At 46.1% G+C, this 60,948-nt stretch overlaps 1 protein-coding gene across 1 annotated transcript; it reads left to right on the top strand.

Moving 5' to 3' along the window:
• Positions 1-1,608: 1,608 nt before the first annotated feature.
• SLC22A16 (solute carrier family 22 member 16) lies at positions 1,609-60,312 on the top strand. The gene is made up of 8 exons (XM_069974843.1): positions 1,609-1,958; positions 33,807-34,283; positions 38,509-38,626; positions 40,550-41,087; positions 42,342-42,469; positions 55,795-55,904; positions 56,107-56,206; positions 57,610-60,312. The coding sequence occupies exons 1-8, from the start codon at positions 1,921-1,923 to the stop codon at positions 57,829-57,831; spliced, it is 1,731 nt and encodes a 576-aa protein (XP_069830944.1). The 5' UTR covers positions 1,609-1,920; the 3' UTR covers positions 57,832-60,312.
• Positions 60,313-60,948: the final 636 nt, after the last annotated feature.

The raw sequence follows: 60,948 nt of genomic DNA, 5'->3' as shown, positions 1-60,948 counted from the left end.
TGAGTAAAACATCAAATTATATAACAGTGCCGGATAGTTTAGCATTTGTACAAGCAACACCATAAACACCAGCTGCATAAAAACATGCTGTGGATATAAGAGATGGCTGTATCCATGTCTTCCAGGCAGCTGTAGCCCAGCATCCAACTTCTTTAGCCACCAGTAATCCTATGAAGAGCATTTGGATTCGGATTAACCCAAGCATGCTCAAGGTTTACTCATCTCTACTGGTGATGGTTTACACAGTAACCAATTACAACTCAGGTTTTGTATCCTAATGAGCGCTGGTAAGATGAAAGCTGAGCTGTGAGGAGGGATGGGGCAAGTTCTAAATAACTCAAATGACATTGTAGATATGGTAGGGCAGCAATACTAAACTGTATACACACTGGTTTTTGAAAATTTTAAAGAGGACCAATCAGCACGTTTGTGTTGATTCGGCTCCCAGAATGCTTGTACAGATCTCCTAGCCAGGTCTCCTATGATGTCAGGGGTTCCCAGAATGCTTGTGAGCTTCATGATGGGTAAAATGCCAGGCAGGAAAAAAGCTATAAACTAGTCATCTGGGCTGTGACTAGTCACGGTTCTCTTTTCTGTCAGTGCGCTCTGTGGGGTGATTGACAGGCAAGGAGGACTATTTTACTTATTGTGGGTTAAAAAGTCAATTGGGTGGTCCTACTCAGTGATTGACAGTTCTTTTTACCTGCCCACTTACACACAGAGAGCTGTCAATCTCTGAATCGGACCACCCACATGACTACTTAGCCCAGAATGAGCAGAGACTTACATGGATAAATAACCAGTTATCCTGGAACTTTTCCTACAAAACTATGTATCAAACTGCTGAGCTCCTCCTGCTACATAACATGATTCCTGCAGATTGGACTGTATTTACAGTCTGACAGGTTCCCTTTAAAAGTCTAGGGAGAAGTCTCTGATTGACCATGCTGCTGTCAGCAATCAGGGACAGGGGAACAATGTCTGGAGGGCAGGACATGATGGGGGTTGTAGTTCTGCAACTTGGAGAGCTACAGATTGGGGAACATAGTCCACATAAGCCCCCCGGTAATGCTCACCTCTTCTGGCTCCTGCTGTGCTCCAGTACTCTGTTCTCCTCTGGTCAGGTCTGGATGCTGTGTAATGTAGGCAGAAATAATCGTGCTCAGCCCACATCAAACAGGAAGTGGCGAGTGGCAGGACAGGAAGTGGAGGGCTCCTGCCAGCAATCAGCTGTTCAATTTTTTCAGAATTTATGCTGATAGAGTTCAATAGAGGGAAAGCAACCTGCAGGCTTGTTAATGGCAGTTCCCCAAACTGGCTGTCATTTTCAGAGCCAATTCGGGAGAACTACAGCGTAATAGCACCCCCACCCCTCCCCCCAGGTACAGGCCAGGTTGCAATTGCAGTCCAGGGCAGAGGCCGTAATTGGACTCGATTACAAATATATAAATCTATGGGTTGCCTATTTAAAAATGATTTTCAGTAGAATACCCCTTTAAAGCAATAAAAAAAAAAAAAAAAAACTTTACGAAGTACCCCTTTAATACAACCCACTGGAACGGTCCAAGAAGTAAGGAAGTGAAGGAGGAGCTGCTGTCTCTACAAAAATCTCCCATAACAAACACACATGTCTGCGTCCTGGGAGCTCCTCATCTGAACCAGCTGGTGTACTCTGCAGGGACACTCTATACTCCACCTCTATGACAGCTTGCATGAATGACACATTGATAAAGCTATATCTCTCATAAGGATGCCCTTAATGCCTGCAAAGCAGAACAAACTGACATCTCCATAATCGACAGGAATACACAAGTTACAAAACAACTTGGCTCTAGAATCATGCCCAGCTGAATAAGCACAAGAATCCAGGGTCAGATCCTAAGCTGTGCACCACACCAGAGCTGCTGCCGCTGCCAGGGCATGGAGGGTTTGTTTAACTATGTGGGACATTTTGGAAGGTAAGTTATCTTTACATTATTTTTAGTATATTATGCACTAAGTTATTCCCTGTAAGTTATGCACAGTGGGGGAAGGGCGGAATCAAAGCAAGAAACTGGGAACAAGTTTGGAGCTGTATAGTGCAATGTTGATAGAAAGAGCTGATTATAACATGAGAAGCCGGTGCAGTATTTTCAGTTTATATGAGAGAGCTATTGTTAGACCAGGGATAGAGGTTATAAGTATTTGGTGTGCAGCATGAGGAGTATGAGAACACAACCTGAAAACAAGCAGGACAACTGCTAATAGACTCACCATATGTATAAGCAGCACAGCAGGCAATGTAAAATTATAGAGCAACTGAACTATAGTAGTTTGTAAAGTATCAGTCCTGTCTTCTTCATATGCAAGAAACAACTTTTCTTTTTTTTTATGTCGTGTTTTTACATATCATTGTATCTAACAATAGCTATATAACAGAAAATAATACTTATTCAACAAGTTGTTTTTTTTTTATTTATATTTTTATTAAATTTGATAGAAATTTTCAACAACAACAGGCCTATAAATGGCCCACATAGTAACTATTTTAAACACAAACAAGTTCTAAATGTATTGAAACCACTGGATAAAAGGTATATTCTAAAGACATTAGGCATGTGACATCTTTAACTCTGTATATATGTGGAACATAGACATTTTTTTCCCAAAAATATGTTTTCCTGTCAGTATATTAATAGGAATATTATTCATAATGGCGAGTTCGATAGCCAGATGCAGCTAAGAGTCAGATTACTAAATTGCAGAGATTTTTAAATATCTGCAGTCAACATATAAGACCGGCCAAAGCTGGCACACTGCCTTAGTTGGCTGGATTGATGTACCCAGATGCAGCCAGGGCCAAGGCTGATGCAATTCAATACAACATTGCTATGCTGGTGCAAATGACATACTAATATGTGTATAAACCAGGCCCTGATTTATGTACATTACAGCACTCCACTCCCCAAAACGACACACGTGTGACCTGAGCCTTACCGGATCTATGTCGTTTTGGGAGTGGAGTGCTGTATTGCATTTGATCCCGTTGAGGATATCATAGGAGAGGCTGCGGTCCTGTGATACTCAAACGCTGGAAAGAGTGTGCCTTGTCTTTGCACAACAACTTATGGTGAGCGCCCCCGTTTGCCCTCGCCCTCTGGTCCACTTTGCTTTTGGAAATCTGCACCACCGGAACGCGTGCTTTTTCTATTTTTGTAGAGGCACAGGATTGTGCAAGGACAACCAGGAACTCATAATCTCAGTTCTTACATCCCATCAACTCTGGTACATTAGAAACTGTTAGATGCAAGCCGTTTCCAATATACTCTGTGAATATATGTCGTAAGTGGCACCAGAATGTATTAAAGTGTCATCATAAAAAAAGTTTGATGTTGTTGAGACATGTGAGACGTTCATCCTGCGCCCTGACTAGATGCTGCGGCACCACGCACCCTACCACACCACTGTTGTACTATATATTTTGCCTTCCTTTTCAACAGACCCCAGGTACACATATTTCTATAAACTGTACCCATACCTGGTCCCCCACATCTGCGGACTCCAGGACACTTTAGCATCATTAAAGGGGTAGTGCACAAAAAAAAAATTTCTTTCAAATCAACTGCTGCCATGAAGTTCCAGAGATTTGTAATTTACTTCTATTAAAAAATCTCAAGCCTTCCAGTACTTATCAGCTGCTGTGTGTCCAGCAGGAAGTGGTGTTTTCTTTCCTGTCTGACACAGTGCTCTCTGTTGCCTCCTCTGTCCATGTCAGGAACTGTCCAGAGAAGGAGCAAATCCCCATAGAAAACCTCTCCTGCTCTCCAGACTGGAAATAATACCACTTCCTGCTGGGCATACAGCAGCTGATAAGTACTGGAAGGCTTGAGATTTTTTAATAGAAGTAAATTACAAATCTCTGGCACTTCATGGCAGCAGTTGATTTGGAAGAATTTTTTTTGGGTGCACTACCCCTTTAAGACAGACCTTTCTTTACAATGTACCCATACCTGGTCCCCCACATCTACGGACTCCAGGTCTGCTGGCACATAGCCTCCCATAGTGGGTGCTCACAGCGGCTTTATTTTCAATTCGTATAACTTAACATCCATGACTTATATACTTTGAAGACTGACACCCTTCTGTCCTCAGCGATAAGTAGGCTTTGGCATGACTTGGAATTTATAAATCCACGAAAGTCCCAGGACCCTTTTGGTCGTCACCTTACGACAACCTAATGCACTGATTATATAAGTTGCGGTATTAGGCACAAGAGTAAGACTGGAGACATTGGGGGAGATTTATCAAACATGGTGTAAAGTGAAACTGGCTCAGTTGCCCCTATCAACCAATCAGATTCCACCTTTCATTTTTCAAAGAGTCTGTGAGGAATGAAAGGTGGAATCTGATTGGTTGCTAGGGGCAACTGAGCCAGTTTCACTTTACACCATGTTTGATAAATCTCCTCCCTGATGAACCCATGGGAACACAATGGGGGAAACACATCGGAAGTGGAACTAAGCTCTGTCTCTAAAATAAGTCATAAAACTAACTAAACTACCACTATCAGTGTACCTAAGTGCTTTGACTGTCCTGACTACATGTACAGCTATATTAGTGACTTGCACCAAGGGTGACTCTCCTACACAATCTAACGGTCTCCCAGAGATAGGGATATCCTGTCTGGTGCAGGGGACAACTGACCCAGCGGCTGCCTCGTACAATAGGCAGAGTATAACAGGGTCATAACTCAGCTCCTTTTTCTAGGGATGCTTGTTTGCCACTCCTCTGCCACTCATCTTCTCATAGAGACATGTCAGAATATTTGATCGATCTGGGTCTGAGTGTTCAGACCTGTACTGATTGTGAGAATGAGCCGGGAGAAGACTCCGCTAAGCATGGTTCTCTCCCGCCCCTGTGTTACGTGATAAGTCGGGCTCTTAATGTAAGTCCATGGAGCTCTATACTTTTCACTAACACAGAGCAGGCCGCGGATCAATCAAAACTTTTGACATGTGTTTTACATGTCAAAAGTTTTTTAGACTATATTCACACTATGCATAGCAATGGACGCTGTAAAACTGCTGGCTGCCGGAATACATTAAGGATGTTCCTGCAGCTGATAACTCTGTATCAGCTGCAGGAACATTCTTTTTTTAACATTGACTTGTGGGCACCATCCGATGTGCCCGCAAATCAATTAACCATTCACTTCAATGTAATGTGCGTCCGTTGCCGCACATTACTTCGTGTAAACAGCCATTATTTCCAGATGCTGTTCATTGAACAGAATCTGAAAATAATAGGCATGTACATTATTTTAACGTCCGTTCTAAAGAACGGGTGTTAACATCACAATGTCTGAACACAGCGGGTGGCATTGCATTGACTTTAATGCAATGCCGTCCATGCAATAAAGAACGGACGCTGATTCCATTGAAATCAGTGTCTGTTCTTTACTCAAAAAGGACTGTGTGTGAACAGGGCTGGCCTTAGGGTAGATGGCTCCCTGTGCGGAATTTGATTTTGGTGCCCTCCCCCCCACACGCACAGACTACTCAACGACACAGCGCAATCAGAATCCACATGATATGAGGCCAGAATGTACACAGGGTGTGAGCTCTATACTTGTAGTGCGCCACATACTGCCCACATAAACCCCTTTAAGGGTACACTCTAAGTATCCACACACAGTATAATGCCCTCAATGCTATCTTACAACATTGGTGACACTAAATATTACCACCATACAGTGATTACATATTGCCTCCATCCTGTAACTGAACAAAACAGAAAAACATTACCAATGATACCATTACATAATACCGCCACACCATGACCACTATCACTACAGACCCTTTAAGAGAGCGCAGTTACATCCAGTGACTCACAGGAGGCGTATTCTCTGATCAGTCGTTAACTTTTTCTTTTTCTCTCCATTCTGCCTGGGCCATCTTGCAGTCCTCTCCTGGCCATGAATCCTCTCTCCAGAATCTGCCAGAGAAACATTTTAGGTTACTTGCTCCAGCACATATAATAGTTAGATGCCCCTATATAGTAGTCTGACCCCTCTGTGAAGCCCTTATATAGTAGATGGCCCCATCTCTGCAGTTTATAGTAGGTGCCCCCCCTTCTGCACCATCCCCTATAGTAATGCCCCCCCCCAGGCCCCTATAGTTAGTGGCCCCCTCTGTGCGGTCCCCTATCGTAATGGCCCCATGTGCTCTGCTGTTATTAATGCCCCCCGTGTGCTCCCCTTATAGTAATGACCCCCGTGTGTTCACCTAATAGTAATGCCCCCCCGTGTGCTCTGACCATAGTAATGCCCCCTCCCCATGTGCTCTCCTTATAGTAATGAACCCCCACATTGCTTCCCTTATATTATTGCCCCCCTCCTCATGTGCTCTCCCCATAGGAATGCCCCCTCCCCCTGTGCTGTCCCCATAGTAACCCCCCGTGCTCTCTCTATAGTAACCCCCCCTGTGCTCTCCTCATAGTAATGTCCCCTCCCCATAGCAAAACCCCCTGTGCTCCTCATAGTAATTCCCCCCTGTGCTCCCCATAGTAATCCCCCCCTGTGTTCCCCATAGTAATCCCCCCTGTGCTCCCCCATAGAAATCCCCCCTGTGCTCCCCATAGTAATCCCCCCCTGTGTTCCCCATAGTAATCCCCCCTGTGCTCCCCCATAGTAATCCCCCCTGTGCATCCCCCTAGTAATCTCTCCCCTTGCTCCTCCATAGTTATCCCCCCCCCTCTGCTCCCCATAGTAATTCCCTTCCTTTGCTCCCCATAGTAATTCTCCCCTGCACTCCCCCATTGTAATCCCCCTGTGCTTCCCCATGGTAATCCCCCCTGTGCTCCCCCATAGTAATCCCCCCCTTTCCTCCTTATAGTAATCCCCCCCTGTGCTCCCAATAGTAATCCCCACCACTACAGAAACAAAAAACAAACAAATTAACTCACCTAGTGTAGGCTCCACCATCTCTCCCGGCAGCCGGCGCTCCTCTCCTCCGGTACAGACATCGCGTCTGAGACGCTGGCTGTACCGGAAGTCTCGGCTGCTGCCACCGCCATGCACAAAAGGTGTCCTGGATTCCCGGCAGCTGTCGGCGCCCACTGGAGTCTCTTCTGAACCTCCAGGGGGCCTCTCCGACATTAAAAGCGGGCGACGCTGGATTCACTAGCCCAGCCCCCTTAGGCCCTTTGTGTCAACATAGCCTAATGATGACAGGTACACTTTAAACTTATTAATGGGCAAGGTAAAGTGTTTGTTATATCAGATGCTCTTCATGGAACTTTCATAGAACTCGTGTCTAGTCTGAAGACATAGGCATTCCATTTCTGAAGGTAAAGAGTTAGTTCAATGCCCATGTTTTATGTCTAAGTAAACCTGTCTGGGTAGATTGTTGGTGCCCATCCTGGCACCTGGCACATGCCCTCTTATACACGCTCCTGCCTCCAGAAGTTTTAGGTTAGTCACATAACACCATACAAGTTCTGTTTTGGATGATCAACTAAGCACAATAATAAGTTTTTCAGAGCTGATTCAGCTTGTCACACTTAGCATCAGATATGACACAATTATTGGAACATTACGTGACGTGACTATGCTTATGTTTGATTACTTGGTTACAATATCTGTTTTGGCATCACACTGACCCAACATGTGTTACAATTTCTTCCTTCTAGATATTTGAATAACTTATCCTCTAATATAGTATTACTTTTTTACCTAGTTTGAGCATTAAAATCTATTGAGCCTGGAACCTGAATATTTTTTATATTCTTGAATCTATACAAATTAGTCTCAAATCTTAAGGCGATGTTCACACTACGTATTTTTTTTATGAATAGAACAGCCGTTGTTGCAGATTAAAACAACGGCCGTTCTCGTCATAAAAAATGTGTCCCATTGAAATCAATTAAAACCGTGGCTGTTGTTCACACAGTGTATTGAATAATAATGTTCAATATAGCCGTGGTAATAATTGACCTGTCAATTATTTCCGGCCATTGTTTCCAAACAGCGTCCGGAAATAATTGACAGTTCATACATACAGTATGTATGGCTGACATACCGGCCATAGCATGTGTGGAAATCAATGGTTAACCCCTAGACTAGTCATGTCAAACTCTGGCCTGTGTGCCAAATCTGGCCCGTGGTGCCGTTATTTTTGGCCCGCCTGGCAATTCAGAGTTTTAATTATACCTTGCCTGCCATGGCTACTATGTAAGAGACTATGGGGGAGGGCTGGCTACTATATGAGCCTATTGGGGAGGGCTGGCTACTATATGAGCCTATTGGGGAGGGCTCGCTACTATATGAGACTATTGGGGAGGGCTGGCTACTATATGGGACACTTGGGGGGCTGGCTACTATTTGGGCACTATTAGAAGGGCTGGCTAATATGTGGGGCAATTTTGGGGGGATTAGCTATTATATGGGTTGGGGTTTAATCATGTCATAGCAATTTATCATGTAATTTATCATAGTGCAGGGGCTGGGAGACGCACACCACTGACAGTGCCAGGAAAACCGCACACTGCTCTGACAGTGCCAGCACTGCGGCATTCGCGCTTCAATAATTATAAAGGTTGGCCCGCGACTTTGTCCAATTTTTTTTATTTTGGCCCACTTATTTGAGTATTTGAGTTTGACACCCCTGCCCCAGACAATCCTTGGCGTACAGTTACGCCCTGGAAATCTGTCACCAGTGTGACTGTGGGGGTCCCGATCGTTTTAACGGACCGCTGGAGGTCTCTTACCTTCCTCCACAGGCAGGCTCAATCAGCAGAGCGCCTATTACACTGATAAATTCTATGCCTATGACATAGCATTGTACAGTGTATGCAATCTATTGATTGCATGTAAAAGTCCCCCAGGGGGACTTAAAATGTGTAAAAAAAGTAAAATTAAAATTAAAATATTTTTGAAAATACCCCAAAGCTCCTCAAAAAATGACACCACATACAGCCCCCTAGGTGAAAAACTAAAACCGTTATAAGCGTCACAATAGGGCCACTTTATTAATAATTAATTGCAAAAAAAAGGATTTCATAAAAAAAAATGGTTGTGTTCGGACTGACCTATAGGATAATGGTATCATGTCACTTTTACTGTATAGCGCATTATGTAGACACAGGAACCCCCCAAACGTTACCATATTGCATTCTTTTTTACGATTTCACAATTTCATTTATATCTTCATAAATAATATTTTTGGGGTTCCATTATAAATGTTATGGTAAAATGAAAGACGCCATTACACAGTACAACTATTCCTGTAACAAACAAGCCCTTACATGGCCTGTAGATAGAAAAATGAAAGTGCTGGAGCTCTTAGAAGGGGAGGAGGGTAAAAACGAAAACACAAAAATGAAAATTGGTCCATTGGGTCATTTTGGGCTTGGTCTTCAAAGGGTTAATTGATTTCCAGGCACACCCATAGGGCCAGCACATTTCAATGGGTTTAGAAAAATGTTCATCAGGTTGATAATGCAGTATTGGGCAGAGGAACATGTTAAATAGTGGCTGTCAAACAATGGTCACGTCAAGCAACTGTTAGGTTACAAACCCACTTGCCGGATCTGCAGCGAGTCTCCTTGCTGCGTTTTTGCAGGGAGACTCGCTGCAGATCCGAGCCCTATACTTTCAATAGCAGAGAAACTTCCCTGCTGCGATTTTGTCTGCAGCCCGCCCCATTAACCCCCCGGCCGCCGGACATTATACATTACCCGGTCCCCGTTCCTGCTTGCTTCGGGGCTCCCGGTGTCTTCACGGCCCGCCCGGCCAATCAGTGCGCTGCGGCGGGGCAGCGCACTGATTGGCCGGGCGGAACGTGCCGGGAGCCGCTGAAGCAAGCAGTAGCCGGGATCAGGTAATGTATATCCTGCCCGCCCCCCTGCAGCCCCGATCGCCCCCAGCCCCCGGCCGCACGATCGCCCCCCAGCCCCCGGCCGCACGATCGCCCCCAGCCCCGCAGCCCCCGGCCGCACGATCGCCCCCAGCCCCGCAGCCCCCGGCCGCACGATCGCCCCCAGCCCCCGGCCGCACGATCGCCCCCAGCCCCCGGCCGCATGATCGCCCCCAGCCCCGCAGCCCCTGGCCGCACGATCGCCCCCGGCCGCACGATCGCCTGCAGCCCCGCAGCCCCCGGCCGCATGATCGCCCGCAGCCCCCAGCCCCGCAGCCCCCGGCTGCACGATCGCCCGCTGGGGGCGATCGTGCGGTCGGGGGCTGCAGGGCTGCAGGCGATCGTGCGGTCGGGGGCTGCGGGGCGATCGTGCGGCTTGGGGCTGCGGGGCTGGGGGCGATCGTGCGGCCGGGGGCTGCGGGGCTGGGGGCGATCGTGCGGCCGGGCGCTGCGGGCGATCGTGCGGCCGGGGGCTGCGGGGCTGGGGGCGATCATGCGGCCGGGGGCTGCAGGGCTGGGGGCGATCGTGCGGCCGGGGGCTGGGGGCGATATACATTACCTGATCCCGGCTCCTGCTTGCTTCAGCGGCTCCCAGCACGTTCCGCCTGGCCAATCAGTGCGCTGCCCCGCCGCAGCGCACTGATTGGCCGGGTGGGCCGTGAAGACACCGGGAGCCCCGAAGCAAGCAGGAACGGGGATCGGGTAATGTATAATGTCCGGCAGCCGGGGGGTTAATGGGGCGGGCTGCAGACAAAATCGCAGCAGGGATGTACATCCCTGCTGCGAGTTTCTCTGCTATTGAAAGTATAGGGCCAGGATCTGCAGCGAGTCTCGCTGCAAAAACGCAGCAAGGAGACTCGCTGCAGATCCGGCAAGTGGGTTTGTAACCTTAAAGTGTCACTGTCGTGATTTTTTTTTTTTGCAGAAATCAATAGTCCAGGCGATTTTAAGAAACTTTGTAATTGGGTTTATTATCCGAAAAATGCATTTTTATCATGAAAAAGCAGTTTGAAGCTCTCCCCCTGTCTTCATTGTTCTCCTATGGAGAGAGCTAAAGAAAAGACCAAAACAGGACAACAAAGAGTTAATCTACAAATCCCTCACCTGATATCTCTTGGGACAGTCACCACTGACCTCCCTGACCTCGGATTACAGCTGTCACCCAGCTCTGTGCCTGTAATCCTCTGTTATCTGCTTTCTGCTGCCGGCTAACTCCCTCCTTCCTCCTCCCCCCTCCCCTCTCTATAGGAATAGACAAAGTGTGACTCATGCAACAAGTCACAATTTTCAGATTTTTTGGAGTGGATGAAAAAGAGGAAGGAGGGGGGGGGGACCTGGGAAAAGGCTTTTTACATGCAGATAATGGCAGATTTGGCTAATAAACCCAATTACAAAGTTTCTTAAAATCGCCTGGACTATTGATTTCTGCAAAAAAAAAAAAAAAATACGACAGTGACTCTTTAAAGTACAACTCCGGCGAAAAATTTTTTTGGCTTATTTAACACACATTACAAAGTTATATAACTTTGTAATGTGGTTAAATACCCGGTCTGGCCCCCTTCCCCCACTTTCCGACCCCCGACCCCCCACCCCGGAAGTTAAAGAATATATACATTACCTATTATGGTCGTCACGGTCCTCTTCTCTGGTGTCGGGTGATGTCAGAGCTGGGGGCGGTCCGGGTCTTCTTCCTCCTCGGCGTCTTCATTGAGAGTGAATGGGAGAGAAAAGGCTGCTGGTGCACATGCGCACCAGCAGCCTTTTCATTGGCTGGAGCGCATCACATGGCTTCCAGCTTGCTCAGCCCTGATTGGCTGAGCTTGCTGGAAGCCATGTGATGCGCTCCAGCCAATGAAAAGGCTGCCGGTGCGCAAGCGCGCTGGCAGCCTTTTCTCTCTCATGGACCCGGAAGAAGGAGACATCGCTGGACGGCGGACGCAGGTGACGGTGAGGCGGACGGCGGGCGAATGGAGTGGCGATCGTCACCGGAGGGATGGTGAGTATGGTGTCTGTGTGTGTCTGTGTTTTTTTTTTTTGGGGGGGTCCCGCCGGAGTTGTCCTTTAAGGTTTATTATTGTATAAGGTTTATTGTTTTTTTTTACACATTTACCAGCCGTCCTTTGCACATTGCTATTACAAGTAGCAATGCACACCTGGTGGATGATTATTTTTAGCCTGGAGTAAATGACGATTGGCTGATGAACGTTTCATCAGCTGATCATTGTCTCTATTACACGCCTGATTTGGCATATTATCGCTCTGTGAAATAGGGCCCTGAACGTATGCAGAATTTAGATAAGTGCTATTTTTTATAACAGAGGACGATATTTATACGATAGTGGCTGTTATTTGTCGTTAAATGTCGTCAGTCTGACAAAAACTGATAACATTTTGACTGTGTGAACATGACTCAAAGGTTAACTGAGTTTTTGTTAAAAATTGAAAAACAGACACAGGCTTTATTGTCAAAGGATTAGGTATGGGACCATTCCTTGCAGCTGCATTATTTGTATTTCCTGAACTTTCCCCTCTTTTTCTAGAACCAGGGCATGTCGCTTATGTGGAGACCGACAGTACTATGGACCAATAGTCCGCTAGCCAGCATCTAAATGTCTATGTATTATTGGGGTATATATATTTAAGCTATTAATATATAACGTTTAGCCCTACCCCTACTTGCTTTAGCTACCCCTATATATTCTACTTAGGTGGAAACGTGTATAGGTAATGTTAAAACTGTTTAGGGAAAGGCTGTACGGACATCGCTAACAATGTCAATGTCAGCCCTTGCTAAACGATTATTGGGCCGTGTAATAGGTCCAGTAAACGAGCACCGATTTAGCAGATTGGCGCTCCTTAACAGTATTGATCGGGCTGCTGATAATTGATTATCACATTACTACAACAGTGATGTTCAATGCCAAAATGTTAGCAATGAAGCAAGAAAATCTAGATGTCTGACTGAGCCTTAGGGTGCGTTTAATGAGTAACATTTAAAGACCATTTCATAATATTGTGAAAAGAAATAAAAAAGCCAAAAATGTCTGTGCCTAAAACCAACAAAAACAACCTCCAGATAAATATTGATATGTACGGCTCCAGCTGAGACGCTAAGGGCTCGTTCCCACTGAGCAAAAGTAGCTGAATTTCTGCGCTGAATCAGCGCTGAAATTTCAGCCGTTAAAATAGGTGCAGAGCTAATTTCCATTGTGTTGAATGGAAATTCTGCTCTGCAGTTCACACAGTGGAATTTCCGCACTGAACTAATCCGCTTTCCGCCAGAAGAATGAACATGTTCATTCTTCCGCTAGCGGAAGCCTATACAAATCAATGGGGCTCTGATTTTCTGTTTCAGCGCGGATTCAGCGCGGATTCAGCGCGGAATACAAGCGTAATACAAGCGGAAATTACTCGCTGAATCAGCGCGGAAATGGGGAAAAGGGGGGGGAGGAGGATTCTAGTATATGTTCTGGTATAGTCTAGTTTACTCGCCAAATACTCGCTGAATTTCAGCGCTGAATGCATGCGGATTCAGCGCGGATTCCTCGAGTATTCCGCGCTGAATTTGTCAAGAGCTGATTACGAGCTGAACACTTTCCTAGCAGAATACGCAGGGATTCTGCTTGCATTCTGCTTAGGCCCCGTTCCCACTGAGCAAAGCTAGCGGAATTCCGCGACGGAATTGTCCGCCGCGGAATGCCGTTAGCCTCCCGCTCATAATGGGACTCTATGGGAGGCGCGCGCTGCTGCTCTGTCCGCGCTGAAGAATGAACATGTTCATTCTTCAGCGCGGACAGGGCAGGAGCGCGCGCCTCCCATAGAGTCCCATTATGAGCGGGAGGCTAACGGCATTCCGCGGCGGACAATTCCGTCGCGGAATTCCGCTAGCTTTGCTCAGTGGGAACGGGGCCTTATATTCTGCTCGGAATTCAGTGTCAGTTGATTTCAGGCGGAAATATTTCCTTGCGTAATCCGCTCCTTTTGCTCTGTGTGAACGTAGCCTAAGAGAAGTATTCTGGGATCTTGCTGTTAGGACAATAAGCTTCAGGTTTCAATATCATGGTTTATTGCGGGTTTCAAAAACATTCCTGGTATAAGCTCTGACAAATGTGTGGACCTATTGTATTTGGACAAAAAGATAAATATTTATGATTATTACCACTGTTAAGCTGGGTTCACACACTGTATACTTCAGGCAGTATTTGGTCCTCAAGTCAGGTCCTCATAGCAACCAAAACCAGGAGTGGGGGGGCGTGGCTTAGCTATGGAGCTGTAAGGACGCACTTACTTGGAGCTCCAGGCCAGCAGCGGCAACAGACTATCCTAACTGAAGGTTTTACAGCTATTTGGAATGCCTAAACCCCTGGGGACACCTGCTAACACCCCCAGCCGCCCGGTTACCCGCTCTGTGGCCTCCGCGGGAAGTATTGATCGCTTCTTCCTACCCGTGCCCCAACTCAGTATGGAAGGCAACATGGCGCCTGCACCACTGTCGTCCCAGGCGGGACTCAGAGACCTACCGGAGATGCGTACCCAGCGTGTGGGGGAAACACGCCAACCCCGTCGGAGGGATGAGATGTCCGGTTCTCCCCCAGACCCGCTGGCAGATGAGGACGGAGCGTCCGCGGGCTTATCGTGGGTGCGTAGCACGCCGCCATTGTGCTCCCCATCCGAGGTGGTGCAGTCTGAGCTACAACTGCTGCGGAATCTCATCCAAGCCCTGCCGTCTAAGCAAGACCTGGATTCCGTGGTTCAACGGATTGAAGCAGCGCAGCAGCAGGCTCTGGAGGCGGTGAGAGAAGAGGTCACCGGTCTCTCCACCCGCACCGCTTCTAATGAGGACGCCATTACAGCTCTGACCACGAGGGTAGCTACCCTGGAGTCAGACTCTGCCCGTCAGCGGTCCCAGGTACGTTCCCTGACGCTTCTCCTGGATGACCAAGAAAACCGAGGGAGACGGAACAACGTCAGAATAAAGGGTCTGGGAGAACGAGGGTCACAGGACAACCTTCTGCATCGGGTTACGGCCCTGTTTAACACGGTGACTGGGTGCCCGGAAGACGCAACGTATGCAGTGGATCGGGTTCACCGGGTCAACAGGATGCAGCCAGACGCAGGTACTCCGAGAGACGTGCTATGTAGGCTGCATTATTACACAGACAAAGAGACTATACTTAAGGCAGCAAGGGACCGGGAAGCAGATATTTTATTTGAGGGCGAGGTGGTGCGTCTGTTCCCGGACATTTCCGCACGTACACTCTACATGAGGAGACTGCTCCAACCTCTACTGGTGCGTATCCGGGACTGCGAGGCTACGTATAGATGGGGACACCCCTTTCATCTCATTGTCAGGAGGCAGGACCGCACATACGTGCTGAGAACCCCAGACCAATTGGAAGGCCTCTTCAACTTTTTGAGCACACAACCCATGTCTGTACCGGACTGGCTGACTGCGGACCGCATCCCTCCTCCACCGGCGAGATCCCGCCCCCGGGCGTCTGAGAGGCGGATCCGACGCAGCCCGGAGAGGGAGACAGAGGGCTTTCCGCTTGGTCCGGATCTGTCCTCCGCTTTTCCCAATGAAGCCTAACCAACCCTGGGGTAACGTACACCACCACCACGTTCGGTCATTAAGCGGCTCCGACATGTCTGCGGTCAGGAGCGCCAGGACATCATAAGTATTTCCCACTAGACTTGCCCTGCTCCAGTTGGCGTTTTGATGTGTGCGGATACTCTGTATAACGGGGCGTGTACGGCCTGAGGACAAACAAGATACTGGTTGCTTTACCCCGCTGCGCCGATATGCTTCCTCCTCATAGATCCGGTCACTCATCCTACAAGGGGACCAGACTGGTCTGAGCCGAACTGCCTCTCCACCGGGCTTCCCTCTGGGTTTGAAGTCAGACCATTGCTGATATGATCCCTTCCATATGGTGTGGGTTCCCAATGTTATTAGAGGGAGGGCCTTGGGGTGGGCTTCCCGCCTTCAAATCATCTGTATTTCTCAGACGGACAGTAGCTAATGGGTGGGTGTTTACTTTGTAAGGGGGTGGTTTCCTGCTTGCTGTTTTCTATTGTATGCTTGTAACATTCCAAGTTTATACTTCAGTTTAAAGTAGAGTGCCCTGTGGGTTGCGTGCCCGCACTGCCCTGCCGGTTTGGCGGGGGGTGTTTGGCGCGGGACCTTACAGTGTTCCTTCAGACCGCTAGGCGGCTGCTGGTTCTGGACCTCCCCCATGGATTTCCACTACCTCTCTATTCTCTCTTTCTTAGCCCTCTTGGGTGTTTCCAACTCCCTATAGGGTCTCACTTCCGGGCGCTGCCCATTCTCTTCTCTTTCTTCTTAGTCTTTCTATCCTCTATTTGGTCCTTTTCCTTTTTGGATTAGGAGTCTCCCCTCCTCTTTTTTTCCTACTTACCCACCTCTCCCTCCTTCCCTACTACCCCCCCCCTTTTTTTTGTTTTGTTTTTTCCCTGTCCTCCTCTTTCCCTCTTCTTCCCTCCCCCTTCTCCTTGGTTCCTCCCTCCCCCTTCCCTTCCTCCCTGACGATGGCTGCCAGCGCAGTGCCTTTACGGGTTGGCACGCTGAATGTCAAAGGTCTACATGACCCGGGCAAACGCTCCATTCTGAAAAATTTCCTACGTAAGCAGAAATTACATGTAGTTTTTCTGCAAGAAACTCACCTGCTCGCTTCCAATCAGATTACACTCACTAACGTGAATTTTCCCTCTGCTTACCATAGCTATTCTCCAAACTCCAAGGCTTGTGGATCGTGTATCTTGATTTCCAAGAATCTTCCGTGGGAACATGTCGGGACATGGTGTGACGAGGCAGGTAGGGTGGTTCTTCTTAAGGGCCGCATAGCCGCACATACCTTTACATTCGCCTCCTTCTATTTACCAAACACGAACCAAGGTCAGGCACTCAATCAGATGCTGGACGCGTTGGACGACTTTGTGGAGGGGACCTTAGTGCTCGGGGGTGACTTTAATGTAGCCCTGGAGCCCCGCTTGGACACCTCCTCAGGCTCTTCCCACATCAGCTCTTCCGCCTTACGTCGTATACGTGACGCCTTACATGACCACAGATTGGTGGACACATGGCGGATATGCCATCCCTCCGACAGGGATTACTCTTTTTTCTCTCCTGCGCACAATGTCTATTCCAGATTGGATTACTTTTTCCTGCGCCATGGGGACCTCTCCTTGCTTCAACAGGCCCACATTGATAGTATCACCTTCTCGGATCATGCGTTGGTTGTTCTGACGCTGGAGATGCCCGCATTACGGGTCTCTCAGTGGCAATGGCGCTTAAACACCTCGCTGCTTCAGGATTTGGTGATCCGGAAGGAAATCCAATCCACTTTGGAGGCTTACTTTCCCGCAAATGACACGGCGGATGTCTCACCTATGTCGGTTTGGGAGGCTCACAAATGTGTAATTCGGGGAATACTAGTGAAGCACGGAGCGCGCTTGAAGAAAGAGAGGTCCCTAAAGACAGAGCGGCTTTTGTCCCAACTGCGTGCACTGGAGACGGCCCATAAGAGGGGACAGACTCCGGACTCTACGGGGGCTCTCCAGCTTAAGAGAGAAGAGCTACGGGCGCACCTCCTGCACAAGGCTAAAGCCACTCTGGCTAAATGTAGAAGGTACTATTACGAGCACGGTAACAAACCGGGGAGGGCTTTGGCGCGAGCGTTACGGGCCCAACAAACACGTTCCTATGTGCCTCTTATACACTCTGCTCAGGCCACTCCTTTGTACCTCCCTTCTGATATTGCTGAGGCATTTAAGACATATTATGCTGCCCTTTACTCTGTGGACTCGACAAACCCCACTACATCCTGCCGTGACTTTAAGGACCGTATCCGGTCCTACATTTCGGGCAGTGGGATGCCCAAACTGACAGAGACGGTGGTGGAGATGCTGGAACAGCCCATCTCCTCGGGAGAGTTCCTGACGGCAATCCAGGAGTCTAAGACGGGGAGGGCGCCGGGCCCGGATGGGTTCGCCCTGATATATTATAAATTATTCCAAACCCAACTGGCCCCGTACTTTACTAAAACCTTCAATGCGGCCGCGGATGTGGGGGAGTTGCCCCTGGACTCCACACGGGCTCATATCTCGGTGATACCCAAGGAGGGAAAAGACAGTACGTTGTGTAGTTCCTACCGTCCCATATCCTTACTCAATGTGGACCTCAAACTGTTCACTAAAATTTTGGCCACCAGGCTATCTACTGCTCTGGGGGAGATCATTCACACTGACCAAGTCGGCTTTATGGCGGGAAGAGAGGCCAGAGACAACACCATACGAGCCATAGACTTGATCCACAAGGCCAAATCTCTTGACCTACCACTAATGCTTTTATCCACAGATGCGGAGAAAGCATTTGATAGAATCAATTGGTCTTTTATGGTGGAGACTCTCACCTACATAGGACTCGGTCATAGCTTTATGAACTGGATCTCTGCTTTATACCGTACCCCGCGGGCTCGGGTCAGGGTGAATGGTCTCCTATCTGAGGAATTCACAATTAAGAACGGGACTAGACAGGGTTGCCCCCTGTCTCCCCTAATATTTATTTTAGTGTTAGAACCCTTTCTTTGTAGGATCAGGGCCCACCCGGACGTGGGGGGGGTGCCAGTTCGGGACACCACTCACAAGGTCTCTGCGTATGCAGACGATTTACTTTTTTATATTACCAACCCCGTTATTTCTCTCCCCTCCTGGTTGAGAGAAGTGGAGGACTTTGCACGGTTGTCCAATTTCAAAATTAATTTCACTAAATCGGAGGCCTTGAATGTCGGTCTCTCAGAAACAGTGGTGTCCGGACTTAGGGGTTCCTTCCGCTTTCGGTGGGCTCCGGAGGCAATCCGCTATTTGGGTATCCGCCTTCCTTCTGACTTACGTAAACTTTATTTGCTGAATTTCCCTCCTTTGCTGTCTCGAGTGCAATCCCAATGCGAGGTGTGGTCCAGGGGCTATTTCTCTTGGTTTGGACGGTGCGCAATCCTGAAGATGACCCTCTTACCAAAATTTTTGTATCTATTCCAGTGCATCCCCACTAGAATCCCGATCTCTTTTTTCAAAGCAGTGACGTCTATGCAGATCAGGTTTGTCTGGAACAACAAACCGGCCCGCCTTAGACGCACCATGCTCTGTCGCCCAAAATCACAGGGCGGAGTGGGTTTGCCAGACTTGCGACTGTATCACCAGGCGTCGCTGCTGACGAGGGTGGTAGACTGGTGCAGACATGGAGACACAAAGCCATGGGTCGGAGTAGAACAATCGTTCACGAACATACCCCTGTCCTGTCTTCCATGGCTGCATCCATCCGACGCCCCCCCCCCTGCGGTCCCACCCCACTATTGGGCCGACCATTCTGGCCTGTTCGGCGAAAATCAGTCGTTCCCACATGCTCCCCCACAGATCTCCGTGCTTTCCAGTTCTGGGGAATCCCTCCTTTCCTTCCAGCCTTACTGACCCAGCGTTCAAGGCATGGACGAAGGCGGGAAGGTTCAGACTCTCTTCTTTCCGGGAGGGTTCGGGGTGGTTGTCGGCTGTGCGTCTCGGGGATATCTCGGAGCCTGTCCCTTTGGGCCCGTGGAGAATTACCCAGCTCAGACACTTTCTGACCACGCTGCCACTGGTGACCTCGTATGCTTCCGCCCCCACGGCCTTCGAAGATCTGTGCCTGGCAAAGGGAATCCTGAGACATACGCTCTCAAGCACATATGCTCTGTTGATTACCCCCCCTGACTTACCACCCCCCGAGTTCCTTCTGAGGTGGGAGGAGGACCTGGAGGTGACGTTGACCGGGGCCCAAAGGAACCGCATTCTATCTTTGGTCCACAAGTCGTCCATGTGCACAGGCTATCAAGAAGCGGGGTATAAGATACTTACCAGATGGTATCGAGTGCCCGTCAAGCTTCACTCTATTTGGCCAGACGTGGATCCGTTGTGTTGGCGGTGCGGAACTTCTGAAGGTACACACCTACACATTTTTTGGTCATGTCCTGTGCTTACTCCCTTTTGGGACGAGGTGCGGCGGATCATTGTGAAAGTCACGAATGTGTCATTTGACTTGACACCCGCCCTGTTCTTGTTACACCACTGTTCACTCCCGACAAAGTCCTACAGGAAGTCGTTGCTGAAATTTTTGGTGATGGCAGCGAGAGTCTGTATTCCCTTATATTGGAAGAAGGACTCCCCTCCACCGCTTTCGCTTTGGGTTTCTAAGGTCAATGACCTACTACATATGGAAGACTTGACTTCCTCTCTGCATGAGTCTAATGCGAAGTTCACCTCCACATGGTATCCTTGGATGGAATTCAGAGGAACTCCGGATTACCGCGCCTTGGTGAGTGGACTCGATTTGGTTTAAAACCAGCATACTGACCCCCTACCCCGGAGCTGAGGTGGGGGCGGGATGGAGAGGTTTTGTCCGGGTCTCAGAGGATGATGATCGTGACGTTGGCTAGTCTAGTCCCTACCCCTTCCCTCCCTTCATCTCCCCTCTCTTTCCCTCTCTTGTCCTTCTCCCCCCCCTCTCCCCTCTCCCATTCTTTCTTTACCTGCTTACCTTTTTCTCTTCTCTAAGCTTTCTGTTTTGCTTTACATTTCCTCCGTCCTTTTTCTCCAACTAAGGCGGAGGTGACTCCCCCTCTGGTAGGGAGCCCTCGATAACACAAAAAACTTTCCATGGAAGTTGCGGAGGGGTTGTGGCCGGCACTCTCGGCTCTTTTATTGATGACTATTTTGGGTGATGTCTCAGTATATGCTTCCCGTGTGTTACTATTTCTCTTTTCTTATTGGTCAAGGACCTACCATTTGTGGATAGTGGAAATGGTTCCAGTTACTATGTCTTACCCTATCTCATGTGCTTATGATGTGGAGCGGATGGGTGTTGTCTGTCCCTCCTTTTCTGTGACTTCGAAATAAAGAATTAAAAAAAAAAAAAACAAAAAAAAAACAGGAGTGGATTGAAAACACAGAAAGGCTCTGTTCACACAATGTTGAAATTGAGTGGATGGCCGTCATATAACGGTAAATAACTGCCATTATTTCAATATAACAGCCGTTGTTTTAAAATAACAGCAAAAATTTGCCATTAAATGACGGCCATCCACTCAATTACAACATTATGTGAACATAGCCTTTCTGTGTTTTCAATCCACTCCTGGTTTTGGTTGCTATACAGCCTCACAAATACAGCCTCAAATATACATAGTGTGAACCCAGCTTTAAAGCGACTCTGTACCCACAATCTGACCCCCCCAAACCACTTGTACCTTCGGATAGCTGCTTTTAATCCAAGATCTGTCCTGGGGTCCGTTTGGCAGGGGAGGCAGTTAATGTCATAAAAACAACTTTTAGGCTGGGTTCACACTATGTATATTTCAGTCAGTATTGTGGTCCTCATATTGCAACCAAAACCAGAAGTGGATTAAAAACACAGAAAGGATCTGTTCAAACAATGTTGAAATTGAGTGGATGGCCTCTGCTGACATCTCTGTGAAAGGAACTGTCCAGATTAGTAGCAAATTCCATTAAATATCTCTGTTGCTCTGGAAAGTTCCTGCCTCGGACAGAGGTGGCCACAGAGAGTACTGTGTCAGACTGAAAAGAAAACAACATTTCCTGCAGGACATACAGCAGCCGGTACGTATGGGAAGACTTGAGATTTTTAAATAGAAGTAAATTACAAATTTATATAATTTTCTGAAACCAGTTGATTTGAAAGAAAACGATTTTTGATGCATAACCCCTTTAATAAATGGCCAGAGCATTTGCAGTAGAGCATCATAGGATTTAACGAGTCTTCCAGTACTTATTAGCTGCTGTATGCCCTGCAGAAAGTTGGTGTATTCTTTCCTGTCGGACAAAAGTACTCTCTGCTGACACCTTTGTCTGTGACAGGAAATGTCCAGAGCAGTAGCAAATCCCCATAGAAAACCTCTCCTGTTCTCTAGACTGGAAAGAATAGACAATTTCCTGCAGGATATACAGCAGCTGATAAGTACTGGAAGACTTTGAGATTTTTTAATAGAAGTAAATTACAGATCTCTAGCACTTTCTGGCACCAGTTTATTTGAAAGAATTTTTTCTTTTTTTTTGCTAAACTACACATTTAAATGTCCCCCATAGCTTACCCATTATGTTATTCATCGCTTCTGAGCACTGCCACATTAGATCCCAACTCCATCCTGGTCTTGTCACTGGGCAGTGTCAGGCAGTGATCATTTCCTCTGGTGGGCCCCAGATACTCCAGTCCGATACTGATTGGAGTGGTGTGTTTTGAGGTCATTTAGAAGCCTGGTCTGGAGTCTGAAAACCTTTCGAGGTGAGGTTTGCATTAATCTCGGGCTGTAAAGGATCTAAATTCATGTAGGGGTTCTGATTCAGATGTTCCTCCCACTGCTAAGGTCAACAGGTGTTAGTTTCCACAGATTACTGTCATGTTGAACATTCTGTATCAGTCATTTCCTTTCATATTAGTTTAGAATAGATATATGTTTACTTTCAGTTACTGTAGATTAACCAACCACATCTGCTGGAGGTGTATTCCAAGTATCAACTACTCTTTCAGTAAAATAATATTTTCTCATGTTGCCAGTGATCTTTTCCCTAAAAAGCAATGTTAGTTTACTTAATTCTCCTTGTAGTTCTTCCAAAGAAAACACGGAAACTAAACAACTAAATGTGATGTAATCCCCAAACCTGTGTTTATTGTAAAATATATCAATTACTAACGGAAGCTTATTTTAAATAGCTTTTCTGCTGCCTGTGGCGAAAACTGAAATAAGCACAGTCAACAAAATACCTCTATATAATAGTCATACAGTTACCAAATAATACCACTATACAAGGAATGGATATTATCGCCATATGTTTTACCATCATACCGCTAAACGATAAATAATACTGCAACACTTGGACCACATATTATCACCCCGTTGTGACTAAGTATTACCAATGTTACACTACACAACGGACAAATAATACCACCACATCCTGACCATATTATCACTATTTAAAATGTCACTGCCGTTTGAAAAACCTTTTGATATGTCATAGAGACCCGTGCTCAGACCCGTATCAATCGTGAGGCTCTGTGTTATGGGATGAGTTGAGCTCATAATGACAGTGAGTAGGGGAGTGAACTTGCTTGTTCTTGTGATCGATACAGGTCTAAACACTCAGATCCGGACCAAAACTTTTGACATGTCTCTATGACATCAAAAGTTTCTTCAAATGACAGTGACACTTAAATGTCTGAAAAATGCCAACAGTACTGCTACTGAATAAAAACTACTGTACAACATAACCCTATGTAGTGACAATATAGTGATTACAGTGCAGTTACATTCAGTGGCTCACAGGTGACTCAACATCTACTGTATTCTGTTGGGAAACCTCCCAGTAATTGTTAACTTTTTCTGCAATGTCAACAAATATATGAATACTCAATTTCCATTCATATCAGTGGGTTGTTTGTGTAACGCAGGAAAGGACAGATTCTCCTGGGTGAGAGACGCTCTTTGTAACTGTCCTCCCAGATGGCCAAGAGATAAGGATCCTGAACAGAGCCCCCCTTCCTGTATTAACTCGCAACTCCCTAACAGTATACAGTATTTTTTTTATTTTAGACATCTTACACGGCGATTTGTAATGTTCTGGACAAATCGTGTAAAGAGTGACAAATGCTAAGCTGGCAATAACACTGAATGTCTGGGAGAACATGGTCTTCTGGGTTGTTTATTTGGGAATTACTGAGAGTTTATGTGGGAAGTGCTCATGCTCACTTAATGTTGGTAAATGTCTTCAACCTTCTATTTCACTTCATGTTTGGCCACTTTGTAGAAGCAGTCGTTCTACATTAAAACTATTGCCCTCTATGTTTATTTTTTTTAAAAGTCATAAAAAAATGCAATTACTTTGTGTAAGATACATCCTGAAATAAGAACACGTAGACCTTGCATCGGAGTGAAAAGAGATTGTTGGCTGAAACATTCAAGAAAAGATATTTACAAAAGTCCTATCTACAACTACAAGAAACAACAAAAAAGTCCTATCTAAGTCCAAGTGAACGGTCATGTTGTCGAAAAAAGGCAGGCATCGACCCATTCTTACGGCCACTGACTGCTCCATCTCAACACAATTGAATTGTGCGGCCATGGGGTGCTCCATTTCAGTCTCATGTGCCCCATTGCTCCTGTGGCCTCACTCTTAATAGCAACCTAAACAAATAAAAAAATTCCAAAATGCTGAACTATTTATTATTTCATGCATTTAAGGTCAACAGATGCTTAGTGTATTATGATTGGAGATGAGCGAAGCAAATTCCTGTCGATTTGTTAAGGAAATTGAAAGAAACTAAATGGCGGCAGCACATGCTGTTTGGAGCGTCGCTGGGTGGGAGAAACCATAATCCCTAGGGTGCGTCCAATCAGCTGCAGGCCCCTCAGTGATGTCAGCACCTCCCCCTCTATATAAGGCGGCTCGTTAACAGAGGTGGCCAGTCTGCTGTGTGTGGAGGAGAGAGCAATATCACAGCAGGCAGTTAGAGCAGAGCAGGGAGAGACTAACAGAGTGATATAGGGACAGCGAGGAGAGGAATGGGGGAAATTGCATGATTAACTGGCTGACTGACATTTTTTTGAACAACATTCTTTTACAACAACATGCTTTACTAAATTCGCCCTTCTGTAATAGTTCCAAGTATTGTAACTACTATAGTTTGGGCTGTTTTAATGAAATCCATTAAGATTCGATTCACGAATCTTAACGAGTTTGGACGAAAATTTGGGAAGCTTGCGAAACAAATTTCCGTCTGCTTCGCTCATCTCTAATTATGATACAATCTAAAGATCATTTTAATTTTATTATTTATATTAATTTTCCCATTTAGCTCAAGTGATAGCCCATTCTGAGCCTTTTATGATTTCAGTGGAGCATTAAAAATAAAATGAATGATCAGATATGGCTACAGCTCCATTTCTTGTCTGCGCTAATTTCCATTCATGAGAGATTTTTTTTTCTATTATCTTATGGAAAGGATTTATATAGCATCATTTGAGTTAAGGACTAAAGACATGACTAAAGTAGTAGTAGTAGATTTGGACATTTGATAGAATACTCATGAGCCTTATAAAAAGCATTGCTTGTGGAAAACAACTCTACACTTTTTTTCCTTTCTCTACAGCAGCAGAACTGTTTTCCACGCTTCCAAGGCTAAAAAAAAAGTTGTTCTCTCTCTGCCAAGTAGACAGTTTGTTTCAATCCTCCACATCCTCGGCACTGTGGTGTGATTACAGGGACTTAATGAAGGGAATGCTCAGGGCTATTTGATGGTGATGAAATGCCTTCTATTTTTTTTTCCTTCATTTAGTTTTTTTTTTTTTTTTTTTTGCAGAAGCAGGCACTCTTTCGTTAGCGTTACGTAAAAGCATTGGCCTGACATGCTTATAGGAAAGTCTAGTTACTGAGTTAGGTTGTAATAGACAAATTATCTAATGAAAAGTCTACGGCGTCAACCTGGGAGATTCCTTGACAGAGTGATATGTGAGTTAATATTTAAAGGGGTAGTTTAGCAAAAAATTTTATCTTTCAAATCAACTGGCGCCAGAAAGTGCCAGAGATTTGTAATTTACCTCAATTAAAAAATATCAAGTCTTCCAGGACTTATCAGCATCTGTATGTCCTGCAGGAAGTGGTGTATTTTATCCAGTCTGACACAGTACTCTCTGCTGCCACCTCTGTCCATGTCAGAAACTGTCCAGGTAAGTAGCAAATCCCCATAGAAAACCTCTCCTGCTCTCCAGACTTGAAAGAATACACCACTTCCTGCAGAACCTACAGCAGCTGATAAGCACTGGTAGACGAGATTTTTTAAATAAAAGTAAATTTCATAAAAGTAATTGCTGAACTACCCCTTTAATAAAGCGAGGCCCAACAGAAGGAAATGAGTCTTACCAGATGGAAAACAGCGCTTCAGGCAGGTCCATACAGCGCTCGCTTCAGAAGCAGAATGCATAGCTGGCGGAGTTTTGAAAAGATATCCTGCTGCGTAAGTGGAATGGTAGGTACCCTTTAAATGTCCTGTTCATTCTGTTGCCAGAAACATGTCCTGCAGGAAGTGGTGTATTCTCTCCAGTCTAACACAGTGCTTTCTGCTGCCACCTCTGTCCATGTCAGGAACTGTCTAGAGCAGTGGCAAATCCCTCACTATGCTGACCCTACTGTCTATTTTTAAGGCATGAAGAAAGGTGAGAGGAATCAGTGTTTAACCCTCCTCTTAACTCATAAACATCTATAACCTGAGCCTCGTCAACTCCTTTTTACCAGTGACTATGTTTGGTCCATTTAAGTGTACTGTTACTTTTGCAGTAGACTTACTTTTGAGAGTTGTAAAATAAGATCATTCTGAAATGGACTGTACTATGTTCAATTTAGTAAACTAAATGGGCACGTCTCAGATACTATTAACATAGTTTTTTGTTACTATCCATTGTATACAGAGAGCGCAGTGGACGTTTTAAGGGTTCAAACCCACTTGGCGGGTCTGCAGCGAGTCTCCTTGCTGCATTTTGGAGCGAGACTCGCTGCAGATCCCAGCCCTATACTTTCATTAGCAGAGAAACTCGCAGCAGGGATGTACATCCCTGCTGCGATTTTGTCTGCAGCCCTCCCCATTAACCCCCTAGCCGCCGGACATTATACATTACCGGGTCCCCGTTCCTGCTTGCTTCGGGGCTCCCGGTGTCTTCACGGCCCGCCCGGCCAATCAGTGCGCTGTGGTAGGGGGCCGGAAGACGCCGAAGCAAGCAGGAGCGGGGACAAAAATAATTTTTATTTGGTGCTGGATTAACCCTTAGGCGACCCTGGACGTACCTGTACGTCCAGGGCCGCCCACAGGTGTTCAGAGCGGGGCCGCGCTCTCAACCGCCGCGGTCCCGGGTGCCGGATGTAGCCCGGGACCGCGGCTATAAGTGGGCACGGTCCGATTGCTGTGCCTGCTAATAAGGTAATCAGATGCAGCTGTCAAAGATGACAGCTGCATCCGGTTACCTGATGCAGCCGTTCCCTGGTGTCTAGTGGCGGATATGGCCCCCCTTGTTTTCACCCGGCCGGGGTCTGCGCCGTAATGGCGCTGATCCCAGGTCTGCATTCGGTTGCTTCCGGCTGCAGAAGCCGGAAGCAATCCAGTGCCTATCTCATCGATCTATGCTGTATTGCTATACAGCATAGATCGTAATGAGAGATTAGTGTACTCATACTAGAAGTTCCCCAGGGGGAATAACCCTAACCCCAGGGGGAATAACCCTAACCCCAGGGGGGCTTCTAGTAGAAGTGTAAAAGTAAAAAGAAAAGTGTTATTATTAATAAAAGCCCTCTCCCCTTTTCCCATGTTATAAATAAAAATAAATAAACATGTTTGCTATCGCCGCGTGCGTAATCGCCCGAACTATTAATTTATCACATTCCTGATCTCGTACGGTAAATCCCAAAGTGCAAAATTGCGCATTTTTGGTCGCATCAAATCCAGAAAAATTGTAATAAAAAGCGATCAAAAAGTCGCATATGCGCAAGCAAGGTCCCGATAGAAAGAACACATCATGGTGCAAAAAATGACACCTCACACAAGGAACATATATTTGTTAACAATGGTTTGAATTTTTTACAGGCCATCACATAATAGAAAAGTTATACACGTTACATATCGTAATCTTAACGACTTGAGGAACATATATAACAGTTTTACCCCAGGGCGAATGGCGTAAAAAATACCCTCCAAATAAAAGAAATGCGTTTTTTTTTTTTTTTTTTTCAATTTCACCACAAATTGAATTTTTTTCTGGTTTCGCAGTGTACTTTATGAAAAAAATTCAGCCTGTCATTGCAAAGTACAATTAGTGGCGCAAAAAATAAGGGCTCATGTGGGTTTCTAGGTGGAAAAATGCAAGTGCTATGGCCTTTTAACCCCTTAACGACATCGGGCGTAAACTTACGCCCTGGCGCCCTGGTACTTAGCGCATCAGGGCGTAAATTTACGCCCGATGTTTCCCCGATCGCTGCGTGTTCACACACAGCGGTCGGGGAAGATGGCCTGCTATAAATCATAGCAGGCCATCGTAGCTTCTCGGCACGGGGGGTGGTTAACACCCCCCGTGCTTACGATCGCTGCTATAGGCTGATCAATTCAGATCAGCCAATAGCGGCGATCGGAACCTTTCCGGGTCATCGGTGACCCGATGACCCGGAAAAAAATGGCGGTCGGTGCTGTCCGAGGACGGCACCGACCGCCATTACTGTAAAAAGTAATGTTGATCGCCGTGCCACCGGCCCGATCGCCGTGAACGGCCGGCCGGCCGTTCACGGCGATCGGGCCGGTGGCACGGCGATCAGAGTCCCACAAAATAGTAAATACCTGCCCTGGACCCCTCAGCTAGGTAGCCGAGGGGTCCAGAGCAGGTATTTGTACATTACTCACCTGTCCCGGGCTCCTGATCGGCGGCTTCCGGGTTCGCGGCGTCCTCCGTCATTCCGTTCGGTCTTCGGGTCTTTCCGGCGGTCCTCGTCGTCTTCTTTCGGCTATTTTCGGCTCCAGCCTCGTCATTTTCCGGATTTTGCGCTCTGCTGCCCCCTAGCGGCTGATATGTGTAATACACTTATCAGCAGCTACAGGGATATTCAGAATATAGAAAAAGTGTTTTTTTTTCCCCCCAATTTTTTTTTTCTATTTTCCGCACCCTATCACCGCTGAGTGTTGATTAGCATCGCACGAAAGTGCGCTGCTAATCAGCAACTCCTCCTTTTTGGCGTAGGGTGTTTTTTTTCTATATTCTACTGCCACGGTCTGCTTATAAGTGCCGCACATAAGTGCGGCATTTATCAGCAACTCCTTTGTTGGCGTAGATTTTTTTTATACTTACTGTAAAAAAAACACGTAAAAAACACTACATTACACCACACTACATTGAATAAAGTTTGACACTACACCACTACATACCCCATATACTAGTCCCCATATAAAGATGGCCCCCAGGGTGTTTTCGGTGTCAGAGGGATACGTTATTATTGCCTCCGACACCGAAACAGCCAGTGAGGATGAATGGGGGGGATCGTTCTTTCCTCCATTCATCCTCATCATCCAGTGACGTGTCTGGGGGTAGCGTAGCGTACGCTGCCCCCCAGACACGTCTTTTCCGCCAGTACCGTCCCAATAAGAGATGACGGTATGGTGTGAAATTCTACAAACTCTGTGAGAGTACCTCTGGGTACACTTACAGATTTAGGGTACGTGCACACTGCGGAATGGCGAAGGATAACCCTTTGTGCATTCCGCAGCTGGCACCCGCCGGCGGACTGATGGAGGCGCGCGTCTCCATCCGTGTCATAGACTCCATGTTATGCACGGGCGGATTCCGTCGTCCATCCAAAGAATGAACACGTTGGACGGAGAGCGGAATCCGCCCGTGCATAGAATGGAGTCTATGACACGGACGGAGACGTGCGCCTGCATCAGTCCGCCGGCGGGTGCCAACTGCGGAATGCACGAAAGGGTTATCTGTCGCGATTCCGCAGTGTGCACGTACCCTTAGAGTGTATGTAGGAAGGGACACCCGAATCCAGCCCCAGATGCCCCCTCCCCCCCCATCCTCGGAACAAGTGGGAAGATCGTCCGGGAACTGATCTTCCCACTGCTGGATAAAGGTCACCACCTGTACGGGGATAACTTTTATACCAGCACCCCCTCTTCCGGTCCCTCGCTGCCCGAGCTACTGTAGCTTGCGGCACGATCCGAACATATCAGAAGCCGTAATAAAGCCCTAATATTTAGCAGCCATGGAGCGGACCCAGCGCTTCTGGATATGAGGGACCCCGTATCGCACCAGGACAACATTTTCCAGGTGACGTCCCCCACACTGGAGAACAGGAGACCCCAGAAGAAGTGCAGAGTGTGGCGTAACAGGGGGATCAGGAAGGACACCATTTCCAGTGTGACGCCTGTCCTGATCACCCCGGCCTCTGCATATTGGATCGCTTCAAGGCGCACCACACGTCACTGGGGTTCTACATTATCTAAATTCTGTCCCTTATTCCAATTTCAGGGGTCACGTTGGTCCGGGGATTATTCTGATCGCCATTATGGAGTCGGGAAGGAATTTTTCCCATTGATGAGGCTACTGTCGTCTGCCTCACGAGGGTTTTTTGCCTTCCTCTGGATCAACACAGGTTGAATTTGATGGACACCTGTCATTTCCAACCTTATAAACTAATAATTGGCCTAATACCCCCAAATAAATTAGAATTGTCCCTTTTTCCCAGCTAAATAGGTACGGCCGCCATTCCCATTAGAGGATGCCATGATGCAATTACAAAGCCTCTGTGCGGCCAGGACAGTAGAAACCCCCCACAAGTGACCCCATTCTGGAAACTACACCCGATAAGGAATCTAACAAGGGGGGCAGCGGGGATATGGCCCCCAAGTGACGGCCACATTTGGGACGTGAAAATGAAAAAAATGGTATTTTTTATTTTCTCGGCACATGTTCTACGTAAGTGCCTGTCACCAGTGGGGTCCATATGCTCACTGCACCCCTTGTTAGATTCCTTATGGGGTGTAGTTTCCAGAATGGGGTCACTTGTCGGGGGTATCTACTGACCTGGCAGCACAGGAGCTTTGTAATTGCGACATGGCCTCCATCCTCCATTCCAGCCTCTAAATGGCGCTCTGTCCCTTTGGTGGCTTGCCCTGTGCCCATATGGCACATTATGCCCACATATGGGGTATTTTCGTAATCAGGGGAAACTACCCTACACGTTTTGTGTTAATTTTCTTTTTTAACCCCTTGTGGAAATGGAAAAAATCAAGGCTAGACCAACATTTAGTGTAATTTTTGTAACATTTTTACTCTAAATTATTAATCTTGTCATGATTTTTTCATTTTCACAAGGGGCTAAAAGATAAAAAAAAAACACTAAATGTGTAGAGCAATTTCCCCTGAGTACGGAAATACCCCACTTGTGTACATAAAGCGCCATTCGGGTGCAGGGTAAGCCTCCGAAGGGAAGGAGCGCCATTTCGTTTTTGAAGGCTGGATTTGGATGGAATGGATTTTAAGGGGCCATGTTGCATTCAAAAGGCCTCTGTGTTGCCAAGACAGTTGAACCCCCCCACCCCATTATGCAAACTACACCCCTCAAGGAATGTAACAAGGGGTGTAGTGAGCATATGGACCCCACTGGTGACGGGCACAAATGTGGAACAATGTGGCGTGAAAATGAAATATTACATTTTTTACACTATAATGTTGGTTTAGCCTTGAATTTATCATTTTCACAAGGGGTTAAAAGAGAAGAAAACACACAATATGTGTAGAGCAATTTCCCCCGAGTCCGTAAATACCCCACATGTGGACATAAAGCGCCATGTGGGCGCAGGGCAAGCCTCCAAAGGGAAGGAGCGCCATTTGGATTTTGGAGGTTGGATTTGGCTAGAATGGATGATGAACGCCATGTCGCATTTACAGAGCCCTCGTGCTGCCAAAACACTGGAAACCCCCCACAAGTGACCCCATTCTGGAAACTGCACCCCTCAAGGAATCTAACAAGGGGTGCAGTGAGGATATGGACCCCTTGATGACGGGCACATTTGTGCCATGAAAGTGAAAAAATGAAATTTTTTACTTTTACGTCACATTGTTCCACATTTGTGCCCGTCACCAGTGGGGTCCATATGCTCACTGTGCCCCTTGTTAGATTCCTTGAGGGGTGTAGTTTCCAGAATGGGGTCACTTGTGGGGGGTTTCCAGTGTCTTGGCAGCACATGGGCTCTGTAAATGCGACATGGCCCTTGAAATCCTTTCCAGTGAAATTCAGCTTCCAAAAGCCAATTGGCGCTCCTTCCCTTTGGAGGCTCGTCCTGCGCCCCCTTGGCACTTTATCGCCACATGTGGGGTATTTCCGTACTCGGGAGAAACTGCGCTACACATTTTGTGTCTTTTTTTTCCTCTTATCCCTTTAAGAAAATGAAAAATTGAAGGCTAGAACAACGTTTTAGTGTAAAAAATAAATTTTTCTTTTTTCACGCCATATTGTTCGGAAAATCTGTGAAGCACCTGTGGGGTCCAAATGCTCACCGCACCCCTTGTTACATTCCTTGAGGGGTGTAGTTTTCTAAATGGTGTCCCTTTAGGGGTGTTTTTTAGGTTTTGGCACCCCAGAGCCTCTGCCAACCTGAAGTGGTACAGTCAGAAATGACCAAATATAACGGAGGCGTTGAAATTCACTAGGCGCTCCTTTGTATCTGAGGCTTGTGGTTGCGTCAAATAGCGCAATAGGGCCACATATGGGGTATTTCTATAAACTGCAGAAACGGGGCAATAATTATTTGGGTGCATTTCTCTGGTAATAGGTTTATAATTATGAAAAATATTGGATTACAATAAAATCTCTGCACAGAAAATTAAAATTTTCAAATTTCTTACACACTTAGCTTTTATTTCTGTGACTCCCCTAAAGGGTTAAAAGACTTTATGGATATGCTTTTGCAGAGTGTGGGGGGTGCAGTTTCTGAAATGGGGTGCTTTGTGGGGCTTTCTAACATACAGGCCCCTCAAATACACTTTAAACCTGAACAGGTCCCTAAAAATATCTGATTTTGAAATTTTACTGAAAATTTGGAAATTTGCTGCTAATGTTTTAAGCTTCCTATTGTCTAAAAAAAATTAAAGATCGTTTAATAAATGCCGCCAACATAAAGTAGACATGTTGCTAATGCTATTTAATATATAATTTATGTGGTATAACCACTTTCTGTATACGCAAAAAAGTTTCAAAGTTGAAAAAATGCAGTTTTTCACATTTTTTCACATTATTTGGGTTTTTTTCATAAAGATTTGTTATGATTATCGACTCCAATTTACCAGAAATGTAAAGTACAATATGTCACGAGAAAACAATCTCAGAATCAGCCGGATAGGTAAAAGCATCCCGAAGTTATTAATGACTAAAGTGACACTGGTCATATTCATAAAATTTGTCTCTGTCATTAAGGCCATTTCAGGCTCTGTCCTTAAGGGGTTAAACACAAGGAGGAAAAAACGAAAACGCAAAAATTTAAATTGGCCCGGTCCTCTAAGGGTTAAAGGGGTATTTCACTCAATCAGAACTTTTGATATATTGCTTCCCATTGTGAGACTAAACATTCATTTCATACTTGTTGTTATCTATTCAGTCTCATTCCCCCTTTTCTTAGCTGCTGCTTTCTGCTGAAGACACAAAATCTGTGTGTGAGCCTCTCTCTGTCTCCCCTTTCTGCCCCCTCCCTTCTGAGACAGATGATGTAAACAAGTCTCTGACTGGCTTTATCTACAACATTGTAGTGTCTTTGTAATGCCGGAAGGATTAATCACGGTAAGTTCATTATCAACTTGACCTCATAATAACCCTCCCAGCTTTACAAAGAAGCTACAATGTTGCAGATAAAGCCAGCCAGGAATTTGTTTACATCAGCCATCTGAAAAGGGAAAGGAAGACGTAGAGAAAAGCTCACACACAGATTTTTGTGTTTTCAGCAGAAAGCAGTAGGGTTGGGACTGGGGGGAAGGAGACTGAAAAGATAATGACATGTATGAAATGAATTGTTAGTCTTACTATGGACAGCAACATATGAAAGTTAGTGGAATACCCCTTTAATGGCATATTGATAAGGGTCAGAACACTTTGATATAACAAATCCTAAGCAATTAAAAGTAAAGTGTACACATGCAGCTACCGCTACTGTTGGGAACAAGCACCATCATTTCCACGTTCTGTAGAGGTTCCAGTGGAAATTGGTATGGTTATCATATGCTGTCCTCTTTATAGTGTGTAGATTAATGTTACGTCTTGTACTTTCTACAGATTCCAAGCGTATGTATACTTCACATCTGCCTTTCAAGCTATTTCTTGTGGAATCCACTACTTGGCCTCTGTGTTCATTGCTGTTACTCCAAAATATATCTGCAGACCTCCGGGAAATGTGAGCCTGGTATTGCTCCATAACGAAACTTTCTCTGGGATCAATGACATATGGGATCTATGGACATCAGCAAAAGATTACCTTGTTGTACAGGAGGAAAACGGGGACATTTGGGAATTACACCATTGCAATCGGTTCAAACGTGAAGGATCTTTAACTCCAACATATTCATATCATGGAAACAAGACCTTATTTTCTTGCTCTGATGGATATCAATATGACCACAGTCATTTGGAAAGCAGCATAGTAACAGATTGGGATCTGGTGTGTGACCAAGAATGGCTTGCTAAACTTGCTCAACCAACATTCATGCTTGGAGTACTTATTGGTGCAGTAGCTTTTGGTGATATCGCAGACAGGTAACTTATTTAAATTGTCCCTGTTGTGTCAAGAAACTTTGCATAAATCAACAGGTCAATGAATGTAACATATTATGTATCTTATGGCTAAGTTCACACAACCTCTATTTTAGACAAAAAACGACCGTTGTTTGTTAATGATGGCCGTAAATAATGTTCATGAACGGACATCATTGTAAAATAATATAATTTTAAAAACAACGCCCGTTATTTTGCATAAAAACATGTTGTGTGAAGTGCCTCCTTCGAAGATGGACTAACAGCTTGCTGAGTGATTGAGTTACATGCTTACGATACAAGTGTATGGAGAAGGCAGAGAAGAGGAGGAGTGACTGGAGGGAGGCCAAAGCAAACATAGACTGCCAAAAGGCCTGGCGACTATATAGTATACGTTACATTCTTAGTTGCACAAAATCTGCCAAATTTTTCACCACTAAAATTCTTCCGCCCAGTGCAACCCCCCCCCCCCCCTTGATTCTATGCCACTTTACCACATATTTTATGTAATGTGATAATTAACAAATTAACAAAAACTGGCATACATTTTACAAGAATTAGACAACACTAAATTGCATTAGTGGAATAAGGTGACTATTGTGCTGTGTGTATATACAGCTTCTAAATACAGCATGCATGTACCTAGAAACAAAGGAAAGGACAGACGTTTACCAAAGAGTTTTCTTTCTCAACTTCTCAGCATTTTTTGCACAGTCTGTCATCTTAAAGAAGCCTGGGATTATGTGTTCTTTTCTGTTTGATTTGTAGTGCACTCAGAGACATTGCTCTGGAAACATAATCTGATCTGTTCTGAAGTTTACTCATATGCGGATAAGCTACAGAATGGCCATAGTCCTGACTTATTCTGTCTGGTTACACATCCAGTATTACCTAGAACATATTTAATTTTGACCCTTTAGGGTACACATACACATTACTTGTGACATATTTAGGTCACAGATGTGCAATTTGCACTGCCTTAGATATGGTAAAGCTTTGCCGTGGTCATACAACTGTTGGGAAAATCTGCATCAGTAGCTGTGACAGAACCCATGGCATATCCTTGGATTTCTGTCAATGATTTTTATTTTCAGTTCCACATGACCCCATCACTCCCCCTCCCCCAGTGTCCACACTACCCAATCACCCCCCCCCCCCCCAGCCTATTAAAAATCATAAGTCAGTAAGATGTGTGTGCAGAACACCTGCAGCTTATAATAATAAGTGCATAGACCATAAATCACACTGTTCAAGTTTCCAATTCCACCAGTGTGCAACCAATTCTTTAATCTTTATTGCTTCTCCAATAATAAAAGCACCTGACGTATACAAGAGTCAATGTATTGTCACTATTTATGGTGATCTTATTCATGCTCATACTACCATTACACCTTGTGCTCCATATAAAGGGGTAGTGATCACTTGTAGTGTAGTGATATGTGAAGTATATAACAATACCTGCAGTGTTTGCAGTCCTGACTTTCTTTCATTCTATGTCTGGGTCAAGGTATCATTTGCAGGTCATGGGGTCAATGAAGTCAGTGGTGTGCAGCAGACAGTATAATTTATGGCCACTCTATAAAACATGCCAACCCTTAAGAGACACTTGAAATCTGCTGCCTTAAGCAATAAACTAATTTCCCCTCATGGCAGAGATGGCCCTGACACAGTACTCCTCATGGCAGTATGTATATTAAAAAAAAAAAAAAGCCCCATCATCTGAACAGCCTGTGAGAATGTGGGATTAGAAAACCCTAGCTGAGACGCCATTCAGTGAGCCCCATTGTGAAGCAAACAACAAATAGGACAACGGTAGGAATCACTCACTAGAAGAGCCAGGTGGTGGAACTAAACTACTGCGCATGTGTGACCACTGACACAATAGGTGGACATTCTAAGAGGCAATCAAAATACACCAGGGATATCATACCAAATAAGTAACTAGATTTTAAAACCATTGGGCAAGATTTACTATTCCAAATATGCCAGTATTTTGGTTCAATGTAAGGCCCTATTTAACGGAACGATTATCGGCCATATTCGGACGATATCAGCTGTTACAGCCGATAATTGTCCCGTGGAATAGAAGGCAACGTTCATGTCGGCTGATCGTTGCGTCGTTTGTCTTTCAAACATGTTGAAAGACAAACAACTCATACAGCAACGATCTGCTGCTGCCGCTCCGTGGAATAGGAGCGGTGGCAGCAGACCACTGCTGTATGCTATGGGCTGCCCGGACGATCTAGCGATCACCCGGGCAGCCCCCCCGCACCACCCCGCGGCCCCTTCCGGACTTACCTGCTCGCTGCTGCCATGTGGAATAGCGGTGGCAGTGAGCAGGGAACGAGGAGCAAATGAGCACTAATATTGCTCGTTTGCTCCTCTATATCCGCCCGTGGAATAGGGCCTTTACACTAAGGTCTGGTATACAAAACATGCGCCACAATTTGAGCTTTAGACACTAGTTGTGCTTTGTTTGAAAAGTAGATGTGGCTTAGAGACAAAGGGCCATGGCTTAGTTTTAATGGACATGTCTTAAAAGATGACTTACAAAATTGTATGCCAAAGTATATGGTGCAAATATTGGTATATGGTAAGCCTATATTACTGGGTTAAACCATGAGATGTATCATATTAATCATATAATGTGAGTCACTAAATATTAGATAAATATTATTAAGTCTGATTGTTATATTAAATTGCGGGAATAGGAATGTAAAGATGTGTAAAGACTCCATATAAACCAGGAGCTGTATATGTATAGAGCACAGCGCTTCATGGTAAACCATGGTAAAGTTTGTGTGCTTGATAAGGTTCTTCTTTAAAAACCACAGGATTTGGAATGCTACCAGGAAACTACTAAGCAATGGGTGAAAGCTAATCCATACTAATGGTAAAAACATGTTTATATATAAATGCAGGTAACCCTTGATGTGTTTGCCAGAACTTCATGTAACCGCCTTAACCAAATGGAACCAACATCTAATGCCTCGAGTGAGACAAGAGTACAAAAGTGCAAAGATCAACAGATTTATCTCAGTTGGAACTGACAATTTAAGAATTGGTGAAATTAATTTACTGTGACATTCTGGGTTATACAACTTCTACTGGATTTATTAATGGAATTTTCTACTTTTTGGGGACATTTTGTTTCAAAGCATTTAAATTTCCATAATTATTCCTATGCAGGAGTAAAATTCTTTGCAAAACAAACAAACAAAAAAAAAAAAAAACATGCAGGGCCCCCTCATGTAATCCAACTTCCACCTTGCTCACAACCCTCACTTAATTTTGATATATACCTAATAACAATCACTTACAGCAGCTCAATATACCATACTCTTCACATACCTATTGTTGTGGTATTGATGGCCTATCAGGAGGATACTTTCCAAAAACATCACTTTTAGGAATGGCCAAAATAAATTTTAATTCTAAGAATGGACAGCAGTGAACTATGTACAAATAATTGCTTATCTGAGATTATAACATTTATTCAATACTAGGGCTGCACCACAGCATTTTGTAGTGCTACTGATTTTAACACATACCTGGTGACTTTTTAGGATAACCTGACCTGTGTGTGTACAGGAGGTATAGCACAATTTATGTCCAATATGTAAATGGTATATGGCATCAGACTTTCCTGAGCTAGTGGGCAGAGCTTAGCCTCTATTTGTCTCCCATACAGTGAATACTCCCTTCTCTCGCTTTATAGTACATCTTAAGAAGCAGCAATATGGTGTACATTATAGGACAGTACTGAGTAGTCTAAGCTGTGAATCCAGCCCTGGGGGAGATCTATTAAGCTCTTTGGAGTCTCTGCAGCTTGGCTCTTCCACCACTCTCTATACACTTGTAAAGACAGCATGTGACTGATCTCTCGGTAAGCTGCTAGTAAGAATTAAGCTGTTATTTTTAGCAGAGTAGAAAGAAGCATTTTTCTCTGATAAGATATATAACCAATTTTCTTACATTTGCTTCTACTACTGATTTATGCAAAGTTTGTTTAAACAACAGTATCCATTTAAGTATTGGATGACAACTGCAGTCCGCAACACTGTATAAAACTCAGAGCATTCTTTTGGCTGCAGCTGTAGATTAATAGTTAAAATTGGTTTCTAAAATTATAAAAGGTTGTAGTGTGAACATAGCCTGAATAGGACAACATTCGTTATAGCTATTGTTTTAATGCTAAAGCATGTGATGTTTTTCTTGTTATCTCCAGAGTGGGAAGACGACCAATAATGTGGATCACAAGTACATGCCAATTTATATTCGGTGTTGCTGTGGCATTTACCTTCAACTACTACAGCTTTGTCATTGTCCGTTTTCTTCTGGCTATGGTGTGTTTATATTTTATTATAGGTTAGGATATACTATTTCTACAAATATCAAACTAGGTAATTTGAGTATAAAACATGTTTGATGTTGTATGCTTTTCTAGAAATAAACCTATTACTAGTGATGGGCAAATCGATTCAGATTAAGGCCATGTTCACATGGTGTATAGGACCGGCCGTTCCATGACCTGGCCGGGTCACGGAGTAGCCGGTCTCTCAAAAGATCATCCCGGCCTGTACTGCAGTACCGGCCAGATGATGTTTCTAGCCGCAGTGTTCTAATGCAGGCTCATCAGCGCGCGCCTGCATCAGAACTCCTCACAGCACACAATGAAGCTTGCGGCCGGAGCCGCTCGCTTCTTTGTGTGAACTGACAGAGCTTTTTGCGGCAGCAATTCACTGAATTGCAGCTGCAGAAAACTGACATGTCCCCAGCCAGAGCGTATACTATGTGTATACGCTCCGGCTGGGATCCTATAGAAGAGCATGCGGCGTTCCTAGGCGTACTAAGTACGGCCGTTGTTGCTGATTGCAACAACGGCCATACTTTTACGCTGAGTGAACATGGCCTACATCAGTAAATCAGATTTAGGTTTAGAACGCTACGTTCTTTTTCATCAATTTTTTGACAAAAAACAGATGCATTTGTGTGCATCCTTTTTGATCCGTTTTTTCATTGATTTTTGTAGTATTCACACGGAATCTGATCTGAAGTAAATAAATCTCAATTTGCATGAAAGTAAAGATATATGAAAGTACAATATGACCCCATGAAAGACAGACAACTTGTTTCAACTTTAAAGTTTTATAAGACCCCTTTTACACATAAGTATAGTACTGTCTGCAAATACAAATCCATATTTGCTGACAGTATTGTACCCATTGATTTCTATGGCCCCTTGCACACATGAATATTTGTTACTGATCTGTGCTATTGTATGGCCTATATCATGGACTCCACCATAGAAATCAAAGGGTCAGTGCGAATTTTCGTATAACTTAAAGAGGTTATCCGGCGGAAATCTTTTTCTTTCAAATGAACTGGTTTTATGCTGGGTTTACACGGAACGATTATCGTCTGAATTTTCGCTATAACAATCGCATTTGAGCGATAATCGCTCCGTGTAAACACAGCAAACGATCAAGCGATGAGCGAAAGATCGTTCATTTTTATCTTTGAACATGTTCTCAAATCGTCGTTCGCTAAATATTCGCAGATCGCTTTGTGTAAACAGTCTTTCAAAGATTCACCCTATGTGAAAGATGGGCTTAAACGATCTTAAAAACGATCGCAATAACAATTTTTCTTATGAATCTTCTAACGATTTTTCTCCGTCTAAACGCTGATCGTTATAAAAACCAAATCGTTGCTTCAAAATCGTTAATCGTTCGATTGGGCGAATTATCGTTCCATGTAAACGTAGCATTAGAAAGTTATACAGATTTGTAACTATTTAAAAATCTCAAGTCTTCCCATACTTATCAGCTGCTGTATGTCCTGCAGGAAATGTTGTTTTCGTTTCAGCTCTCTGCTGCCAGACAGGAACTGTCCAGAGCAGGAGAGGTTTTCTATGGGGATTTGCTCCTGCTCTGTACAGTTCCTGTCTCAGACAAAAGTGGCAGCAGAGAGCACTGTGTCAGACTGAAAGAAAAAGATTTTCGCTGGATAACCCCTTTAAGAACAGCCATTTGTAAGCATCGGCAATTTGCAGATCCTGATGGTATTTCACGCATAATACGTCCATATTTTAAATATTTATTTAACATTTCCCTACGCTCGCGTGAAACCAGCCTGAAGCTGTTATAGACTCATGAGGCCCTGACAACATTGTTTGATATGTGTAGGCTTACAATAATAATTTAATTTATAAGCTTTGGTTGTACGTTGTACTTACACACTTATTCTCATGTTCTTTACCTTTGCAGGCATCCAGTGGATACCTAGTTGTGGTGTTTGTTTATGTAACAGAATATATAGGAAGTAAAGCTCGTACTTGGGCCTCAATGCACATTCATGCTTTTTTTGCTGTTGGAGTTATGGTAGTTGCTTTTGTTGGATACATGGTGCGTACCTGGTGGATATATCAAATAATTCTGTCTCTCATCACCCTACCATTTATCCTATGCTGCTGGATGCTTCCTGAGACTCCATTCTGGCTGCATTCCCAGGGAAAATACAAAGAAGTAGAACGTGTCATTGCAACAATGGAAAGATGGAACAGAGTGAACACTCCATGCAAGCTGTCAGAACTATGCCCTGTGGAGGCGGGCAGTGATCCTAGTGGGAAGGATGCCCAGCCTGCTAAAAACCACAATGTTTTTGACCTATTTCACAACTTAACTTTCACAAGGAGAACCATTTCCGTGTGGCTGATCTGGTTTACAGGAAGCCTGGGATATTATGTATTTGCACTAAACTCTGTCAACTTGGGAGGAAATGAATATTTAAACCTTTTTCTTACAGGTATTTACATTACTTATACACTGCTGCCTATACTGTATGAAGCACAGTATAAGGGCCGTATTAAATGGTCCAATGTGCCGTGTGAGTGAGCGCTTATCTGTTAAATTGTTGCTCGTTTACAGAGCCTATTATACAGCTCGATTATCGTTGGGCTGCACCGACTTTGTTAGCGATTTCCAAACAGCCTTTGCTTTTTATAGAAAAAAATTAAATTTAACTTAACTGTCCACGCTCCCCGTTATCCTCCTGCCTGTTTCTCACCTGTTTTGTAATTAGCAAAAGATGTCCATCTTTTACCGTTAAATGATGGCTATACACAAAAAATGGACGTCGTTTCAATGGTGTGTACAGCCTTAGGCCTTATGCACACGTTCAGTATTTTATTTCCATGTCCGTAGATTCCTTCCATTGTCCAACCGTACAATGTGCTGAAAATTTTTGGAATGTGCATCTGTAGTGCATCTGTATTTCTATAAATCAGTTTTTTAGAAACACAACCTTTCAACATGTGATTAATGACTAATTTTTTTTACGGAAATATGGATGCCAAAAAAGGTTACAGTCGGTAGAAAATAGCGGATCCAATTGATTTCTATAAGAGAATCTGCAAAAAAAAAACTGTCTGCCCTAGGACATCTAATTTTTTTTCAGGAATGGTTTGCATTTTTGTAATCTACTGATTGTGTGAATAGCCCAATAAATAACAATGTGCACTAACTCGAGTATGGAAATACAGATCCATAGATTGCAGGACATATCAATAAGGCCTTAAAGTAATAACTATATAATGATTAAAGCCAATGAACCACCAGGTATACTGCTATGGGCTTTTTACAGTAACACACCGGCACCAGCGTGGAGATGTCGGTGGCGCTGTCCTCTTTTGAACTGTCACCCGGTAAAGCACTGAGGACTGGTGACGATCTCCCCTCCGTGACGCAGCTCCATTGATTCTAATGGAGCCACGTCAAAGAGGGAAGGGGTTTTTTATTACACTGGGGGCCAGCGGGCCCACCCCTAGTGCTTCATGGGAATAGACCAGCGCCGTGCGTGGGAACCTGACAGTGGTTCAAAAAAAGGACCATGGGAACGGCATCCCGGGGCCATCCTGTTAGTGTAAAAAGCCCATAGCGATGTACCTGGTGGTACATTCACTTTATACAGTATTTTCTATGTGCAGCTTCATTTCTAATATGTTATTATTTAAGCATATACAGCTGAGTAATGAAATAATTGAGGAATATTATTTTATAGGCGCTGTGGAGATTCCATCGTATATCGTCTGCTGTCTTGGTATGGACAAACTTGGCAGAAGAAATACACTGGCTCCATTCCTTTTACTCAGTGCTGTCATTTGTGGAGTGATTATGATCATTCCAGAGGTAATACATGTTATTCCTTTCCCTCCCCATAAAAATGCTGCTGTATTATTTTTGGCACTGTTGAAAGATATTTCTAATTCACCTTTTTTTCCCCTCAAAATGCTTACTACCCCTTATTACATGGCATAGTTAACCTTCACCACCAGATTCCTCACAGCAACACCTATCTTTACTTTGTGCAGATTCCGCCTTCTGGAATCCGCCATCCGTCCAAAGAACAAACAGGTTTATTCTTTGGACAGACAGCGGAATCTGCCTGACTATAGAATGGAGTCTATGGAATGGGTGGAGATGCTTGCAGCCGTGAGTAGGGGCGAGCTGAGAAATTCACGGCAGGTGATCCGACCGGATTCCTCAATGTGAACATGCCCTTAAAGGTTGGACTTTTTAATATATTGCTGCTGGTGCATATAAAACTATAAACATTTTATCCATACCTGTCCGTAGGTCGAGAATCCCATTTCTTCTTTTAAAACAGCCCAAACTCAATGGGATTGACTGTACCACACTTACTACTTTAGAGATAAAATATGTGACCAATAATTTCTCTCCCGGCTTTCCCTAGTTTAACCTTCTACATCAGCCCTTCCATACCATTCCTGAATCTTACAGACTCAACCCCTCGTTGATAACGACATGGCAAGCATGGCAGAAAAGGACACAGGTTAAGGGACTACACCCTCAATATTCACCATTTCTATCCCTCATACATAATCCTAATTTTCAAGATGGTTCTCCCCACTGAGACTTTTTGTGCTGTGCAGTTAGTCTTTTGCTCCACAGTCCGGTGAGACTGCCCTCCCCCATTGCGCAGATCGCCCCATGGACGGGCGTCCCCTTTCTAATTATAATGAATTAAGCAGGCCGACCAGGGGTGGGTCGGATCGGCGCTATAGGGACGGGCAGTGCTCCTAACTGATGCCCCAGTGCTCCTAACGATTTTACTGGATTGTGGAGCAAAAGACTAACCACCGGCGCATTCCTTCCTCCTCGGTGTGCAGTAGGGGCATTTCAGCACATTAGATTTGTCTACCTGCGTTCCCCTTTAACTTGACAAGCCCTACAACTTTAACTATGTTAGTTGAGATTGGAATACCCTTTAATTGTTATGGCTAGCATGTGCTGTATATCTATCATTGCTAAATAAAACGAAAGTGAAAAAAGTTATTAACACTAATTTACATGGTTAGTGTATAGTATATACTGTGGGGAATAGCTCTGGTCGATCCTAGGTAGCAGTGCAGTAAGCAGGGACACAGACAGGGTAACGTCCAATTTAAGTGTTTTTATTTCACACTTAGCGTCAAAACACAAAGCAAACCGTAACAAAGGCTTAAACACAAATAAACCCTGCTCGGCTGAGCACTTACTAGTACATAACCAATCCCTGACTATACATGGGACCAGCTATCCAGCCCACGGGTACAAATAACAAAGAATGGTGTGGCCCATGCAATACCTTCCGTATTCCAGCAGACAGTTCTCCAGGTATGGCCACACTCAGCACTGCAGTGAGCTTCATTTTAAGGCCATGATGACCCCCAGCTGTGGGCTATGGAAGCCCAGGACCAAAGCCCAGGTGGAGTGAGCGTCCCACTGCCAACCTCACTCACTCCAGAAAAAGCAGGTCCCAGTACATATTTTTACAATCTGTCTATGTTAGCTATGGCCAACACAGACAACCAGGCTATCAATCCTGCTTTACCTGTGTCTGGGTTAACCCCTTGGTTCCCAGAGACACACCCAGGGCTTACCAGACACAGTTTAACCACTTCAGGGGCAGATATCTGTGCTCCCAAACCATGCCTCTCTTACATTCCCTCCCCCTCAGTTTAGACCCACTGGGGCAAACTCCTGACATCTGCCTTGCAGTCTCCCGGCTCGATGCTCCACTGAAAAACTAAAATTTTGCAGAGACAAGAACCACCTTGTGACTCTGGCATTTCTCTCTTTGGACAAGTGAGGGGTGAGTGGTCAGTTATCAGACGGAACCGTCGCCCCAACAAGTAATATCTTAGTGCCTCTAAGGCCCACTTTATCGCCAGACATTCCCTTTCTACGATGCTGTAATTTTTCTCGGCTGGTGTGAGTTTTCTGCTCAGGTAGGTAACGGGATGCTCCTCTCCGTTCACCTCCTGTAACAGAACAGCTCCCAGCCCTACCTCTGATGCTTCCGTCTGCACAATAAATTCTTTCTTGAAGCTTGGCGTAATGAGGACGGGGGATCCACACAACGCCAACTTCAAAGCCTGAAAAGCGCTTTCTGCTTTTGCATTCCACCGCACCATGACTGACCCTTTACCTTTCAAAAGGTCGGTCAGGGGAGCGGACACTGTGGCGAAGTTGGGTATAAACCGCCTTTTAATACCCAACAATGCCCAAGAATGCCCTGACCTGTTTGGTGCTCACAGGTTGAGGCCATCCCTGGATAGCATAGACCTTGTTGACCTGGGGCTTAATTACACCTCGTCCAATCACATACCCCAAGTAGCGCGTCTCCTCCATCCCAACAGCACACTTTTTGGGGTTTGCAGTGAGGCCAGCTGCCCTTAGAGAGTCCACTTTGGCCTGTACTTTGGCCAAGTGACTCTCCCAGCCATAGCTGAAGATGATAATATCATCCAGATATGCTGATGCGTATCTCCTGTGAGGCTTCAGCACTATGTCCACTAGGCGTTGGAACGTTGCGGGGGCCCCGTGAAGTCCGAACGGTAACACAACATAGTGGAAAAGACCCTCAGGGGTGATTAAGGCTGTCTTTTCTTTAGCGCTCTCAGTTAGGGGTACTTGCCAGTATCCCTTGGTGAGATCAAGCGTAGTGAAATACCAAGCGCTTTCCAGTCTTTCAATAAGCTCGTCTACACGTGGCATGGGATAGGCGTCAAATTTGTAAACTTCGTTTAACTTTCTAAAATCGTTACAAAAACGAAGAGTCCCATCTGGTTTGGGAATCAGAACAATGGGACTGGCCCATTCACTTGTGGACTCTTCTATGACTCCTAACTGTAGTATGTTCCGTACCTCTTCTGCAATGGCCTGCCGACGTGCCTCAGGGACTCGGTATGGTCTTAGACGAATCTTTACCCCTGGCTCTGTGACAATGTCATGCTTGATTACAGACATGTGCCCAGGTAATTCCGAAAACACGTCTGTATTCCTGGCTACAAATTCCCTAGCCTCTTGGCGTTGTCCTTTTGTAAGGGTTTCCGAAATTGTCACCTCCGCACCGGCCACCGCAGGCGTAACTGTAGCCTTAGGGGGTAGTAGAGAAGGGAAATTAGCTGGAGACCTTTCTGTAAGCAGACTCTCCCTGTCCTTCCTAGCTTTCAGCAAATTGACATGGTACACCTGCTCGGGCTTCCTCCTACCAGGCTGACGTACCCTGTAGTTAACTTCCCCCACCTTCTCGATTATCTCATAGGGTCCCTGCCACTTGGCAAAAAATTTGGTTTCCACGGTGGGAATTAGAACCAAAACCCGGTCGCCTGAGTTAAAGGTCCTTACTGTGGCGGACCTGTTGTAGACCCGGCTTTGAGCCCTTTGAGCAGCCTCCATGTGCTCCTTAACAATGGGCACAATGTTCGCCATCCTGTCCTGCATACCAGCAATGTGGTCTATAATACTTTTGTGTGGGGTGGGTTCCTGCTCCCAAGTCTCCTTTGCAATATCCAACAGGCCTCTGGGATGTCTGCCATAGATCAACTCAAAGGGAGAAAACCCAGTAGAGGCCTGTGGTACCTCCCGAATGGCAAACATTAAATAGGGTAACATTACATCCCAGTCCCTCCCATCCTTGTCCACCACCTTTTTCAGCATACTCTTTAAGGTTTTATTAAACCTTTCTACTAGTCCGTCTGTCTGAGGATGGTATACAGACGTGCGTAGCCGTTTTATGTTGAAGAGTTTACACAGTTCCCTGGTGACTTTGGACATGAAAGGGGTACCCTAATCCGTAAGGATTTCCTTGGGTAGTCCCACTCGGCAAAACATGGCAAATAGCTCCTTGGCTATCAGCTTTGCCGATGTGTGCCGCAGTGGGATGGCCTCGGGATAACGGGTAGCATAGTCCATTACTACCAGTATATGCTGGTGCCCCCGAGCAGACCTAACCAATGCACCTACCAAGTCCATGGCGATCCTTTCAAATGGGACCTCGATGATGGGTAGAGGTACCAGCGGATTTCGAAAATGTCCCATGGGTGCATGTAATTGACATTCGGGGCATGACTCACAGTAACGTTTAAACTCACCGTATACCCCTGGCCAATAGAATCGCTGCAAGATGCGATCCAGCGTTTTTGTGGTCCCTAGGTGTCCACCAAGCACGTTTATGAGCCAACATCAGAACCGTTTGGCGATAAGGCTGTGGTGCCAGCAATTGCTCACAGGTCTCACCCCGCAACTTATCAACTCGTTATAGTAGGTCTTGGTCAACCATAAAGTGGGGAAATATTTCATCAGCATTGGTGTGCTGTGGCACCCCATTCACTACCACAACATTTTCCCTGGCCCGGACCAGTGTGGGGTCCTGGAGCTGTGCGGTGCCAAAGTTGTCACAGGATACCTCCAAATCCGACAACTGTGGCCCGGTCACTGACCCCTCAGTCTCACCTGCCAGTCTTACCTCAGTCTTACCTCTAGGGGAAATACAGAATTAACATTATTTTCTTCACAGGTCACCCCTACGGCAGGTACCCCAGAGTCTGGGTCATTGGGCTCAGGGTCTAGGTCTTGTCCTTTCTGTTTGGGGGGTACTCTAGGCGGTGGGCTCCCCGACCTTTGATTTCTCCGCCTTTGAGTCAAGAACAAGGGGAAGTCCCGTCCCAAAATAAGGTCATGGGGAAAGTTCATGACAACCCCTACCTCATGTTGTCTCTCTCCACAGGAGGTCTGGATGGCAACAGCCACGGTGGGATAGACTTTTACATCTCCATGAATACACAGGACCCCTACTGTGTGGCCCGTTACAGACCCAGGGTCGATATGGGACCCATTAATTAGTGTCACCCGACTTCCAGAGTCCAGCAGGGCCAGGAACTGGCGCCCTGCTACCGTCACCTGGCATAGGTGGCACTCATCGACAGAGCCTGGAATGGCAGCCGTAAAAACCGGGGCTGCAGAAAGGGACACCCTCCATGCAGAGCTGCAGTCCATAGGCTTAGTTACGTGGGGGCAATTGGCTGCAATATGGCCAGGCTCCTGGCAGGACCAACAGATGGGAGCCTCCCCCCTCCTCCTCCCCTGGGGTATCTCCCGGACATAGGGATTTGATCTTGCCCGGGAACTAGCAGATACCATGGGCCTTTGGGGTTGGCCGGGGACTGAGAGGCCTTCTTCGTCAGAGCTTGGGTAGCCCAGTACCTCTCCACCATCCCCACCAGAGCATTAGCATCAGTTGGGTCCCCATGCCCCACCCACTGCTGTATCTCCCTCGGCAAGGCCCTCAGAAAGCGGTCCAAGACAACTTTCTCCACCATCTGGGCTGGGGTTGATGTCTCCGGCTGAAGCCACTTGCGGACCAGGTGGATGAGGTGGTGCATCTGGGCCCTGGGTGGTAACGCCTCTTGGTACCCCCAGCTATGGACTCTTTGAGCCCGAAGGTGTAGATCAACTCCTAAGCGGGCTAAGATCTCTGCTTTCACCGTGGCATAATCCCGGGCTTCCTGCTCGCTTAGGTCAAAGTAGGCCTGCTATGGCTCTGCGATGAGGAAGGGCGTCAACACCTCAGCCCAGTATTGCTGCGGCAGCCTTTCGCGGGTGGCCAATCTTTTGAAGCCCATCAGGAATGCCTCTACGTCATCCTCGGACGTCATCTTTGTCATGGCTTTCCGGACTTCCCTCCTGGCGTCATGTTCCGGCATCGCTGCACCCAGCTTTTGTTGTGCAGCCGCTAGTGCTGTCATCTGCTGTGCTAGCAGTCTGTTAGTTTCTTGCTGCTGTAAGTTGGACTGAACCAGCTGCTTAATCAGCTCCTCCATGGTTGTGGCTTTTTGCTTCAGCGCTGTTGAAAGCCAGGACATGCAACAAGTGTATGCTTCACTGCACCATGCCCGCTCCGAGCCACCATATGTGGGGAATAGCTCTGGTCGATCCTAGGTAGCAGTGCAGTAAGCAGGGACACAGACAGGGTAACGTCCAATTTAAGTGTTTTTATTTCACACTTAGCGTCAAAACACAAAGCAAACCTTAACAAAGGCTTAAATACACAAATAAACCCTGCTCGGCTGAGCACTTACTAGTACATAACCAATCCCTGACTATACATGGGACCAGCTATCCAGCCCACGGGTACAAATAACAAAGAATGGTGTGGCCCATGCAATACCTTCCGTATTCCAGCAGACAGTTCTCCAGGTATGGCCACACTCAGCACTGCAGTGAGCTTCATTTTAAGGCCATGATGACCCCCAGCTGTGGGCTATGGAAGCCCAGGACCAAAGCCCAGGTGGAGTGAGCGTCCCACTGCCAACCTCACTCACTCCAGAAAAAGCAGGTCCCAGTACATATTTTTACAATCTGTCTATGTTAGCTATGGCCAACACAGACAACCAGGCTATCAATCCTGCTTTACCTGTGTCTGGGTTAACCCCTTGGTTCCCAGAGACACACCCAGGGCTTACCAGACACAGTTTAACCACTTCAGGGGCAGATATCTGTGCTCCCAAACCATGCCTCTCTTACATTCCCTCCCCCTCAGTTTAGACCCACTGGGGCAAACTCCTGACATCTGCCTTGCAGTCTCCCGGCTCGATGCTCCACTGAAAAACTAAAATTTTGCAGAGACAAGAACCACCTTGTGACTCTGGCATTTCTCTCTTTGGACAAGTGAGGTGTGAGTGGTCAGTTATCAGACGGAACCGTCGCCCCAACAAGTAATATCTTAGTGCCTCTAAGGCCCACTTTATCGCCAGACATTCCCTTTCTACGATGCTGTAATTTTTCTCGGCTGGTGTGAGTTTTCTGCTCAGGTAGGTAACGGGATGCTCCTCTCCGTTCACCTCCTGTAACAGAACAGCTCCCAGCCCTACCTCTGATGCATCCGTCTGCACAATAAATTCTTTCTTGAAGCTTGGCGTAATGAGGACGGGGGATCCACACAACGCCAACTTCAAAGCCTGAAAAGCGCTTTCTGCTTTTGCATTCCACCGCACCATGACTGACCCTTTACCTTTCAAAAGGTCGGTCAGGGGAGCGGACACTGTGGCGAAGTTGGGTATAAACCGCCTTTTAATACCCAACAATGCCCAAGAATGCCCTGACCTGTTTGGTGCTCACAGGTTGAGGCCATCCCTGGATAGCATAGACCTTGTTGACCTGGGGCTTAATTACACCTCGTCCAATCACATACCCCAAGTAGCGCGTCTCCTCCATCCCAACAGCACACTTTTTGGGGTTTGCAGTGAGGCCAGCTGCCCTTAGAGAGTCCACTTTGGCCTGTACTTTGGCCAAGTGACTCTCCCAGCCATAGCTGAAGATGATAATATCATCCAGATATGCTGATGCGTATCTCCTGTGAGGCTTCAGCACTATGTCCACTAGGCGTTGGAACGTTGCGGGGGCCCCGTGAAGTCCGAACGGTAACACAACATAGTGGAAAAGACCCTCAGGGGTGATTAAGGCTGTCTTTTCTTTAGCGCTCTCAGTTAGGGGTACTTGCCAGTATCCCTTGGTGAGATCAAGCGTAGTGAAATACCAAGCGCTTTCCAGTCTTTCAATAAGCTCGTCTACACGTGGCATGGGATAGGCGTCAAATTTGTAAACTTCGTTTAACTTTCTAAAATCGTTACAAAAACGAAGAGTCCCATCTGGTTTGGGAATCAGAACAATGGGACTGGCCCATTCACTTGTGGACTCTTCTATGACTCCTAACTGTAGTATGTTCCGTACCTCTTCTGCAATGGCCTGCCGACGTGCCTCAGGGACTCGGTATGGTCTTAGACGAATCTTTACCCCTGGCTCTGTGACAATGTCATGCTTGATTACAGACATGTGCCCAGGTAATTCCGAAAACACGTCTGTATTCCTGGCTACAAATTCCCTAGCCTCTTGGCGTTGTCCTTTTGTAAGGGTTTCCGAAATTGTCACCTCCGCACCGGCCACCGCAGGCGTAACTGTAGCCTTAGGGGGTAGTAGAGAAGGGAAATTAGCTGGAGACCTTTCTGTAAGCAGACTCTCCCTGTCCTTCCTAGCTTTCAGCAAATTGACATGGTACACCTGCTCGGGCTTCCTCCTACCAGGCTGACGTACCCTGTAGTTAACTTCCCCCACCTTCTCGATTATCTCATAGGGTCCCTGCCACTTGGCAAAAAATTTGGTTTCCACGGTGGGAATTAGAACCAAAACCCGGTCGCCTGAGTTAAAGGTCCTTACTGTGGCGGACCTGTTGTAGACCCGGCTTTGAGCCCTTTGAGCAGCCTCCATGTGCTCCTTAACAATGGGCACAATGTTCGCCATCCTGTCCTGCATACCAGCAATGTGGTCTATAATACTTTTGTGTGGGGTGGGTTCCTGCTCCCAAGTCTCCTTTGCAATATCCAACAGGCCTCTGGGATGTCTGCCATAGATCAACTCAAAGGGAGAAAACCCAGTAGAGGCCTGTGGTACCTCCCGAATGGCAAACATTAAATAGGGTAACATTACATCCCAGTCCCTCCCATCCTTGTCCACCACCTTTTTCAGCATACTCTTTAAGGTTTTATTAAACCTTTCTACTAGTCCGTCTGTCTGAGGATGGTATACAGACGTGCGTAGCCGTTTTATGTTGAAGAGTTTACACAGTTCCCTGGTGACTTTGGACATGAAAGGGGTACCCTAATCCGTAAGGATTTCCTTGGGTAGTCCCACTCGGCAAAACATGGCAAATAGCTCCTTGGCTATCAGCTTTGCCGATGTGTGCCGCAGTGGGATGGCCTCGGGATAACGGGTAGCATAGTCCATTACTACCAGTATATGCTGGTGCCCCCGAGCAGACCTAACCAATGCACCTACCAAGTCCATGGCGATCCTTTCAAATGGGACCTCGATGATGGGTAGAGGTACCAGCGGATTTCGAAAATGTCCCATGGGTGCATGTAATTGACATTCGGGGCATGACTCACAGTAACGTTTAAACTCACCGTATACCCCTGGCCAATAGAATCGCTGCAAGATGCGATCCAGCGTTTTTGTGGTCCCTAGGTGTCCACCAAGCACGTTTATGAGCCAACATCAGAACCGTTTGGCGATAAGGCTGTGGTGCCAGCAATTGCTCACAGGTCTCACCCCGCAACTTATCAACTCGTTATAGTAGGTCTTGGTCAACCATAAAGTGGGGAAATATTTCATCAGCATTGGTGTGCTGTGGCACCCCATTCACTACCACAACATTTTCCCTGGCCCGGACCAGTGTGGGGTCCTGGAGCTGTGCGGTGCCAAAGTTGTCACAGGATACCTCCAAATCCGACAACTGTGGCCCGGTCACTGACCCCTCAGTCTCACCTGCCAGTCTTACCTCAGTCTTACCTCTAGGGGAAATACAGAATTAACATTATTTTCTTCACAGGTCACCCCTACGGCAGGTACCCCAGAGTCTGGGTCATTGGGCTCAGGGTCTAGGTCTTGTCCTTTCTGTTTGGGGGGTACTCTAGGCGGTGGGCTCCCCGACCTTTGATTTCTCCGCCTTTGAGTCAAGAACAAGGGGAAGTCCCGTCCCAAAATAAGGTCATGGGGAAAGTTCATGACAACCCCTACCTCATGTTGTCTCTCTCCACAGGAGGTCTGGATGGCAACAGCCACGGTGGGATAGACTTTTACATCTCCATGAATACACAGGACCCCTACTGTGTGGCCCGTTACAGACCCAGGGTCGATATGGGACCCATTAATTAGTGTCACCCGACTTCCAGAGTCCAGCAGGGCCAGGAACTGGCGCCCTGCTACCGTCACCTGGCATAGGTGGCACTCATCGACAGAGCCTGGAATGGCAGCCGTAAAAACCGGGGCTGCAGAAAGGGACACCCTCCATGCAGAGCTGCAGTCCATAGGCTTAGTTACGTGGGGGCAATTGGCTGCAATATGGCCAGGCTCCTGGCAGGACCAACAGATGGGAGCCTCCCCCCTCCTCCTCCCCTGGGGTATCTCCCGGACATAGGGATTTGATCTTGCCCGGGAACTAGCAGATACCATGGGCCTTTGGGGTTGGCCGGGGACTGAGAGGCCTTCTTCGTCAGAGCTTGGGTAGCCCAGTACCTCTCCACCATCCCCACCAGAGCATTAGCATCAGTTGGGTCCCCATGCCCCACCCACTGCTGTATCTCCCTCGGCAAGGCCCTCAGAAAGCGGTCCAAGACAACTTTCTCCACCATCTGGGCTGGGGTTGATGTCTCCGGCTGAAGCCACTTGCGGACCAGGTGGATGAGGTGGTGCATCTGGGCCCTGGGTGGTAACGCCTCTTGGTACCCCCAGCTATGGACTCTTTGAGCCCGAAGGTGTAGATCAACTCCTAAGCGGGCTAAGATCTCTGCTTTCACCGTGGCATAATCCCGGGCTTCCTGCTCGCTTAGGTCAAAGTAGGCCTGCTATGGCTCTGCGATGAGGAAGGGCGTCAACACCTCAGCCCAGTATTGCTGCGGCAGCCTTTCGCGGGTGGCCAATCTTTTGAAGCCCATCAGGAATGCCTCTACGTCATCCTCGGACGTCATCTTTGTCATGGCTTTCCGGACTTCCCTCCTGGCGTCATGTTCCGGCATCGCTGCACCCAGCTTTTGTTGTGCAGCCGCTAGTGCTGTCATCTGCTGTGCTAGCAGTCTGTTAGTTTCTTGCTGCTGTAAGTTGGACTGAACCAGCTGCTTAATCAGCTCCTCCATGGTTGTGGCTTTTTGCTTCAGCGCTGTTGAAAGCCAGGACATGCAACAAGTGTATGCTTCACTGCACCATGCCCGCTCCGAGCCACCATATGTGGGGAATAGCTCTGGTCGATCCTAGGTAGCAGTGCAGTAAGCAGGGACACAGACAGGGTAACGTCCAATTTAAGTGTTTTTATTTCACACTTAGCGTCAAAACACAAAGCAAACCTTAACAAAGGCTTAAATACACAAATAAACCCTGCTCGGCTGAGCACTTACTAGTACATAACCAATCCCTGACTATACAGTACATGGGACCAGCTATCCAGCCCACGGGTACAAATAACAAAGAATGGTGTGGCCCATGCAATACCTTCAGTATTCCAGCAGACAGTTCTCCAGGTATGGCCACACTCAGCACTGCAGTGAGCTTCTTTTTAAGGCCCTGATGACCCCCAGCTGTGGGCTATGGAAGCCCAGGACCGAAGCCCGGGTGGAGTGAGCGTCCCACTGCCAACCTCACTCACTCCAGAAAAAGCAGGTCCCAGTACATATTTTTACAATCTGTCTATGTTAGCTATGGCCAACACAGACAACCAGGCTATCAATCCTGCTTTATCTGTGTCTGGGTTAGCCCCTTGGTTCCCAGAGACACACCCAGGGCTTACCAGACACAGTTTAACCACTTCAGTGGCAGATATCTGTGCTCCCAAACCATGCCTCTCTTACAATACCAATAAACTACTGGACAGTCAAGGAGTAAGGAATTTAATAATAGCCAATCCATAGAGATTCTTGTGCTTCAACTATGGTTGATTTTGCCCTTACCTCCCAGCATGGCCGGCCTTTGGGGTGTGCGACCTGTGCTTGGGGAAGGGGGGTGATCCAGCAGACAACACTAGAAATTTCTAAGTTAGGTGTGCGGTCTGTTTGCCGGAGTGCCCTGGCCGCAGTCTGGTTGGGTCCCTTACCCTCTCCTACGCTGCACCACATCATGACATCACCCTCACTGCACATCGCTTTTCTGATTGGCTTGACTTGCGCCCCTTGTGTCCCCCTGCGTTTGGGCAAGAACACTTAAGCGGGGTGGGGGTAGTTATTTATATGGCTGGAGCGGGTGGTTGAATAGTTGTTTGTATGGCTGGGGGGGGGGAGGTACTTGCTTATATGGCTGGGGAGGATCAGTAGTTATTTGTTTAGCTGGGGGGGTCGGGTGGTAGTTTGTATGGCTGAGGGGGTTGGGTAGTTGTTTGACTAGGGGCTGAGGGGGGTTCGGGTAGTTTTTTGTATAGCGGGTAGGGTTGGGTAGTTGTTTGCATGGCTGGGGGGTTGCAAACTTGTTTGTATGGCTGGGGGGCTGGGGGGGATCGGGTAGTTGTTTATATGGCTGGGGGGTTAGGTGGTGGATGTCATCTGGAGGGGTGGAAGGCTGACGGCTTTGTAGGAGCTGTATGTCACTTTTAGGGGGTCTCAGCAGAAGCCTATGGGTGCGGGTGTTGGTGGGGGTAAAGAAAAGTTTTGCACAGGGCAGGGCCGCATTAATAGCTGCTGCCCTAGGTGCTAAACCTGAAGACGCCCCATCTTGGGGAGCTTGGTTTCGGCCACATGCATTTCTCTACATGTAGAAATGTTGTCTGAATCACGTTTTTTAATGCTTTAATGTACAGTGCACCATCTATCCTATAGCTGGCCCTGTCTCCCAGCTCCACCTTGATTGACATACTGGGCTATCTCAAGGAGGAGCTAGGAGGAGAGGGCAACCAATGAGGAAAGCCAGGATGGGGCATTTGAGCAGTTCAGCCTGCCCTCCTTAACACTTGGCTGAGAAATAAATAAAGAGATTTTAAAAGTTGGCAAACGACATCAGCTCCAGGAAAGGTACAGCTTGCTTATACCCAAACAGCTATCCAATTGTGTCTTAAAGGGGTACTCCGGGCCGGGGGGGGATTTTTGAGAATCGCCGGGGAGGGGGTGAAAATTGAAGCCAGGGGTCACTTACCTCCTCCGTTCCAGTGCCGGTGCCCGGATCGCACCACCTGGTACTCCCGTCCCGCGGCATGAGGCGTGATATCTCAAGGCAGTTCTGCCAATCAGCGGCTGTAGCGGAGTCCCGCCTCGGCCGCTGAATGGCAGAGCTGCCCTGAGACGTCACGTCTCATGTGGCAGCTCTGACCAGGAAGTGGACGCGGGACGGGAGTACCGGGCGGCGCGATCCGGACACCGGCGCTAGAACGGGGGAGGTAAGTGACCTTCGGCTTTAATTTTCACCCCCTCCCCGGCGATCCTCAAAAATCCCCCCCCCCTGGCCCGGAGTACCCCTTTAAAAGAAGAACAGCAGGATCAATCAAACTGTGTAGATTTCTTCTACCAAATAAATCTGGGACACAGAACAGTATGGCAAAAGAATTGGCTTTCTAAGCACTAGAGTACTAAACAATGTTTTTACAAAACTCCACATTTTAGCACATATCTGTCAGGCTAATCTATTTGTTTGTATTACAGGACTACAGTACAATAACCATTGTTATGAGCATGGCCGGGAAATTTTCAATAGGTATTGCATTTGGATTAATTTACCTATACACAGCTGAACTGTATCCAACAGTCATACGGTAAGATTTAATGCGTTGATGCAGGTTATAAAGTATAACTATTTAGATTCTAAAGCACAGGTGTCAAACGCAGGCCCCTCCAGCTGTGATTGAGCCTTATAAAGGCTTTACAGGGCTAGGTCGGGCCATGTGAAAGGGCCCTTATTTAGAACATTTATTGGTCAAGTGCTAATTTGAGTTCTTCACTTTCTTGCAATGATAGGTCCTTGGCTGTTGGCAGTGGAAGTATGATGTGTCGGATTGGTAGCGTGGTTGCTCCATTCTGTGTTTACCTTACAGAAGTATGGATATTCATGCCACAGGTACGTCTGTTATTTCTACCTTTAGGGTACAAACCCACTTGACGTATTTGCTGCATGAATCAGTCTTAAAAATAAGCAGGCAAAACGCAGGTTGGCTTTATACAATTGTTCTGCGTTAAAATACGCAATTGCGTATTTTTGAAGCGTGAAGCTTGTTGTTAGCAAAGCATCAGTTGTTAACAACCTGTGCGAAAAACGCATGTAGCTTCACGCTTCAAAAATACACAACTGCGTATTTTAACGCAGAACAATTGTATAAAGCCAACCTGCGTTTTGCCTGCTTATTTTTAAGACTGATTCACGCAGCAAATACGTCAAGTGGTTTTGTACCCTCACTATCACCGCTCAGCCAATCACCAGCTGCAACGGTGTCCCGCCTGGCTGAGTGGAGTCTGGGATTTGTTACTCAAGTTAAGCACTAGAGCATAGTGAATACCACTATTCTGTTACTGAATAAAATATGCTGATCACTATATACTGATCAATATTCCCCTATACAGTGACCACAAAAAGGTAGATACAGTACCAGTGCTATACAGGCTCAGCAGACTATATATGTCTGCACAGTGCACTTACATACAGGTGATCAAGGTATGCGTGTTTGTAGAGTATACTGGAATCTATAGCTATACCCCCCAGCAAAAATAGCATTGAAAAGGGAAATAGGGGAGTGCCGAAAACATTACTTAAATAATATGTATGTAAAATTAGTCAGGATAAGTATTTGTTTTTGTTTTTTTTATAAGAGTCGCCATTTAGATGTCCATCCATAATAATTATGTATCAGTACAATAAAGGTTTATGACTGCTACTGGGGCTACATAGAACAGCTGTGTAATTGTGCTGATATGTGTATCTGCTACTCAGAGGCCACTCACAGCGCCCATAGTCCCCTTTGTTTATGGAGTCAATGTCCCATAAAATTGTTAGCATATAGTGGACTTTGGACTCTCTGGGCATTGGTGGGGTTAATGGATAAGAGTAGCATTAGCTATGGCATTAGACACCTTGAAGCTGCCCAAAGCTGTCCTCTCTACACATCTGCTTCGGCAGAATGCCAAATATGTACATAATTCTGTAATGTCGGTTTTGGGTCCTCACAATTATATATATATATATATATATATTATAACACAGACAGTGAAAGAGGTGCAAGCAACTCGCTCCAATAAACTATAGGGGAGAGTTATCGCGCTGTCTTATAGTAATATTCTCTTTGTTGCCCATTGCAACCAATCAGAGCTCAGCTTTCATCTTACCAGGGCAATAAAAACAATAAAATCTGAGCTGTGATTTGTTGCTTCGGCTAACAAAGAGAATATTACTCAATAAATTTCCCTCTAATAATTTTGCATGCTGTTTTAGGCAAAACGTGAGTAACCTTGATTTTATTATTGTCACAGCTACTTGTTGGGATCATGGCCTTAATTACTGGTCTTTTAACTCTTATGCTTCCTGAAACACTTGGAAAACCGCTAATGAACACTATGGAAGATGCTACAGATAAAGAGGAAATAGAAGATTGTCAAAGGAAATCATTATCCAATACTAATGGTGTTATGATGGAAAAACTAGACTCTAACAGTGCAGACATCTCTGATGACTCTCTGATGCACAAATTCTAAAGCTTCTCATATATTCTGACAAACAGCAATCCTTCTGCACACCAATGTCTGTTGTCAGTGAATAGGTGCCACTATGGTGTTAAGAGTTTGCTGAGCCAGACTGAATGAATCACTGGAGAGCTCACTGAAAAGGTCAAAACACAGTTTGAATTTTGACAATCTACTAAAATGTCATATTATCCCTCGTCTCACTACCAAAAAAAATAAATAAAAAGGAAATAACAATAACAGCTGCTATATATGCTACTACATTTACCTTAAAGGGGAAGTCTGAGCAAAATCACCCCCTACACCCTTCCCCAGACCGCCAGCACCCGTGTCCCAGTGCCAGTGGCCCTGCTTACTGCTAGTCCGGCAGCAGCGCCCACTGCTCCCTGCTACCTCTGCCAGTTGGAGAAGGGTGCTGGGAGTTGCTCCAAGTCCCAGTGTGGTGACCCACCAGTTGACATTACTGGTGGTTGTATCAGCTCAGCCAAAAGGTGGTATTGTCGTGATGCCAGTGCTAATCCAGCACACAGGTGTGGTGTTGGTACCTGCTTTGTGTTGTGGCTGGCTGTAATCCCCAATGGTCGGTAAATTGTAAGGTTGTATTTGATCCCTTGGGCGCTTGTCACGGTAGTCTTGAGTGGTAACTGACAGACCCGGACTATTGGTACGGCCACCCACAGACAGGGGAAAAATAACCCGAGGTGTGTGGTTAGTGTGTATGGGTGTTGGTGTGTATAAAGGATGAGTCCCATTGGTATCAAAAATAGAACAGCTTTATTGTGCAGTCTTTTGTAAAATTGATAAATCTTCACATAGACTTTAGTGCTTGAGCTTGTTTGTGCTTGAGGAGGTGCTTGAAGAAGTAGAGCAGAAAGAGGTAGCTGTAGGGGTGCTTTGAAAGTTGAGAGTAGAGGAGAAGAGCCAGCTGAGGGAGTTCCAACCCAATGTAGCAATGTACTCTGCCAGAACTGTAGAGAATACTTGTACAGAAGACTGTGTCTGAGCACCTTGTACCCTACTGTATCGAGTGACCTGTCCTAATAGGATGATACAAGCTCCAGCCATGGTTATCTGAGTCAAGCTAAGTTCCCGGGTTATCCCAGTAATCTGCACTGCGAGATAGGATACATAGACCTTCCTTGGTAGCTCTGTCCTATCCAGGCTTGTTCCTCTTGTATATAAGGATACTGTCCTGCACTTTTTACACTGGTTTACGGCGTGGGTCAGGATGTTCCTAAACTTTTCTCCCTTTTTAGTGTTTAGGACTGCATAGTAGATATAGTGTAAGTAGTAAACAAACTGGTTATCTCTAGCTACATCTGTACACGTTGGGGTCTAAGACTCAACTGACTTCTTGTCCCGGACAAAGGTCCTGGCATAAGTCAGGCCCTGGCTTGGCTGCAGCATGGACACTTGCTCTGTGTGTCTTTCTCCCATGATAATCCAACTAGAACTGACTGTACTTCATCCACCAAGTAACTAACTTCCTACAGGGGCTAAGTAATCTACCCTGTGAGTGGTGGGAAGGAGTGTGTGCATAAGAAAGAAAGAAATAGGTTGGAAGCAAAGAGCACCTCCTATTGGACAATAAGAACACATGGTACATAGAAGACACTAACCCATTAGGACCTTCAGCTGTGCTTGCAAAGAAATACATATACATATAAAAGACACTGACATCTAGTGGTGAAACTATAGAACACCTTCATCACCACTTAACCTAGAGTGAGAAGCTTTTTGAGGGGTGCAAAGGGGAGACAAAAAATACCTGTGGTGGGACACCACACCCACAGCAGGGACAGCAGCAGCAGGAGCTGGCATGGAGAGAGGTGCAGGGAGCTGGGGGAGGATGGAGGGGGTGATGCTTTTAGTGGACAGAGTGCAGGGGTGGCAGGATGGACTGCAGCAGCAGGAGCCAACAGTTTCTGTGACATGACGTCACCAACTTTACAGAGAACTGAACACTCCATGCTGTAGTAAGTGCAGGGAAAATGCACTATAGGTGTGTTTCCCATAATAAGTGTCTATTAGTAATTTTCATAAATTTTGTTGGGCAATAACATTATCTTAAAATTGATTTTGCCCAGACTTCCCCTTTAAATAGCTGCTGGTTTAATGGGATCATTCTGTTTTTGTTGCACAAAAATGTACCAATCAGATATATACTAACGTGACATATAAGCTGATACTAAACATTTTAGTCTTGTGGTTTAAAATTTAGTTTAAATTACCTTTGATGTTAATTGTTTGATTATATGGTAGCAGGTAGCAAAAATGTTTCGAATTGTGATAAAGTAATAAATACTATTTACCTGGCACAGACAAAAAAAAATGTTTGTAGGTCATCATGTTATATCATTTAGGTATATCAATTAGGTAATGGGTGGTCATTGCTTTTGCCAATTCTTTGGGGTCTGAAATGCCTCATGAAAAAGTCTGTATGTGGGACACATTTCTACAAGTCCGACACTCACACATATTTATATACTAAGATATATTATGAAGTTTTGTTTCAACAAACTTTGCATATATCAGCACTACAAGCAGATATAAGAAACATTGTAATATATCTTTTCATAAAAGAATGCCTTTCTACCTTTATCATCCTCCTCTCTGTCTCACCCTTCACTCAGAAGAAAAAAAAACAGCTCAATTCCATCTGGAGAGAAGAGAAATGTGGGATCCATTTATATGCTGCTTGGGAGAAAAGGAAAGGGAGAGGAAGGTAGTGGCCAAAAAGCCCTGGAGGCACCACAGAAAGACAGCAGAGAGAATATGTGAGATTATAGTAAGTATTAGATTACAGATGAGTGAACCTTTAGCACACTGTCCGAATCCAAACACTCTGCATTTGTTTACTAGTGGCAGAAGTTGTTGGATGCAGCCCTAAAGGCTCTATTCCATGAGCAGACAGTGAGGAGAAAGCGAGCGCTATCAGCGCTTGTTTGCTCCTCGTTTCCTGCTCGCTGCCACTGCTACTACACGCGGCGGCAGGGAGCGGGTGAGTGCGGGAGGGGCCGCGGGGAGCTGCGTGAGGCTTTGAGCAGCCCATAGAGGATAGGGGCGGTCTGCTGCCACTGCTCCTATTCCACAGAGCGACGGCAGCAGATCGCTGCTAACACAGTCGTT

The sequence above is a fragment of the Dendropsophus ebraccatus genome, chromosome 6 (assembly GCF_027789765.1).
Source record: "Dendropsophus ebraccatus isolate aDenEbr1 chromosome 6, aDenEbr1.pat, whole genome shotgun sequence".
Lineage (NCBI taxonomy): Eukaryota > Metazoa > Chordata > Amphibia > Anura > Hylidae > Dendropsophus > Dendropsophus ebraccatus.
Note: the sequence above shows the minus strand (reverse complement) of the source record. Positions and strands in the feature narration are given on the sequence as shown.

What these genes read in the sequence shown, in the direction of transcription:
- SLC22A16 (XM_069974843.1), top strand. Translation starts at nt 1,921, where the DNA reads ATGGAGGGTTTGTTTAACTATGTGGGACATTTTGGAAG. An exon ending in CTGTATCCAACAGTCATACG is followed by an intron (nt 55,905 to 56,106) that starts GTAAGATTTAAT and finishes TTGCAATGATAG; the next exon opens with GTCCTTGGCTGTTGGCAGTG. An exon ending in TATGGATATTCATGCCACAG is followed by an intron (nt 56,207 to 57,609) that starts GTACGTCTGTTA and finishes TTATTGTCACAG; the next exon opens with CTACTTGTTGGGATCATGGC.